Genomic DNA, 65,783 nt, shown 5'->3' with positions numbered 1-65,783 from the left:
AATCCCGTATTCTAATGATCTTCTTTACTCCCGGCCTATAAGTGACAGAGATAAGGCCTGCTCGTCCTTATTTTGCTCTCTGATACATCCTAAGGTTATTTTGGTTCTGAGCACACTTGAACGCGACTGCGTTTTCTTTTCTACACAGGCATTTTGGTCTTTATTTTTCGATGCATTTTGCTCACTGATCGAGCGAGTTTCTGACTTGGATTTTCCCCTTCACTAATTGATTTGACACGGATATCCAGTATCCCTTTCATGATAATCAAAATTCGTATCATAACTTTGTTTTTGCCCCATTCCCTCTTTTATGACGATATAGAGTTTCAGCAAGTCATTTATGTCCCGTGGACGTATTTTTGTAGGAGGAAAGGGGAATGTATCCCACCTCAAACCCTGTGAAGAAAAACATTATCAGGCTGCATGATGGGGTTGTTGCTGTAAAAAGTAGCCACACCATTTCTTAAAACTGCAGAGATACAGTTTTAGTTATCTCGCTGGATGTTTACGATTATAATTCTAGATAGGTTGTTATTTTCTTTACCATTTGTTTTGATTTACAATGTATGCTTATTCTTATTATTAGGCATATTATTAGTATTATTAGGCCTATTATTAGGTATATCATTATCATTGTATCATCCTACTTAATTAACAGTCCAAATTGTTTTGGTAATGCAGTGTCAGAAGGTTACTTTTTACAACTTCTAATTGAAGGCCTATGCCAAAATATCAATAATGTATTATCAGACATTGTGACAATTCTATATAACTTCTACCATATTAGTACATTGTAGCTTACCAACAAATGCTCTAACAATCCTCATGATCACAAATAGCCTAACGCTCTCCATTGACCTATTTGGAATAGGCCCTATGCCTGAGCAGCATGTGTCTCTGACCATCAAACATGGCTAATTGTCACAGTTCAACAAGGCTACAGTCAAATGAACTCTCGTGTCTCTGTGTCAATAATCGACCATTTGCACGCATGTGTTACACCAACGTGTGGTTGAACCACGGGTCATGCATGGTCCTAATGTTGAATTAGGCGAACATTAGGCGACCATGGAAGAAGTTCCGCATGTAGACTTATGTGTTGGAACTGAGAGAAAGAGAGCAATTCCTCCTTTTGCATGTGAAAGGACTCCCGTGTCCAAACCATATTTCCCTCCTGCGTTCCGTTGTCCGTGCGTTCCTGTAGAAAGAAAACATTTGGAAGAAACTTTTCGGTTACCAAAAAGCGGAATGTCAAAGCAGGCCTTCATTAACTGTGGGATACCACATTTCCATCTCTAAAATGTCGTTTGACTTACCCTAATTCTTCGTCTGTTAGATGTATTAGATTTCAGGTGAGAAACACGACAGCCACATGGTTAAAAGATGAGTGAAAAACTAACTTTATTATGGTCCAAATATTTACCTAATGATTTGAACGTAGTAGAGGTAATGGTTATTCAATACGAATGTTAACGATTATTATTAAGACTACTAGTTTATCTCCATTGTTATCATTGTGAGAATAAAGTTAATAATATAATGGTTATTATTAAATAATAATAAGGACTACAATAATAATATTAATTCTAAGTATAATAACAATAACAGCCACTTTATTTATAAATACATAGAAATATGAATAAGATACAATAAGTTGCTGTTTTTGAACAACTCAAGGACATTGCTAAAAACGACGCAGGCCTAAATTATTTCCATTAATAAAAAGGTGACACCATTATGCAAATAGGCTATGATTGGCTTTAGGCATAGGGCCTTCTCATCAGAAGCATTTATTATTGTTCAGCTATTCCAGCAATGTCAATTAAAATCATAACTAATGACGCTCTCCCTTGTAGAGCCTCCAGTTTGCCCGGTGGTGTGGCGGCTCCTCGCGCCACGGTGACGGCCCTAATCTGGTTACAGAGCACCTGGGACCGAAACGCTCCATAATCACCGGTTATTAAGGGTCGCGGCGCGCTCGGGTGCGCACACATAGACGTGAAGATGGCAATGATGCCGTACAATATTCCAAAGGAAAACCACTCTCGAACTTTTCTGTTGTTTATACATAGAAGTATTTTTGGCAACAAAATTAAACTGTGGTTAATGTCAACCACAGTAATGTTGTAGGGCTCAATCTGTTGGGATTGACTAAATTCCTATAGGCCTGTAAGAGCACACAGAATAGCCTATATTCATAGTTTCTATCAACTGATATGCCTTGACATGTTGCCCTTTTCATGCACTTCGCCATGTGATTATGAATTGTTGATCGGTTACTATATTCCAGGCCGTAAAACAGCCACGACCTATCACAAGTAAGTAGTTTATGCCTCTCGTATAAGTATCCTAATACTATTTTCGTTCAGTTCACTGATTGGAAATGTGACCTTAACAGTCGGTGGATAGGCTAATATTAGGGTATGTATCAATGTGGAATTTGGAGGGGAAAAAAATCGTTGTTTTGTTAGAACTCAATGGCTTCGCTTGGAATGATCTCCATACCTTTGATTGATTGGAGTGGTGAATGGGAGAAGCTTTTTGACTGACATGACTTGTTCAATGAGCCTCCACAAAAACTTCTGAATGGGGTACAAGTCCCAGCTAGCACACATAACGTTCTGAGAACCATATGTTTCTTAGAGCTTGGTGAGAACGTGGTCATCCTATGGTTATTTTGCCTTCCCACAACTTTCTGGGAAGGGTGCAGGATAGTTGCTGGCATTCTCAGCACATTTAAGGAATTAAGGAACTTGACAAAAAAAAAAAAAAATCTTGGGTATTTCATTACCTTAACCACTAAAAGTCTAAGCCGGGGAGGGGGATTTCGTTTTTTGGACACATATTTAACCAATTTCTTTTGTTGCTACAAAACTACCTTCATACTTCCATTCATATTTTAAACCGGTACCCGGGTTACCTTCAGATGAGTCCTGTGACACTTGTGGGGTCGTAGAGCAAAACAGAGTCCCCCCTTTCCATAGTGGGGGTCATATTCATTTGTAGCCCAAACGGTTCAGACGCTACGAACCGGAAGTTGACACATCAATCGGTACCGACTTCAGATGAGTCCCGTGGGGCTTGTGGGGGTCGCTACAAATGTCCGATTTTAGGGATGTCTCCTGGTCTGACAAACAATGCTGTAGCCCTGCCACTTTCCACCGCAGATGCTGAAGGCCAACATAGGCAGATGTGGTGGATTGGGACACAGCCATGTAACACAAAAAAAACTGTATCTCTAGCTTAAACTGGCAGATTTTGAAAGGGATTTGTTTATCATGTTAATTAGATTGACTCACAGGTGTGTCAATAGAGTCCTATGGATTTTTACAGAACGTTTCCTAAAAGTTCAAATATGGTTACATTTAATTTACATTTTGGTAATGTTCCAGGAACGTTCACCAACTGGTTTAACATTGGGAACGTTCTCGAAGGGTTCAGAGAACATTCTTCTCAACAACATTCTTCTGTGGTACTATCAGTACTTCACCATACCATTTCCTACAGTTTTCCTCATGGTTCTATTTAAAGTCATGTTCTCAAATTGTTCCAAGAAAGTTTAGAAACAATGTTCTTTTATGGGAATTTCAGTAGGCTACTTCAGCATAATGTTTACTATCAGTTTTCTCATGGTTCTATTTAAAGTCATGTTCTCAAATTATTTCGGGAACGTTAAGCAAACTCCCCCCCCCCCCCCCAAAACAAAAAAAGAAACCTTTAGTAATGTTCTCCGAACATTCTAAGAATGTTACTTAAAAACATACATTCTGTTCTCAGAACTTGAAGACAACTTTCCATAAAAACCACAAGAAAAGTTTTCAAAGAACGTTCTACGAATGTTATTTAAAAACATGTATATTCAGTCCTCAGCATCAACGAAACTCTCTCTATCCTCTATCTTGTTAAGTGTGTTCAGGTGTGTCGGTTGCGCCCACGAATTGGCCACACCTGATCTTAATAATGAGTGCTTGTTTCCTTTGAAATGGGTTCTGTTTGAATAGACAAAAATTAACAGCATTTACATGCTTAAAAGAACATTGCATGCTAGCTCCATCTTCATAGTGCAGTGGACTAATTCCATGGATAGCGAACATAAGATCATAGGTTTGAATCTCAGTGATTCCGTGTCACAATAAAAAAGAAATGTGCTTGCATGATTGATGCCTATGGAAATGAATTTCCATGTGTCCTATCTGTGCTTTGAGTTTAAAAAAAAGTTAATCCAAAATAAGATAGCAGTGTTATTAAAAGTCGTATTGAAACATTCAGTGAAAGTATTAAGGAAGTTATTCAAAAATAGTTCTCAGAGCGTTAATAAAACCTCCTAGGAAAACGTTCTCAGAACCAGAGTAAAACGTTCTCAGAACCTCCCTGCAACCTAAAAATTAACTTACGCAGAACGGGCAACATTTTCACTTCTGTTCTCAGAATGTTTAAAAAACGTTCCGTTTTACCAGTAAGGAAACGTTGATTCGTTCCCACAACCAATGTGAAATCAAAACATAAGTTCCCACAACTTAAAAAAACAAACATATATGTTAGCTGGGGTGGCTGTGTGTATGTGTGTGCGTGCATGTGGAAGTGCGTCTGCGCGCGTGTGCGATAGAGAGAGAGAGTGATAAAAGAAGGGGGGGGGGGGGCATTTGACACTCATGAAGTTATAAATAATGTCTTCACACAATTGTACTTTCTTTCGCCACAGACAACTTTACTGCACTCCAGGCGTCACACCCTGCTGGGTCGCATAGCTCCTTCTATTCTAATTAGTGCACTACTGTCTAAATACTACAATAAATCCCTGTTTGTAAAATCACTGTGCATAGCAAACAGTGTGAGTGTGTGTGTATGTGAGTGTGTGTGTTCTTTCAGAGGCAGAAAATGGTGTATGTGCAATTCTGTTATGAAATAGTCACATCATAATGAAGCAATACATTGGTGACTGGTGACTTACAGGGGGTAGCGTAGCCTTCACTAAAAGGCGCATCTTCATCCATCAATATGGTTGGACCATATAGCCTTTACCGTTGATGACTGGGGGGCTGATCGTAGATCAGATTCTGTGAAAGCAAAAGCTCGGGAGCACCACAAGACTCAAAGCCTTGAACCCGTGAGGTCACTACAGAAAACAGTCGGCCAATCAAAATGCACCCTCAGCGCCCCTGGGATTCGCCTTTCTAAGCCAATCAGAGGCCTGGAAGGACTGAGGAGAAAGGAGAGCAACAACTTATAAAATGTTTCACTTCCACCCATCTTCTCAATTCAGATAAAGTGTCAACAACAACTCCAACTAAGCGGCCTTTACTTTCAACAGAGGCAAACATTGCTTTGTCAATATTTTCACACTCCACGTTGAATATCGACAAATGCACCATTCTCCAAGGATTTAACTTGTGGTTTTTCTTGCATGTTGTTATTTTGACGAAGCAACCCGTGGAGGCTGTCCTGTTGCTCCATCGAAGCCAACGTGTAGGCCTTTAAGCTATACGTTCTTGTGGATCCCAGAATATTTCAGAAGTTTACGGGTTGGTGTTGATTTGGTCGAGAGCAGGGCATCGTTGGCGGAGTTTTAGGAGACATGACAGCACTAGCGGGGGGCATACCGAGGATGATGCGCCCGAACCCACACCAAAACTACCCGCGGGGAGGCTACTCTCTGGAAGGTAGGCTATTGCAAATGGAACCAAGTGCATGTTTCTTACGTATTGGAAGATTTTGTTTGTTTGTTCATGATTCAATCAGAAAGCAAGTGTTGATATTGTGTCAACTTTGAACAGCTGCAAAACTGTTGTTCATATCTAAATAATTGTCTTAGTGTGGCCTTTTAACAGACAATTAACAGTAGGCCTACACATGAACTAACATTTTGACAAGTGAATCAAAGTTGATGTATTCCCTAAATGTGTAGGCTGCCTATTGTAAACTGTAAGTAGCCTACACTAGCCTACTAAGCCATAAACAGTTTGTAGCAATCCCTGGTTCAATTGAATTAACATAGTAGCAGTTGATATCAAAACATCAACAATGCTCTTGCTATAAATGTTATATTGATTTACATTGTGCACCTTCCATTAAGTCTAACCTATGTAATAGCAAGAACAATTAAACATTTAGCAAAATACCGAGATCAAATGGTATGTTATTAACTTATTTTCTTGCAACAGGTCTCTCTTGAAAAATATAGCCCCTTTCACTGAGATAGGATAAATAAACGTTGAATAAATAAATATAGCCTGAATATGGCCTGATTGTTTAGACTTTTTTTTTTTTTGGCTGCTGGGGTTTACTTTTGTTGTTGTTATTGAATGAAATGCGTTCCCTCCGTCCAGTCTCTACCCCGTTAGGTCAGGGCCGGGTGAACCAGCTCGGTGGGATGTTTATCAACGGCAGACCCCTGCCCAACCACATCCGCCACAAGATCGTGGAGATGGCCCACCACGGCATCCGACCCTGTGTCATCTCCCGCCAGCTCCGAGTCTCCCATGGATGCGTGTCCAAAATCTTGTGCCGGTACCAAGAGACAGGCTCCATCAGGCCCGGGTCAATCGGAGGCAGCAAACCCAAGGTGAGGGCCCTAGAACCGGACTGTATAGCAGCGATGTCTCTGTCAAGCCCAACTTAATGGGCTGCACCTCAACATGCCACTAACAGGATACATGTAATTGGGGATGACAGGCCGTTAAACTAAAAGGATATATCATAATTAACAGTTTTGTGTGGTATAATTTATTGTCATATGCTATTCATTATTCCGAATACATATTTAATTTATAAGACCTTATTTTATGCGCACTTTTAACACCATATTAATACAGACTGTCAAAACATGGGTTTTGAAAACGATCAGGTAAAAGATAAAACTCAACAGAACTGTATAGCCTATTAGGCACAGTGTAGCCTAATTTATTTTTAAATTAAAATAAATAAATGTGGAATAGCAATCATAGGCCTAATGAAATGTTTCCTGCATCCTTGCCACTTGAAGCAGACAACAACCCCAGATGTGGACAAGAAGATCGAGGAATACAAGAAAGACAACCCGGGCATGTTCAGCTGGGAAATCAGGGATAAATTACTCAAAGACGGGATCTGCGACAGAAACAACATCCCCTCAGGTATTTACATTTTTTAACTAATAATTTATACCTTAAAGATCTACAAACCAAACATATATTATAATTATCTTAACCAGAGCATAGTGTCCAATATGTAAATCTACACTACTTAACTAAAATCGTATAAGCCTACAATAATATTATGCGTTTGCATACGCCTAGTAAAAAGTGCAGGAGAAGATAGCCTATAGGTCTACTAAAGTCATAAAAGCATGCAATAATGGCACCCCTATTGCAACAACTGTAAACATTCTGAAAGTTTGTAATATTAACAGATATAAATAGAATTTAGTGAAACATTATTGCGAGGTGAAAACCAATCAACAGGTGCTAAGACAATATGCATTGGATGTTGGCACTTTCATCAATTCAAGCATGATTTTTTTACTGACAATTTATCACTTATGTATTTACTTTGAAAGTGAGTTCAATCAGCCGTATCATGCGTTGTAAATTCGGGGGAGTTGGAGGAGAAGATGAGGAGGACGATGATGAAATCCAGAAAAGGGAATTGGAAGAGAACGAAAGACGAGCGAAACACAGCATCGACGGCATCCTCGGGGATAGATGTGAGTAATGGTTTTAATCAAAAGCAGTGCAAAACTTTGGCGATGTTGACTGTAGGCCACGGTTTCCTTATTGGACAAGGGTGCAATTTTGGTTTAGAAAATTATTTTTATTTCAGAAGTATGGAATGCTTCTTTTCCTCTCAATTTTCTATATTTGGTTGTGATACAATATGTGCTGAGATGTTGTTTACAAGTTGTTAAAAAGTCGGTTAATTCGTTGGCCACTTGAGACAGTTGAAAATTGGGAGGAATTGGGAATATTAAAAATGTGTTGTTGTCTCTTGAAGATGCTGAATTAGCAAATAACCTGCATATTACACTAAATTCAGATGGGTAGAGAAAAAAAATGTAGAATTGAATTAAAATACCCATATAATGCGATAAATGGAAATATAATCATGGACCATTACTATTTAATTAAATACCTAAATTGTTTACTAAATTATTATTTTTGGACGCGTGACTCTGCGTTTACCTTTTTTTTGTGGTTGGTTTGTCAAGCGGAATGATTGTTGTGCAGACATGAGATCGATATTGAATTTTTAAAAACGAATATTTAAGCATTTGAAAATAACAACTATTTTGGTGGTTTTCTGCAATACAGGCCTAGCCTAACTTTATGAATACGGACTTTTGAGTTGCATGTCTGTGTTTATACTAAACGAAACTTTTGCTGAAGGCAAACGTTTCCATATGAAGTTGATCAAACATTTGCCCAACTGTTCCGTCCCCCATAAAAAAGACGGTTCCTCCGCACACAATCGGACACTTGAGGATGAACTTGCCGGACAAAGGCGAGAGAGTCTATTGAGACTCACACTTCGGTTTCAGGCGCACAAAGGCCTGCTATAGCAAGCGGCTCAGTGGTGTACAAAAAGACGCCAAAGCTTTTCAAAATGTGTAGAGAAAGGGAGAAAAAATGCGCTGACAAAAGGCTGGGAGAAGACATTATGGACCCGCAATGAGCGATGAATAATTCAGATAACACCAATGGGCAACTCCGGCCGGTTTTATAGACTGCGCGCCGAGAGAAAATGGCCGTTTTCAACGACAAAATGTTCACTTGGAGACTTTTTCAGCGTCAAGAGATGGGTTTGCTATTCAGACTCAGAGAGAACGAGACAGCATCCTATCTCTCCCTATGACCTGGATTTTTCCCGAACACCTGTTGCTTGGTGACCTGTTGGTTTTTCAGGAATGTAGGCTATACTTTCAGAAACGGACTTTTTTAAACATACAATTTTAGAAATGTGAGCAAAGCCTATTCCAAGTTCATAACAAGGTTTCGGAAGGGACACATTGCCTGTTTTACATATTATTATTATTTTTTAATTTCTGGGGAGGGGGGGGTTAATTATTTTCACTTATAGCAAATACATATCTGAAGAACTCAACCATTTTTTTGTACACATTTTCCAAGCATCCTCAAATGATTAGGCCTTTCTTATCGCTCTTTTACTCATGTGTTTAGACTCGTTGCGCAGGAGGCATGGTCTGCTTACTACTCCTTACATCAGTCATCGCAGTGTAAACCCTTTCTAGTAGATTAAACTCAAACCTTTTATTTCTTCCCACTTTCATCTAGGGACAAAGCCCGCCCGGTCCTCTTCGCCCGCGGCGCGCGCATTCATGCCATATGTATAGCCGCTTTCCTGCCCTTTTCCAGGCGAGGCATCGCGAATACAGATCAGGATAGGCAATTTACTTTGTTAACCTTTTAACATGTATTATCTCAGTTTGGTTAATATTTTTTCCTGCGGGGTTGTGACAAATTTGTCCACCACAATCTATAGCCCATTTATGGAGATGTGATAGTGCTCTTTTGATAATGTTTGTGTTTCGGTATCTGATATTATTCCCCTCCATTTTCTCTGTTATCTATTCGTGCTGATGATGCCTTGTTTAGATAGATTATACAGGCTTGCAGATATTGTGAGAGAGGTGTATGATTAGGATATAGATATTGTAAGTTAGGAACAGCCAGGCATGATAAAACGTTGCAACAAGTGTGCACAACAAGTGACATTAAATTGTTATTACGATCTATAGATGTATCACAGTATGATTTACAGCCTATTTATTTTAAAATATGCCAAACGTCTGAACGGACTAAAAGTTGTTGTTTTTATGTGTTATTTAGATTCAAGAAATATAGTTGAGTGTTTTGGGAAGAATTCGTCAACGTATTTTCCTTTAATTCAGTACCTCGACCCCTTGTTACATTGCCAGACTAATCATCTTAATCTTATCCACAATGACAACATTAACTCATTAGCTCAGAGCAAACTCAAGTGTTGATAATGGCATATCTGAAATGTTGTCTACTCCAATTCAAACACAGTCCAATGATTACTTTCCCTTTTCCCTCAGTCTGCAATGGCCATATGTAATTCTCTTATCCTCTTGTGTGTGCCTGTGGAAGTAGTTGATCTTGTTGTTTTCGTTTTCCTTTAAAGCTCTTCATTAGAATGTGAAAAGGCTGTCTTGGGTATGGAGAGGGTGTCTTCTGGCCAAATATTGATTAAGTAGGTGTTTGTAGAGGCTATTGTTGCAGGAGAGAGAGGACTGTTTCTTTCTGCCTCTTTCGCCTCGGCCTCCATTGTTGGCTACCCTTAAGTGCAGAGATCAAAGCTGCTCTGTTTTGATTTATTTGTCTGGGAAAAGGCCACTGTTGAGTTCAGTGGGATAAAGTAGCTATACTGGGACCAGGTAGCTACTACTAGATCTGCCTGACATTACAGGGCACCTAGAGCATTCTGGGAAAAGGATGCCCCCAAGCAAATGGTAAATGTCGCGCTTTTAATCAGGAAATGAATCTGATGTTAAACGATTGCAGTTCCTGTTTAAGAGGTATAGTTGAGTTCAGGGGAAACAAAATGTTAAATGTATAAATTCGATTATTTATATATAATTAAGAATGTTATGGTGATTGACCAATTATTTAACAGTAGTTAAAAAATTTTAAAAGAAAGAAATTGGGGACATAGTAAATACTTTCTATTAGTATGAACACATTCATTTGGTGCAAAAATTGTCTGCAGAAAGTGCTCAACCTTGTCAATCTTGCATGAGCAAATTACATAAATGATACCAGCATGGAAGTGGTCTCCTAAACTGAATGAATGGTTTCATGTTAATTAATCAATAAATACTGGCACATTAACTGCCTCCTAATGAATGACACCACCTTCCTCTGTTTATGACTATAACACCAACGGACACCCCTTTAGCCTCATTTAGCTAATTAAAATAACCAAAGTCATGAAAGAGGAGTAGCCTACTCTTGCAGATTCCATTTATGACAATGGAGGGGTTTGGGGGGGGAGAGAAAAAAAGAAAAGCTCAGAAATACAAACAGTCAAAGGGATAACTTATCTTGAAAGGGAATCCCGCGGTGCCAAATTGAATAAGCCCAGTTCTTTCAAATCTGCCATGGTGAACGCAGTCAACATGTAATAATTGGTTTCATTGAGGCACATTCACAAAATCTGCTCCCATTCTCCTGGCTCCATTGTCCTGGGGCAGGCAAATAGCCAGGGGGACAGGAGGAATCAAGTGCTGACAAAACATGAAAGATTTAGCTGCTTTTGTCAAAGAAACTGAGTAGGACTTTGTTTGTGTAAATAAAGTGGGAAAACTGGCTCCCCACTACTTTGGCATGGACTGAGAGAGTTTGGAGAGAGAGGAGAGGAGAGGAGAGAGAGTGGGGGGGAAAGAGTAGAGGGAAAGAGAGAGAACAGAGAAACAGAAAAAAGTGAGAGCCATTTTTAAACGTGGCATGCATAGACCGTAATATGCAAACTGCAATCATTCGGTTGAAGCTAGATCTATAGGGAATCATATCAATGGCCGCTATGATTTGTGTATTTCCACAAACCCTATAAACCAATTAGAATGTTTCATAATGTCTTTTCTCCCAGGGCATTCAGAAATTTCAATAAACGCATGTCTCTCACTCACTCAGTAATAGCCGACCATGTCAGGAACACACCAAAAAAAAAAAAAACTCAGACACAACAGCGGAAACCTTTAGGGAAGTTAGACATAGATTTTCTATAACGTTGTATATTTGTCAGCAGTCCGTGCGTTTGTATGCTGTCTTAGTGAAGCAGAGGGATGGAGAGAGAGAGACTATCTCCAGTCATAACAAACAACAGTGCCTCATTGCGACCAGTGGAATGTTTTCTACTGACTACTTTCCATCTCTGCCTCCAGGCAGAGCAGTGGAGAAACCCAGGCACTGGGATAGAGAAGAGAAATAGCTGGGTCTTGACTCTGTGTGCGATCACTGGCTGTCTCCCTGCCTGGGGTTATTACTACTTATATAAACCCAATTTAACTGTACTGTGACAGTATGCCACACCGGAAATCCAAATTCACAATACCTGGAGTATAGCAACTCTTTCTTGGAGATTGATGTTGGATGGAGTGATCAGAATTCATTCAGGGCTGAGAGTTTTTATTAACACCAATAGATGAATAAATGATGTATCCCAGATCATTTGGTGTTTGGTGTCATCACAAGTAGTCAAACATAGAGGCAGTTTAGTGTCAAACACATTTTTGATTAACTTATGGGTTTGGTCTTAACCTTTTCCACTCGGATTTTTCCTGGTGTTTTTTTGGATCAAGTTCAAATGAAAGTTAACTTTTTCTAAGTTGTAGCTTATTTTTGACTTCTGTAGTGTGTTGTCGTTTCCTGCAAACCATTTTATAAAATCGTAAGCTCAGCTATTAAGTAAGAGACGTCCAGATTCTCCTGGCTTGCATACTTAGAGAATGTACACTACCATTGAAAAGTTTGGGGTCACTTAGAAATGACCTTGTTTTTGAAAGAAAAGCAACAATTTTTCCCATTAAAATAACATCAAATTGATCAGAAATACAGTGTAGACATTGTTAATGTTGTAAATGACTATTGTAGCTGGAAACAGCTGATTTGTAATGGAATATCTACATTGATGTACAGAGGCCCATTATCAGCAACCATCACTCCTGTGTTTCAATGACACGTTGTGTTAGCTAATCCAAATTTATCGTTTTAAAAGCTAATTGGTCATTAGAAAACTATTTTGCAATTGTGTTAGCACAGCTGAAAACTGTGGTACTGATTAAAGAAGCAATAAAACTGGCCTTCTTTAGACTTGTTGAGTATCTGGAGCATCATATGACTTTTTCTTTGCAACTCTGCCTAGAAGGCCAGCATCCCGGAGTCACCTCTTCACTATTGACATTAAGACTGGTGTTTTGTGGGTACTATTTCATGAAGCTGCCAATTGAGGACTTGTGAGGCATCTGTTTCTCAAACTAGACACTCTAATGTACTTGTCCTCTTGCTCAGTTTTGCACCGGGGCATCCCACTCCTCTTTCTATTCTGGCTAGAGCCAGTTTCCGCTGTTCTGTGAAGGGAGAAGTACACAGCATTGTACAAGATCTTCAGTTTCTTGGCAATTTCTTGCAAGTAATAACATTAATTTCTCAGAACAAGAATAGAATGACGAGTTTCAGAAGAAAGTTATTTGTTTCTGGCCATTTTGAGCCTGCAATTGAACCCAAAAATGCTGATGTTCCAGATACTGTCTAAAGAAGGCCAGTTTTATTGCTTCTTTAATCAGTACAACAGTTTTCAGCTGTGCTAACATAATTGCAAAATAGTTTTCTAATGATCAATTAGCCTTTTAAAATGATATACTTGGATTAGCTAACACAATGTGCGTTGGAACATAGGAGTGATGGTTGCTGATAATGGGCCTCTGTACGCCAATGTAGATATTCCAGCTACAAAAGTCATTTACAACATTAACAATGTCTACACTGTATTTCTGATCAATTTTATGTTATTTTAATGGACAAAATATTTGCTTTTCTTTCAAAAACAAGGACATTTCTAAGTGGCCCCAAATGTTTGAATGGTAGTGTATAAATACAAAAGTATGTGGACACCTCTTAAAATGAGTGGATTCAGTAATTTCAGGCACACCCGTTGCTGACAGGTGTATACAAGTAGCACACAGCCATGCAATTTCTATAGAGAAACGTTGGCAGTAGAATGGCTTTACTGAAGAGCTCAGTGACTTTCAACGTGGCACTGTCATAGAATACCACCTTTCCAACAAGTCAGTTTGTCAAATTTCTGCCCTGCGAAGTGGTAGGTCACACAAGCTCACAAAACGGGACCGCTGAGTGCTGAAGCCCATAGCACGTAAAAATCGTCTGTCCTCGGTTGCAACACTCTCTACTGAGTTCCAATCTGCCTCTGGAAGCAACATGAGCACAGTAACTGTTCGTCTGGAGCTTCATGAAATGGGGTTCCATGGCAGAGCAGCCGCACACAAGTCTAAGATCACCATGCCAAGCGTCGGCTGGAGTGTTGTAAAAGCTCGCTGCCATTGGATTCTGGAGCAGTGGAAACGCATTCTTTGGAGTGATGAATCATGCTTCACCATCTGGCAGTCCGACAGACAAATTTGGTGGATGGAAGGAGGATGCTACCTGCCCCAATGCACAGAGCCAACTGTAAAGTTTGGTGGAGGAGGAATAATGGTTTGTGGTTCGGGCTAGACCACTTAGTTCCAGTGAAGGGAAATCTTAACGCTGCAGCATACAATGACATTCTAGACTATTCTGTGCTTCCAACTTTGTGGTAACAGTTTGGAGAAGGCCCTTGCTTGTTTCAGAATGACAATGCCCCCTGTGCACAAAGTAAGGTCCATACAGAAATGCTTTGTTGAGATCAGTGTGGAACAACTTAACTGGCCTGCACAGAACCCTGACCTCAACCCCACCGAACATCTTTGGGATGAATTGGAACACCGACAGCGAGTCAGGCCTTATCGCCCAACATCAGTGCCCGACCTCATTAATGCTCTTGTTACAGAATGGAATCAAGTCCCCATAGCAATGCTCCAACGTCTAGTGGAAAGCCTTCCCAGAAGAGTGGAGGCTGTGATGGCAGCAAAGGAGGGACCAATTCCATGTTAATGCCCATGATTTTGGAATGAGATGTTCAACGAGCAGGTGTCCACATACTTTTGCTCATGTAGTGTATGTTAGCGGTGCATTGAAAAGCATCCCCCTCCCTATTCACTCCCTTATTTATCTCCTCTCACCCTGGCTATACACACCACATTTACTTCAGCCTATGTCAAAGCATCACTCTCAAGACTCTCTCTCAAGAAAATCCACACTGGTTTATCTGCAAGTGAATACATGCTCTATGCTTCATTAAATCCTCTTTCTGTGCTGGCACCCGCATTGTGAGGACTGTGATATTAATTCAAAGGACAATTAATGAATGCAGGCCAACTTTGAAGTGAGGGAGCGGGGTCCTGCCCTGGGCCTGCCTCTCGTCGCTGATGGACTCCCGTCACATTCTCCCCACTGCCCAGAGAGACAGTTTGAAGTGGCTGAAAGAGAAAGAGAGAAGAAGAGAGAAAGAGAAGAGTGACCAATAGAAGGTCAAGGAGAAACGCTCTATTTCCTTGGAAGTATTAGCTAAGCAAAACTCTGTGATGGTGGAGGATAAAGGAGTTCGGAGAGAATGAGGTCGGGGGGGAGGGGGTGAGGGGCGAGGGGAGTTCTGGCAAAAAAAAGGTTTCGATACAATGAGATAGTTAATTGAGTAAAGCCAGACAGCGTTGTCAATCACTTAACTTGGTTTAGCCTGGCTTCTTTATTATTTTTTAAGAGAGGTTTAGTTCGGCGCAGAATGGAGTGGACACGGTAGAGTCATTTCGTAGCTCTTTTTAGTCGTGTTTTCTCACGGAAAAGAGCAACAACAACAAAAAGTCTGCTTTTGTTTTCGCGTCTTGGTGCATCTCGATTAGACGCGAACATTATCCAAGCACAATGAGATATGCCTAAAAAATTCAAAAAATATCAGAACTTTAAGATAAAGAAACCAGGACAGACAGACTAACCATTAAAAGGAGAAACAGAAAGAAAGACACGTCACAGCCTAGAGAATGTGTTATGGAAAAGAAGAGAAACTGAGGAATGCCACGGTGGTTGAACTCTGGCCGTTCACTGCCTATGAAGTTTTTGTGGAGGGGTGATGTTGGCCTGTAAAGGGGTCAGCAGCCCACCTCCGCTCCTCTCCTGCCCCCTCCCCTTTATGACAGTACATGGGGGTGTAGTTTGGCAGGGTCAGAGGGCGACTTAGGGTCACTGCCTGTTAAAACTATCTCCTCGTCAGGAAGAGAAGGTTAAAATAATGTTTAGTTCACCATGACAGCTAATGGACTCCCGTTCTATTTCTCTGGGCTATAGAACATATTACATAGTCATCCAATATTATAGGAATCTTGTAGGTTTTTCTGATATTATTGGATGTGTAAAGCTAAAGTGAATTGGAATGATGCTGGTGGTTGCTTGGTGTGAGACTATGAGAGTAGGCCCACTAGGCCCATTATGCACCTGGGGAGCGGGTGGCTTGGGCGGCTGGGCCAGGGTGGGTCGGTGCTGGGGGGGAGCGTGTGGCAGACTGGCCTGTTCATGTGGCCCTGCATGGGTACTGTGCCACTGCTTTGTCCCTTCTTTGGGGGTGGCAATGCCACCGTGAAACTGTCACCTCACTCCACCCCACTGGAACTAAATAATAAGATGCCCCACACTGGGTCCACATAATGCCCTGCACAGGGCCGTTTGGGGCTTTTTGCCACTTCAGCTATATCAGAGAGTGATACATCTTTTTAACGTCATATAGCTGACTCTCTTTGTGTGTGATCTCCGCAACCCGCTCTCCAATCGCTCTCTCTCTCTCTCTTGCTCTCTCGCCCTCCATCCCTGCTCCATCCCTCCTCCTTCGTCCCTTCCTCCCTCATTCCCAGGCAGCTGCAACAGACTCCTGGGGGCTCCTTAGCAAGTCAAGTGAGAGCCAGGCCCCACTCCCCTCTTCCTCCCCATCCTCCCCTCTTTCTCCTCCTTTTCTCACCACACTGTTAACTCCAGCTGGGGCCATAAGCTGTCAGTTAACCATTATACCCTGTGTGCATCTGCTGGGTCTAGCCCTAGCTTTTCCTTGTCACGCCTCCATGGCGATGATGTACTGTTTTATTCAGTGAGTCGGCCATCCAGTCCTGCTCTCTGAAAGGGCCAGATCTACTTCCCTGTGCAAATAACTAGTTAATTTGTCTCTTCTGCCTTTTGTTTTGGGTGCAGGGGAACACATGTCAGCATCTCAATTACGCTCTCTATTAAGAGCCCCTAGATGAAGGGCCGCCCGGCCCTACGACCAGCCCCGTCATAAACAGCCCCATATGGCCCTCTCTCTAAACCCTTTCTCTCTATTTATACCTACTGTATCTCTCTTTTTCTGTTGCTTTCTGTCTCTTTCTGGATTCTCTCTCTCCTTCTATCCGGCTCAGTCCTTCTGGCTCTTTCTCTAATCTCTTTCTCCATCAGTCTCCTTCAATCTGCCTCTTTTTCTTCCTCTCTCCCTCTCTTTCTACATCTTTATTCTGAGATTGCAAAATCAGAGCGTGTGTATTGGTGACTGTGTGTGTGTGTGTTTGTGTGTGTGTATTGGCAACTCTTTGTACGGGTGTGTTTGCGTGTGTGTGTATTGGCAAGTCGTGACTCTGTGTGTGTGTATGTGTGTGTCAGCCACTATGTGTGTGTAATATGTGTCTCCTCGTGTTAACATCTCAGAGTAGGGTGAAGAGGGAATGCTTGCCAGGGTGTGTCTTGGCCACTGGACTCGACACAGTCAACAAGCCCAGTCAGTCCCTATTTGAGGTCTGGTCTGTGTGGAGGTTTTTCTCTACGGTTAAATACTGTTCTGCTAGAGGTGATTGTAATGGACAGCGACAGTCTGACGGTTCGCATCTCCGTGTGTGTGCCATGCCTGTCTGCTTCCTGGATCCATAAACCATTTAGTTTGGTTAAGGTTTGTGTGTGTGCTTTTGGCAATGTCAGTCTTCTGTAAATCGTTGTGGGCGTGTCTGCATGTGTTAGCGCGGGTTTCTGTGTAAACGGCATATATATTTTTATACAACTTTTTTAAAACCTTTATTTAAGAAGAGAGTCATGCTGAGACCACGGTATCTTTCACAGATGAGCCCTGTATACACATCAATACACAACAATTACACTATACATACAGTTGAAGTCTGAAGTTTATATACACCTTAGCCAAATACATTTAAACTCTGTTTTTCACAATTCCTGACATTTAATCCTAGTAAAAAAATTCCCTTTCTTAGGTCAGTTAGGATCACCACTTTATTTTAAGAATGTGAAATGTCAGGATAATAGTAGACATAATGATTTATTTCAGCTTTCAGAAGTTTACATACACTCAATTAGTATTTGGTAGCATTGCCTTTAAATTGTTTAACTTGGATCAAACGTTTCCGGTAGCTTTCCACAAGCTTCCCACAATAAGTTGGGTGCATTTTGGCCCATTCCTCCTGACAGAGCTGAGGTCAGGCTTTGTGATGGCCACTCCAATACCTTGACTTTGTTGCCCTTAAGCCATTTTGCCACAACTTTGTAAGTATGTTTGTGGTCATTGTCCATTTGGAAGACGCATTTGCGACCAAGCTTTAACTTTCTGACTGATGTCTTGAGATGTTGCTTCAATATATCCACATAAATTCCCTTCTTTATGATGCTATCTATTTTGTGAAGTGCACCAGTCCCTCCTGCAGAAAAGCACCCCCACAACATGATGCTGCCACCCCCGTGCTTCACGGTTGGGATGGTGTTCTTTGGCTTGCAAGCCTCCCCCTTTTCCCTCCAAACATAACAATGGTCATTATGGACAAACAGTTCTATTTTTGTTTCATCAGACCAGAGGACATTTCTCCAAAAAGTACAATCTTTGTCCCCATGTGCAGTTGCAAACCATAGTCAGGCTTTTATATGGCGGTTTTGGAGCAGTAGCTCCTTCCTTGCTGAGCGGCCTTTCAGGTTATGCCGATATTGGACTCATTTTACTGTGGATATAGATACTTTTGTACCTGTTTCCTCCAGCATCTTCACAAGGTCCTTTGCTGTTGTTTTTGGATTGATATGTACTTTTCACACTAAAGTGCATTCATCTCTAGGAGACAGAATGCGTCTCCTTCCTGAGCGGTATGATGGCCCATGGTATTTATACTTGCGTACTATTGTTTGTACAGATGAACGATGTATCTTCAGGTGTTTGGAAATAGCTCCCAAGGATGAACCAGACTTGTGGAGGTCTACAATTTTTTTCTGAGGGCTGATTTCTTTTGATTTTCCCATGATGTCAAGCAAAGAGGCACTGAGTTTGAAGGTAAGCCTTGAAATACATCCACAGGTACACCTCTAATTGACTCAAATTATGTCAATTAGCCTATCAGAAGTTTCAGAAGCCATGACATCATTTTCTGGAATTTTCCAAGCTGTTTAAAGGCACAGTCAACTTAGTGTATGTAAACTTCTGACCCACTGGAATTGTGATACAGTGAATTATAAGTGAAATAATATGTCTGTAAACAACTGTTGGAACAATTACTGGTGTCACGCACAAAGTAGATGTCCTAACCAACTTTCCAAAACTATAGTTTGTTAACAATACATTTGTGGAGTTCGTCTGAAGGTTAACAATTTAGTAAGGTACGGCGGAAGATTATGCAAGAGGGCTTTATAACCAAAAAGAGCTCAATGCATCAATCTAAGACACTGTAATTAATTAAAATCTCAGACACACCGGTAGGATTGTCAAACGTTTGCCTGCCGACAGTACTCAGCACCTCTGAACACTGTCGGCAGTGAATCCCTTTTGTGTTCACACAGCAAAGACCTAGAAGTCGTCTTCCACTCAGCCTTGTTAAAATACTCCGATCCAGAATGTGGCAGTAGCGTTGTTTGGCAATGCATGTCCGTATGTGTTGCTTAGTTCATGGTCTAGATTCCAATGTTAACAAGCTAGATAGCTTCGCTAATGTTGCTATTTTGTAGAAAGCACTTGACGGCCACAGGTAGATAACTACCTAGCAAGATGACGAAGAAACAATTGAATACATAATCCCATACTGCCAGTGCCAGACCATAGACACTTGTTGAAATATCTTGCTAATGTTAGCATATTCGCTAGCTGGCACAACCTAGCTAGTTAGCTAAGGACACTGCGCTAACTCGGCAGCTAACACAGGCAGTTTTTCATGGAAACGAATCCATTGTGATTGAATGATAATGTAAATATTAGCTACAGTGGTTAGATAGTTTGGAGGAAATATTTCGTGTTGTGTGCATTGCATCTGTGCACTTAGCTAGCTCCCATCCCATAGACTAAATTGCATATTAATTGTGACTGGCTCATGCCCCCCCCTATTTCATTTTTTTTGTTGTCACTCCTGTTGGCTCCCCCCACGTGGGGATTCGTGCTCTCTGATTGGCTCAAAGTCAAGTTGTAGGCTACTGAAGTGCATTGCGATTCTAAAAGTAGAAATGTCAGGTTCGTCGCCACTGGTTTGTCACCCAGCAGTTACCGCTTTTGTTCTAGCAAAAGAGGGAATGGCCTCCCACTGTGATAAGTATCTATTGGCAGTGAGATTCTCTGTGTGTTTCATGCTCGAGAGGGAAGCACTGTCTAACACAAACTACGTACCTGTTGAAATCTACATATCCATCTATCCTTACTGTGTCGCTCTGTCAACCTTATTCAATGTATCCTTTATCTACTGGCCTTACACGTCCTGGTCCTGCTTTGTTTAAATGGCTATTTTAGTGGCTAATTCAGCAGCAAAACCAATTTCCTCCTCAGGGAAAATAATCAATTTTTACGTTAATTTAGATTATTGTCAGAGGCACAGCCAAACTGTGGAGTATTTTGTATTTTCAGCACCCTAGCTCCAGGGTAAAATTTGATTTGAGTGTTGAAGTGAGGAGGTCCCCTTGTGTGTTCAGTATCCTCTTCTCCTGTTTGTTGATGGGAATGTGTGGGAACCCTGTTGCTCTAGGTTCCTGCGTTTGCGTCAATGTTGCCCTCTCGTTGTGATCCGCCACGGGCATCGGAACGTGGTTGGTATTCTCAAACTCAAACGTGGGCGGTTGTGGCGGGAGGAAGAGGGAAGTGGAGTAATGGAAATGGACGTGGTGGAAGGGACAGTTTTAACAATGAGTGGAGCAGAATAGAGAGCAACCCCACTTGTACTTCTTCTCTCTCTCTCTCTCTCTCTCTCTCTCTCTCTCTCGCTCTCTCTCTCTCTCTCGTTCCCTCCGTAGCACCCCTTCACCTCTGTCTATCTTCTCCAGGTGCATTCAGCTCCCATCTCAGTTACCCTCACCCCCCTCATCTTCTCAACTCCACAACCCCCATGCCCCCACCAACCCCCATGCCCCTCTGGCTATAGATGGAAGGTGGGAGGGATTGGGGGAGGGGTGCTCCCCTGCTGTGCCCCTCTACAGCCCCAGTGGCCCCTCTCTGGCCCTCTTTGTGCCCCCACAACCCCCCTTGCCTCGCTCACCCATCCAGACCCCCATTCCCTCACTCCCCTGCTGGGCAGGTGACAGGGCCCTGAATGCGGGCCGGGGCAGCCCTGATGGATTCTACAGATGGAGCGTGGAAATCAGCCCAATAGAGCCCTGCCACAGGCCTTTCCCCTCCGCCATACAAAGGAACCCGGGCCATAACACTCCCAAAGAGAGAGATGGAGAGAAAGAGACGGAGAGAAAGAGATGGAGAGAACGAGAGAGAAAGAGGGCCAAAAGGATGACAAAAGTAACACTGTCATTTTTCATTAAAGTAGAGGCCGTGATGGAGTGTTTTCGCGGTAGTTACTAATAAGAGAGAGAGAGAGAGAGAGAGAGAGAGGGGAGAGAGAGAGAGAGAGAGAGAGAGACAGAGAAAAGAGGAGTGCACCCCCACCCTGCAGTTAACATGATACAGTGCTGCTGGGGAGCTTTTCTCTCTTCTTGTCTAATTTTCAGCTTTCTTTTGGTCTCCTTCTTTTCTCTTAGCTCTTCTCAGCTTGTTTTCAGCTGTCTTTCTGTCACATTTTCTCTCTTTCTTCTATCCTTTAAATGGCAATGACCATGTGTGTATTTGTTTATTGGTTTGTTTGGTTTTTATCTTGTTTATCGCTTAATGAATCCGTTTCTTGTTTTGTGAATGTTTTGAGTAACAAGTATAGTTGCTTTTGGGGCAGAATAATTTGGGGGCAGAATTTGAGACTATTTGATAGTTTAGGACATAATAGTATCCCAATAGAATTCATGTAAAATTCACTGCAGAAAAAAATGATTTACTATACTATACTATACTATCAGTTTTTCAGTTAGGGTTGATGCTGTGTACATACCTCTCCTCAACATTGCTGTCAAAGTAACACAAACATCCCAGCCAGACCAGTATTCCAAATCATGGCTCAAAACTTTCTGCCCTGATGGATATTTACTCTTCACGTCCAACAAATCTCCCATGAGTCTCTCTGCTCTCAATGCTCTGTCCGGTGCCCCTGGTCTGAATCTAATAAAGAGCTCTTCCCTGCGTTGGAATCTTGTTTCAGCGCTCCAGAGCCACAGCAGAATTCCCAGAGCTCAAATCCCTGTGTAATGCCTGGATGGGCTCTCACTGGCAACCAGCACAAGCATTTCCTGTTCGGCTCCAGAGAATGGCACTGAGGAGACGGGAGAGACGGGAGCCCCGCTCCCCTGCCTGCCTGGCTCTCTACTTTTAATTAAACCTAAATCTGGAGAGGAGAGAGCGAGGAGAGAGGGAGAGCTGAAGAGAGGGAGGAGAGAGGGAGGAGAAAGAGAGAGCTGAAGAGAGGAGAAGCGTAGAGGAGAGGTTACCTCCATTAACCATGCATCCACACCATATTCTCTCTCTTTCTCTCCAGCTCTTTCCTCCTCTCTGATGCCTCACTGAGAGACATGAGGTGGTCTTGGTATGGGTAATACTATTATTACAATAGAACTGGATTTGCCTCTGCTTTTAGGTGGATGTTTGGGTCTATGAGACATACGAGCACAGACTCAGACAGACCCCTATTTAAAGCTCTGTCCCACCTTCTGTCAGACTTCATGATTAGAAGGTCCCTCAGGCAAAGAGCTCAAGGGAATGGAATTTAACCCTTTCTGTCTGTAGCCATCTGCGTTGGAAACATTGTTATAGAGAAAAAGCAACGCGTGAAATCAGAGGTTCTAGACACAGCAGACAGATGCATGTGTGTGTGTATACGTTTATGTGTGTGTGTGTGACGAGTGCATTGCAGACACGTAATGGTGGACAATGGGTGGCTGTCACGCTAGTTTGAGGACCCTAATCATTATTTAATAGACAGCTAGCCTCCCCCCATACGCTGCTTTAGTCCTTCAGTCTCCCAGCCTCAAGCCTTCATTCACCACTCTTCTGCTGAATTAGGCCTTAAAAGCCCTCTCCGTCTCTCTGTCTGTCTCCCTCTATATCCCTCTGTCCCTCTGTCTGTCTGCCTCTATATCCCTCTGTCTGTCTGTTTCTATATCCCTCTGTCTGTCTGTCTGTCTGTTTCTATATCCCTCTATCTGTCTGTCTGTCTCTATATCCCTCTGTCCCTCTGTCTGTTTCTATATCCCTCCATCTGTTTGTCTGTCCCTCTGTCCCTCCGTCTGTCCGTCTGTCCGCCTGTCCGTTTGTCTGTCTGTCTGTCTGTCAGTCTGTCTGTCTGTCTGTCTGTCTGTCTGTCCCTCTGTCCGTCCGTCTCTATATTCTCCTGTCCCTCTGTCCCTCTGTCTCTCTGTCCATCTGTCTTTCTCTATATTCTTCTGTCCTTCTGTCTCTTCTGTCTCTCTGTCCTTCTGTCTCTTTGTCCATCTGTCTTTCTCTATATTCTCCTGTCCCTCTGTCCCTCTGTCTCTCTGTCCATCTGTCTTTCTCTATATTCTTCTGTCCCTCTGTCCCTCTGTCTCTCTGTCCATATGTCTTTCTCTATATTCTTCTGTCCCTCTGTCCTTCTGTCCCCTCTGTCTCTCTGTCCCGCTGTCCAGCAGCCCTCAACTGAGCAAACAGATGAAAGACACAATCTGGGATTACATTTTCATACAAAATGGTGATATCCTAGTCATTACATTACATTGCCCAACAGGTATACGACTCCTTTAATCCATGTTTAAACGGACTACTGGTCTCTCTGGGCTCTCTTTTGATCACCTTAGGATCCACTGGGGCCTGTGTGGAGTTTAGAAGGGGGTGTTGAGGATCAATTTAAAGTGATCCCACCCTGTGAAAGCCCTAAGGTCACATCATAGTGGGCGAGAATTAGATATATTATTCCCTGACCGCAGGAGCTACCCAGGTCATACTATGGGCCCTAGTCATTACATTACATTGCAGGATTTATCCCAAGTCTTTGACACCTGTTGCTTCTGTGTGTCTCTCTAATAAAGGTCAAGGGTTTACTTTACATTCCAAGTCTTAGAAATACATTTTGTTGCCCCCCTCCTCCATTCAAAATAACAGCTTTCCTGTTTCGTTTTTCTAACCGGCCAATCAGAATAACCATTATCTGTTATGTGTTTGCAGCCAGCCACTCAGACGAGGGTTCGGACGTGGACTCCGAACCGGGCCTGCCACTAAAGAGGAAACAGCGTCGCAGTAGGACCACCTTCTCAGCCGAGCAGCTGGAGGAGCTGGAGAGAGCCTTTGAACGAACACACTACCCTGATATATACACCAGAGAAGAGCTAGCTCAGAGGGCCAAACTCACAGAAGCCAGAGTTCAGGTTAGTGAAGACCAATACACACACAGGCAAGAATGCAGACATACACACAGAAGTACACAAACATGGGCAAGCACATACACACACATGGCAGGCAGGCATGCATGCATGCTCAGATGCACACACACACACACACACACACGCACACACACACACACACACACACACACACACACACACACACACACACACACACACACACACACACACACACACACACACACACACACACACACACACACACACACACACACACACACACACACACACACAGACACCAGTTGTACTGGGATGTCTTTAACCCCTGCCGCCCCATACACACACACATTCTGGAGGTCTTTGTCCACAGTCCCAGGGGCCCAATCTGGTCTGCGACTGCTCTGTGATCTGCTGGGCTGGAGATTCCTGGGGATATGTGCAATATGGGTGTTAAACTGGCCTGGCATGGTGCCATTCACCCCTCCAGACATCAGTCACATGTCAGCTGTACACACACACACAGACACACACACACAGGCCTCACTGTATTCTCAGATATAAAAGTTTCCTTTTTTGACATCTTTTGTAAAAAGATATCTATTTAAAGCAACTAGCCATTAAAGTGATTTCATTGGTTTATGGGTTTGTCAGGATTCCCCAACAGGCGACCCATGGGCTGGAGATTTTAATTAGGCCCCCAAGTGTTCAAAACAAAAAAATACAAAGAATATATTTACATTTGTATATCATTTTCAGTGTTGGACATAAAAGACTGTAAAATCCCCAGGAAATCAGCTCAATGTGATTTTAATTGAGTCTGTTCCCCAATATCCCCACGCATAAATAGAGAGGCATACTGTATGTCATCGTATCCAAGTGGGATCCAGATTTGAAATGATTTTGTTTTTGTCAAAAACTGTTTGGGATTCTTGACGTCAATTTGCAGTGTTCAAATTATTTCTAAGTACAGTTGAAGTTTAAAACTTGTTTTTCAACCACTCCACAAATGTATTGTTAACAAACTATAGTTTTGGCAAGTTGGTTAGGACATCTACTTTGTGCATGACACAAGTAATTTTTCCAACAATTGTTTACAGACATATTATTTCACTTACAATTCACTGTATCACAATTCCAGTGGGTCAGAAGTTTACATACACTAAGTTGACTGTGCCTTTAACTTCTTGCGTCGAGCCATCCCGGATCTGGGATCGTGAATACAGCCTCAAGCTCATTACCATAACGCAACGTTAACTATTCATGAAAATCGCAAATGAAATGAAATTAATATGCTAGCTCTCAAGCTTAGCCTTTTGTTAACAACACTGTCATCTCAGATTTTCAAAATATGCTTCTCAACCATAGCAAAACAAGCATTTGTGTAACAGCTAGTGCAGCTAGCGTAGCATTTAGCGTTAGCATTAGCAGGCAACATTTTCACAAAAACCAGAAAATCATTCAAATAAAATCATTACCTTTGAAGAACTTCAGATGTTTTCAATGAGGAGACTCTCAGTTAGATAGCAAATGCTCAGTTTTTCCTGAAAGATTATTTGTTTAGGAGAAATCGCTCCGTTTGGTGCGTCACGTTTAGCTACAAAGAAAACCTGTATCCAGGAGTGTAATTATCACCGCAGCTCATTAGCATAACACAACGTTAACTATTCATGAAAATCGCAAATGAAATGAAATTAATATGCTAGCTCTCAAGCTTAGCCTTTTGTTAACAACACTGTCATCTTAGATTTTCAAAATATGCTTCTCAACCATAGCAAAACAAGCATTTGTGTAACAGCTAGCGCTGCTAGCGTAGCATTTAGCGTTAGCATTAGCAGGCAACATTTTCACAAAAACCAGAAAATCATTCAAATAAAATCATTACCTTTGAAGAACTTCAGATGTTTTCAGTGAGGAGACTCTCAGTTAGATAGCAAATGCTCAGTTTTTCCTGAAAGATTATTTGTTTAGGAGCAATTGCTCCGTTTGGTGCGTCACGTTTGGCTACCAAAAAAACCCGAAAATTCAGTTTGTCTGAACTTTTTTCCAAATTAACTCCATAATATCGACTGAAACATGGTAAACGTTGTTTAGAATCAATCCTCAAGGTGTTTTTCACATATCTCTTCATGATATATCATTCGTTGAAAGCCTCCTCTCTCCTCTCAATCACTGGATGACTGCGTGCAGCTTGTAGATTACGCACCAATTTAGACAAAGGACACCTGGCGGACCCCTGGTAAATGTAGTCTCTTATGGCCAATCTTCCAATGATATGCCTACAAATACGTCACAATGCTGCAGACACCTTGGAGAAACGATAGAAGGGCAGGCTCATTCCCGGCGCATTCACAGCCATATAAGGAGACAATGGAAAACAGAGCTTCAAAAATTCTGCCCATTTCCTGGTTGAAGTTTCATCTTGGTTTCGCCTGTAGCATGAGTTCTGTGGCACTCACAGATAATATCTTTGCAGTTTTGGAAACCTTAGAGTGTTTTCTTTCCAAAGCTGCCAATTATATGCATAGTCGAGCATCTTTTCGTGACAAAATATTGCGCTTAAAACGGGCACGTTTTTTTTATCCATAAATTAAAAGAGCGCCCCCTACATCCAAGAAGTTAAACAGCTTGGAAAATTCCTGAAAATGATGTCATGGCATAAGAAGCTTCTGATAGGCTAATTAACAACATTTGAGTCAATAGGAGGTGTACCTGTGGATGTATTTCAAGGCCTACCTTCAAACTCAGTGCCTCTTTGCTTGACACCATGGGAAATTAAAAATAAATCAGCCAAGACCTCAGAAAAAAAATGCAGACGTCCACAAGTCTGATTCATCCTTGGGAGCAATTTCCAAACGTCTGAAGGTACCACGTTCATCTGTACAAACAATAGTACGCAAGTATAAACACCATGGGACCACGTAGCTGCCATACCACTCAGGAAGGAGACGCGTTCTGTCTCCTAGAGATGAATGCACTTTGGTGCGAAAGGTGCAAATCAATCCCAGAACAACAGCAAAGGACCTTGTGAAGATGCTGGAGGAAACAGGTACAAAAGTATCTATATCCACAGTAAAACGAGTCCTATATCGACATAACCTGAAAGGCCGCGCAGCAAGGAAGAAGCCCGTGCTCCAAAACCGCCATTAAAAAGTCTGACTACGGTTTGCAACTGCACATGGGGACAAAGATGGTACTTTTTGGAGAAATGTCCTCTGGTCTGATGAAACATAAAATAGAACTTCACAAAATAGATGGCATCATGATGTGGGAAAATTATGTGGATATATTGAAGCAACATCTCAAGACATCAGTCAGGAAGTTAAAGCTTGGTCGCAAATGGGTCTTCCAAATAGACAATGACCCCAAGCATACTTCCAAAGTTGTGGCAAAATGGCTTAGGGGGTTAGGCGTCCCCGCTAGCGGGACAACTTCCGGTGAAACTGTAGGATGCGGAATTCCAAAAAATTATCTATAATATAACAAATTATGGATATTAAACATTTAGCTACATACAAGTGTCTCTAACTGCACTGTCCGATTTACAGTAGGCTTTACAGTGAAAGTATTCCATGTGATTGTTTGAGGACGGCGCCCCACAAAATATTTTTCCACCGGCACAGGTTTCATAAATTTACAAATAGCGATTAAATATTCACTTACTTTTTGAAAATCGTCCTTTGATTTGTCATCTAAAGGGTCCCAGCTATAACACTTAGTGTCGTTTTGTTAGATAAATCCTTCTTTATATCCCAAAAAGTCTGTTTAGTTTGGCGCCATCGAATTGAGTAATCCACTCATTCAGTATGCAGAGAAAGGAATACAAAAATCTACACCTAAACTTTGTTTCAACAAGTCAAAATATGTTTCTATTTACTCCTCAGATACCCTAAAATGTAATCAAACTATAATATTTCTTACAGAAAGGAGTATGTTCAATAGGAAACCGATTTTAGCACGTGTGTCTTGTCTTCATGGCGCGGGCAAACAAGACTGTATCCCTGTACAAAAACGGATAATTCTTATTTGTTTTGTAATTTACAAGTCTGAAACTTTGAACATACACTGCAGACACCATGTGGAAGCCATATCAATTGCATCCTGGGAGCTCAAATTGAGTATGTCCTTATACTTGCCATTGTAAGCGCATGGTCTCTCTTAAAAGAAAAATGCTGGTTTGTTTTTCTTTGGATTTTCTCCTACCATATCTATTGTGTTATATTATCCTACATGATTTTAACATTTCTACAAACCTCAAAGTGTTTTATTTCCAATGGTACCAATTATATGCATATCCTGGCTTCAGGGCCTGAGCAACAGGCAGTTTACTTTGGGCACGTAATTCAGGCGGAATTTGAGAAAAAAGCGGCTTAGCCCTAAGAAGATTTATTAAAGACATGGAACTTTTTAAAGATTGTCAGGAATTGTGAAAAACTAAGTTTAAATGTATTTGGCTAAGGTGTATGTAAACTTCTGACTTCAACTGTATATTCCCCCCCACCCCCCCGACCATCCACTCAAGGACAAATCGTCCCACGGCTGAATGTAATTGGGGACCTCTGTCAATGTAAACCCTGTGACTGAGTTAGACAAAGACGTAATGTCACTGTGGTTTCAAAGTGCACCAGATGTTCAGATCTCTATCTGTCGGTTCTGCTTGAGGCTACAGCACAGATACACACATACACACACACATACTGTTAGCGGGCACACACACATTGAATACTCTCACACACTTTAGGCATGTCTATTGCGCACACACACACACACACACACACACACACACACACACACACACACACACACACACACACACACACACACACACACACACACACACACACACACACACACACACACACACACACACACTGTATGTACTATTTTTCACAAGAATAGATTCTCACGTCTTCTATTTTATTTTATTAGGTGTGGTTCAGCAACAGGAGAGCCAGGTGGAGGAAACAGGCAGGAGCCAATCAGCTAATGGCATTTAATCACCTGATCCCCGGCGGTTTCCCACCTTCGGCCATGTCGAGCTTGCAGCCATATCAGCTGTCAGACACCCCCTACCCTCCCACCTCCATCTCACAAAGTGAGCACACCTTCACCTTCCACTTCTCTCTGTGATCTCATTCTATATCAACAGAGGTCATCTACAGATGTGATGTATTTGACTCAAGATCAATAGCCTAGTCCTAATCCATTCTCTTTCTCTCTCTCTCTCTCTCTCTCTCTCTCTCTCTCTCTCTCTCTCTCTCTCTCTCTCTCTCTCTCTCTCTCTCTCTCAGCAGTGTCAGAGCAGCACAGTACGGTCCACAGGCCTCAGCCTCTCCCCCCCACCTCGGTGCACCAGGGTGGGCTTGGCTCCTCAGTGGGGACCCAGGACGGGAGTTCGGCCTACTGCCTGTCCTCCGGACGCCACGGCTTCTCAGGCTACTCAGACAGCTTTGTGCCCCCCCCTGGCCACTCCAACCCAGTCAACCCCAGCATTAGCAACGGCCTCTCACCGCAGGTCAGTCATTCAATGTCAACTGTAGCTAGCAGCACAAACATAAGTGTTTTGCTATGCAACATGTCGATTCCATAGTTTCAATTTTATACCATCGGAATGGTAAACCCTGTTTAGGGGGTTTGTTCTTGATAACTTTCGGTAGATGTATTAGCTCGGTGACTGAGTGGATTTGACATCCATTTGTCAGATGCATTCAATAGGGATGACTTGTGCTATGCAAATGTTTCATGAAGAGAGAGGAGACAGTAGAAGATGGAGGGAGTGTGAGAGTGGACGATATTAAGAGGAAGAGTGGCAGATGGAAGATGACACAAATGAAAACGGAAAATACAATTATGGCCGATTACACAGTCATTAGAGGCCATAGCGGGTTCCGTACGCCGTGAGGGGGCCGTCCTAACAGGCGGAAAACGAGCTTTTAACCGCCACAAATGGTGGCCAGGCCCCACGCAATGCACGCTGGGTCCTCGCCCCATGAGAGAGAGCACTTCTTCCTATTTCTGTGACAAGGGGAACCCTGAGGGCGTGTGTGTGTGTGTCTGCTTGTCATTTTCATCAGCAAATGACAGCAGGACAACACAACCTGGTGATCCGTGAAACCATTTGGGAAATGGACAATAATTGACTACTTAAACTGAGAACAGCAGTAAAACACATTGGTTCCTTCACAAGCTGGTGCTGACTAGGCCACAAGCCACCACTTGAGTAGAGTCGACTTAACGCACGCAAACGGTCAGTAGATGCCTTCTTCTCTTCTAAGAGGACAAATCCATTCGATTGCTTTTACTCTGCTTGGAGGCCAAAGGTGCTTCTCTCTCATAGCTGTTTTTCACCATCAGCCTCCCTGAGAGGGTCTTTCCCTTTAGAGAGTGGCTATCTTAGCTTGCATATGGAAGCATACATGCACACGTGCACATGCACGATCAAACGCACACGTCTGGAATGTATGCGTCCGTCCTGAATTGCAATTATGAAACGTTCCAGTGTGCTAATTGATTGGAATGAAGGAATCTATCCCTTAGTGATGCGGTGTGTAATTTATGCAAATGACTCACTTTGTTGACTAATTTGTTTTAATTCATGTATTCATCTGCAGTTTTTTTAATGCATATTGGAATATGCTCATTTGCATTTCAGACTGGATGGAACTTTGAAATAATAAAAGTAATACGAATTAATAAATTTGATGACATTTATAGTGAGTGGATAAAAACCTTTAAAACTTTACAATTAGACATACCAAATAAACGCACACACAAAGCTATATAAACTCTGCAATGTCTACACAGAAAATCCTCAATACTGTGGATTCCCACTGAGCACAGACATCAGTTCAACGTCTAGTTTTGGATTTACATTTGGTTGGGTTGTCAACTAATGTCAAGTCAACGGGATATCAACCAAATAATTGGTTGGGTAAAAAAACAAACATTTTTGATTATTGATTATATTTTTCAAATCAAATCAGTTTTCCATGTTGATTCAACGTCATGACAGAATTTTTGGTTTGAAATGACGTGGAAACCTAGTTGATTCAACCAGTTTTTGCCCAGTGGGTTGTTACAGTATATCGTTCTTTTGGGCTGTCTGATCGTTAAACAGTGCTGAATGACACTTCTTGGTGCGTTTCGAAATTATTTGAGGTTTTAGTCCATGAAAAAACAATTAATGTGTTTTTTTGTTGTTGTTGTAGCTCTGTGAATGGTTACCCTTTGGTTATATGGTGTAGGAATACATCATCACTCCGAGTTAGCCCTATTTTATGAGAAGTTCGGCCTATGCTCTGAGTGGTAGTGCTTCGGTTGGTAGTAAAACATGAAGGTTTAGGGGACCAGTCTAGCCTGCCCCAGTGTACTGTGGGATATCTCCCTGGGGTGTGGGGTCTCAGACGTCTGGCTAGCTGATCCGGGGCATACCAGAGGAATCTGTTCTCACCAGTGCAGCAAGCGGCCAGGCTTTGCACCCCGATGAGGCTTAATCCCCGGAACCACCGAGAAGCAGAGACACCCCCAGGAACCGCCATGGGCTTCAATCACAGAGGAGAAAGGCTGGAGGAATACACACGCTGGCTTAGACACACATACAGTGAGCTCCAAAAGTAATGGGACAATGACACGTGTTGTTGTTTTGCCTCTGTCCTCCAGCACTTTGGATTTGAAAAGATACAATGACTGTGAGGTGAAAAGGTAGACTGTCGGCTTTAATTTGAAGGTATTTTCATCTATATCGGGTGAACACTTCTACATGAATGTGGATGCTACCATGATTAAGGATGATGAATGGACCATGAATGAACCGTGAATAATGACGGGCGAGAAAGTTACAGATGCACAAATATCATGATGTTTATTCCACTAACTTTCTCACTCACCTTTATTCCCGATTCATTCAGGATTACCCATTATCATGGTAGCATCCACATTAATGTAGACATGTTTAGAAACATATTCTATTCTTATTTACGATAAAAGTGACTCCAAAATGACACAGTACATGATTTACCATTCATCTATATTGGGCAGAAAATTATCTGAAACACAACCAAAACAAACAGCAAATGCATCCAACAAATGTGTAGAGCCACAAGCTTGATGTAGCTCATTGCGGCTATGAATACGGGACCAAATACTTAACTTTTTACTACTATAATACACATATAAGTGAATTTATCCTATTGCTTTTGGTCCCCTAAAATGGGGGGGGGCTACAGTGGGGCAAAAAAGTATTTAGTCAGCCACCAATTGTGCAAGTTCTCCCACTTAAAAAGATGAGAGAGGCCTGTAGGTACACTTCAACTATGACAGACAAAATAAGAAAAAAAATCCAGAAAATCACATTGTAGGATTTTTTATGAATTTATTTGCAAATGATGGTGGAAAATAAGTATTTGGTCAATAACAAAAGTTTATCTCAATACTTTGTTATATACTCTTTGTTGGCAATGACAGAGGTCAAACGTTTTCTGTAAGTCTTCACAAGGTCTTCACACTGTTGCTGGTATTTTGGCCCATTCCTCCATGCAGATCTCCTCTAGAGCAGTGATGTTTTGGGGCTGTTGCTGGGCAACAGAGACTTTCAACTCCCTCTAAAGATTTTCTATGGGGTTGAGATCTGGAGACTGGCTAGAGCACTCCAGGACCTTGAAATGCTTCTTACGAAGCCACTCCATCGTTGCCCGGGTGGTGTGCTTGGGATCATTGTCATGCTGAAAGACCCAGCCATGTTTCACCTTCAATGCCCTTGCTGATGGAAGGAGGTTTTCACTCAAAATCTCACGATACATGGCCCCATTCATTCTTTCCTTTACACGGATCAGTCGTCCTGGTCCCTTTGCAGAAAAACAGCCCCAAAGCATGATGTTTCCACCCCCATGCTTCACAGTAGGTATGGTGTTCTTTGGATGCAACTCAGCATTCTTTGTCCTCCAAACACGACGAGTTGAGTTTTTACCAAAAAGTTATATTTTGGTTTCATCTGACCATATGACATTCTCCCAATCTTCTTCTGGATCATCCAAATGCTCGCTAGCAAACTTCAGATGGGCCTGGACATGTACTGGCTTAAGCAGGGGGACACGTCTGGCACTGCATGATTTGAGTCCCTGGCGGCGTAGTGTGTTACTGATGGTAGGCTTTGTTACTTTGGTCCCAGCTCTCTGCAGGTCATTCACTAGGTTCGCCCCGTGTGGTTCTGGGATTTTTGCTCACCGTTCTTGTGATCATTTTGACCCACGGGGTGAGATCTTGCGTGGAGCCCCAGATCGAGGTAGATTATCAGTGGTCTTTTATGTCTTCCAATTCCTAATAATTGCTCCCACAGTTGATTTCTTCAAACCAAGCTGCTTACCTATTGCAGATTCAGTCTTCCCAGCCTGGTGCAGGTCTACAATTTTGTTTCTGGTGTCCTTTGACATCTCTTTGGCCTTGGCCATAATGGAGTTTGGAGTGTGACTGTTTGAGGTTGTGGACAGGTGTCTTTTATACTGATAACAAGTTCAAACAGGTGCCATTAATACAGGTAACGAGTGGAGGACAGAGGAGCCTCTTAAAGAAGAAGTTACAGGTCTGTGAGAGCCAGAAATCTTGCTTGTTTGTAGGTGACCAAATACTTATTTCCCACCATAATTTGCTAATAAATTCATAAAAAATCCTACAATGTGACTTTCTGGATTTTTTTTCTCATTTTGTCTGTCATAGTTGAAGTGTACCTATGATGAAAATTACAGGCCTCTCTCATCTTTTTAAATGGGAGAACTTGCACAATTGGTGGCTGACTGAATACTTTTTTGCCCCACTGTATATACAAAAAGTGCTGCAATTTGTAAATGGTTAACCCGATATGGATGAAGATACCCTCAAATTAGAGTTGACAGTCTGGACTTTAACCTCAAAGTCATTGAATCATTTTTAAAGTGCTGGAGTACAGAGCCAAAACAACAAAATGTTTCACTGTCCAAATACTTATGGAGCTCGTGAATGTGAACGTACAGGCAAACATAGGCTGAGACACATTAGGACTTTCCCTAACAAAAAATATCTTAGCCACCCGATTTGACAAAAACAAATGTATGTGTATTTTTCCATATATGTTTGAGTAAAATCAACTATATGCAGGCTACTGAGCTGGTCTGATGCTTTAAGCACTGCAATTAAAAATGAAGACACACAAATTACTAAAGAGGGAGCCAGAGATCAATATAGCCTAACTGAAAAGAAAAAAACTGCTCCCGACCCATCCTGAAGCTGACCTTTGCAATACCAAGAGTTTGCAAAACTGTCATCAAGGCAAAGGGCGGCTTCTTTGAAGAATCTCAATTGTAAAATATATTTTGATTTGTTTAACACTTTTTTGGCTACTACAGGATTCTGTATGTGTTATTTCATAGTTTTGATGTCTTCACTATTATTCTACTATGTAGAGAATAGTAAAGATAAAGAAAAACCCTTGAAGGAGTAGGTGTTCTGAAACTTTTGACTGGTACTGTATATTTAAATTGCCGTTGCCAATATGTAAAAATACAAATAAAAACATTGATAAAAATAAATATCCTATGAATCACATTGGCTATGCATGGCCTGTCTGCAAGGAACTTGACACGTATCAACTACTATCTCTCTCTCTCTCTCTCTCTCTGTCAATATGTAATTCTTTCATTCTCTTCTGTCTCCCTTTGTCACTCTCATGCCTGTTTATCTCTACTTTCTCTCTCTCTCTCCCCCTCTCTCAATCTGTCTATCTCGCCACTCTCTTTTCTCTACCTCTGTCTCACTCCCTCTCTTTCTCTCCTACTTTGAGAAGCTCCACAGTGATGGTGAGTTAAGCCAATCAGAAATAGTATCAGATCCCCAAATGGGCACATTTATAGGCCTACATTTGCGTGCAGGCCAGGTAGCCTACTTCTGTGCGTAATCAGGTGCGGTTAGATCAGGTTACACAACATTGACAGGAGTGCTCCAAACAAAAGACAATGAATAAATTGAAAACTCATAAATGGAATGAAATTAACCCAAACTTGTAGCCTAAGTTGTGCGCTCTGCAAACAACGTGTCCACTTCTACAATGACATCGGTAAGACTGTAATAATAATATATTGAATGCATTAACAGAAAGGACCATAACAAACAAACATTGTAGATGAGAAATGATGGTAATTATTGGTAAATGTACTACTGGTGTTACTGGAGTGCCATCCCCGCGGCCTCCCCAATGGATTAGTCCCCTCAGACAGGAGTGAATCAAACAGGTGTCTCGTGTGCCGTAATTGTTTTAATATATCATTTGCCACTGCTTGACTAAAATAAATCTTGGTTGAAAAACAGCCTATCGACCAAACAATTGACCAGTCGACTAAATGGGGTCGGCCCTAGTGCGCATGCGCAAACAGTCTCAGACACACACAGGCATGCATGTAAACACACACATGCACACAGGTTTTTTTTGATCAGATAACCGTATCAATTGGATTGTATACAGTTATCTCTCCTCTAATCCCGTATCTGACCTCAAATCGGAGGAAATATGGGTTAAATTCTAATTCTCTCGCCATGACGGCAGTACAATGTCCACATGTAATAAGGATCTATACGTATTGTTATCTACACTTTTAACATTTGGGTTTTCCATTCAGAAAAAATCATTTACATATATTTCCCCACCCTCAATCCACACATATACTCAAACATACACAGATGCACGGGCATGCACAGACAAACACACACACACACACACACACACACACACACACACACACACACACACACACACACACACACACACACACACACACACACACACACACACACACACACACACACACACACACACACTGTAAGATGAATGGGATGTGTTGACCTCCATGTGTTTCCCATTTGTAGTCAGTCACACATCAGCATGTTCCTGAGACGCGTAAGGTTAGATTCCTCTGACAGAGCTCCTGTAAATTACATACTCTCAGACAGATATTGTGTATGTGTGTGTGTGTGGCTGTCGGGCATATATGTCTGTGTGTGTGTGTGTGCGTGTGTGTGTGTGCGTGTGGCTGCCAGGTGGGGAAGCAACACGATTATCCTTCAATTATTCACCATTAGTTCAGCATTCTGCCATTTTCTCTGCCTCTTTTTAAAGTGTCTCTTTCGGTTTATTTCTCACAGTATTGTCTCTCTTTTGCTCTCTCTCTCTATATATGTCACTCTTTCATGATCTTGTCTACCTTTGTCACTCTCGTGCCTGTTTATATCTACTTTCTCTCTCTCCCCCCCTCTCTGTCTATCTCTCCCTCCTTCTCCCTCTCTCTCTTGCTGTATGTTTCTAACGGTCACTAACTCCACCTATTTTCCCCTCCGTTTTGGCGATATCTCGTCACACACAAACTCTCATGCAGCTGTTCACGATGTATCACCAAGGAGACCTCTTAACCCCTAACAGAAAGTGCTTCACACACACACACGCACACACACACACACACACACACACACACACACACACACACACACACACACACACACACACACACACACACACACACACACACACACACAGACACACACACACACACACACACACACACACACACACACACACACACACACACACACACACACACACACACACACACACACTTACTTATTGGAAATGTGTTAAAGAATCATACTCCTTGTTCCCACGTACCCTGTGGCCTTTCCATGTAGGCCCCATAAGGACACAGTGAATTTGGGCATCAAATGAGAAAGCTGGAGAGAGAGAAAGGGAAGGAGGGAGAAGACTGAGTGGGTGGGGATGGAAGGGAGAGAGGGAGAGGGAGAAAAAGAAGGATTCACGTCTGTTTTTCTCCTTTAGTATACTGTCCAAACACATAAACGGTCATTCATAAATTGTATCATGTTAAACACACCATCTGCTTTATCTAGTAGACTCTGACAACGAAATTAATTAACAAGTTATTTACCATAGGTTTTGTATTGTGAATGTCTTTTTACTATGTTTATAAAATATAACATGTTTCATGAAAAATGTAAATTTAGCATAGTAAATAACCTCCATGAACAACCTTTTCGATTCCATTCCATAGGATACAGTAAAAACTCCACAGAGTCATTCTGAAAATGCTATTTAGTGGTGTAGTGGACCAGAACTGTGCGGTCCCGAACTGATGCGGGCTCCCCCGTCCGTCTGTCACTTAGGAAATGATGTAACAGGAACCATGTGTCTGGGTGAACACAGTATAATGTGTCTCATATGGTCACAACCAGGAGAGGAGAGGAAAGGAAAGAAGGAGAGGAGAGGAGAGGAGAGGAGAGGAGAGGAGAGGAGAGGAGAGGAGAGGAGAGGAGAGGAGAGGAGAGGAGAGGAGAGGAGTAAAGAAGGAGAAGAGAGGAAAGGAAAGAAGGATAGGAGAGGTTATTCTAGAAACTATGTATAATATAACAGAACCAAGTTACATAGTCATGGTCAGTAAGAATCAACAGGGTTACAGTTGTCTGTCAATGAAGAGTAGGCATACATGTCAAGTTGAAGACTCATAAAGACGTTGCGTGATTTTTGTATAGATGATTTAATTTTTTATGGGTAGTCGGATGTACAGTTTGTTACAGGACCCTAAGGTATTTTCTAACAGCCTTCAAAGAATGTCAGAAATTCAATGTGTCCTCACAAATATATTCCTGGAAAATCCATCTAATGTTTCCCGAGACTGAGTTGAAAGACGTTTTCTCTGATGTGAACTGACATCTTTTTTTTTAGGCCCGGTGAGGATTAGTAACTTTTACAACTGTAATAGATTCACCAGTCAATCCCTGTTGTTCTTCCTCCATCTTGAACTCTCCTCTCGTCCTCTTTGACACAGTCAGCATTCCTAATATGTACTGTGTGACTCTGTACATACCCCAACTCGTGATATGATCGCTCAAATTGAACTTTCATGCATATGTCCTTTTGACATCAATACAAAAGTATGTTATGTGTGAAAAATACTGTTGCATGAGCAAAAGCATGTGTTACATGTGCAAAAGATACAGTACTATACTAAAGATACAGTACTATACTAAAGATACAGTACTATACTAAAGATACAGTACTATACAAAAGATACAGTACTATACTAAAGATACAGTACTATACAAAAGATACAGTACTATACTAAAGATACAGTACTATACTAAAGATACAGTACTATACTAAAGATACTGTACTATACTAAAGATACAGTACTATACTAAAGATACAGTACTATACTAAAGATACAGTACTATACTAAAGATACAGTACTATACTAAAGATACAGTACTATACTAAAGATACAGTACTATACTAAAGATACTGTACTATACTAAAGATACAGTACTATACTAAAGATACAGTACTATACTAAAGATACAGTACAGCTATTTGTACGTTTGTCTTCATGGATTAAGCCATGTAAGGGCTGTACTTACAGTTCAAGTCGGAAGTTTACATGCACTTAGGTTGGAGTCATTGAAACTCGTTTTTCAACCACTCCACAAATTTCTTGTTAACAAACTATAGTTTTGGCAAATCTACTTTGTGCATAACACAAGTCATTTTTTCCAACAATTGTTTACAGACAGATTATTTCACTTATAATTCACTGTATCACAATTCCAGTGGGTCAGAAGTTTACATACACTAAGTTGACTGTGCCTTTAAGCAGCTTGGAAAATTCCAGAAAATGATGTCATGGCTTCAGATGCTTCTGATAGGCTAATTGACATCATTTGAGTGAATTGGAGGTGTACCTGTGGATGTATTTCAAGGCCTACCTTCAAACTCAGTGCCTCTTTGCTTGACATCATGGGAAAATCAAAAGAAATCAGCCAAGACCTCAGAAAAAAATTGCAGACCTCCACAAGTCTGATTCATCCTTCGGAGCCATTTCCAAATGCCTGAATGTACCACGTTCATCTGTACAAAAAATAGTATGCAAGTATAAACACCATGGGACCACGCAGGCGTCATACCGCTCAGGAAGGAGACGTGTTCTGTCTCCCTGTGATCCACTTACTTTGGCGTGAAAAGTGCAAATCAATCCCAGAACAACAGCAAAGGACCTTGTGAAGATGCTGGAGGAAACAGGTACAGAAGTATCTATATCCACAGTAAAACGAGTCCTATGTCGACATAACCTGAAAGGCCGCTCAGCAAGGAAGAAGCCACTGCTCCAAAACCGCCATAAAAAAAAGCCAGACTACGGTTTGCAACTGAACATGGGGATAAAGATGGTACTTTTTGGAGAAATGTCCTCTGGTCTGATGAAACAAAAATAGAACTGTTTGGCCATAATTACCATTGTTATATTTGGAGGAAAAAGGGGATGCTTGCAAGCCGAAGAACACCATCCCAACCGTGAAGCACGGGGGTGGCAGCATCATGTTGTGGGGGTGCTTTGCTGCAGGAAGGACTGGTGCACTTCACAAAATAGATGTCATCAGGAGGATGGAAAACTATGTGGATACATTGAAGCAACATCTCAAGACATCAGTCGGGAAGTTAAAGCTTGGTCGCAAGGGGTTTTCCAAATGGACAAAGACCCCAAGTATACTTCCAAAGTTGTGGCAAAATGGCTTAAGGACAACAAAGTCAAGGTATTGGAGTGGCCATCACAAAGCCCTGACCTCAATCCTATAGAAAATGTGTGGGCAGAACTGAAAAAGCGTGTGCGAGCTAGGAGGCCTACAAACCTTACACCAGCTCTGTCAGGAGGAATGGGCCAAAATTCACCCAACTTATTGTGGGAAGCTTGTGCAAGGCTACCCGAAACATTTGACCCAAGTTAAGCAATTTAAAGACAATGCTACCAAATACTAATTGAGTGTTTGTAAACTTCTGACCCACTGGGAATGTGATGAAAGAAATAAAAGCTGAAATAAATAATTCTCTCTACAATTATTCTGACATTTCACATTCTTAAAATGAAGTGGTGATCCTAACTGACCTTTGACAGGGAATTTTTACTAAGATTAAATGTCAGCAATTGTGAAGAACTGAGTTTAAATGTATTTGGCTAAGGTGTATGTAAACTTCCAACTTCAACTGTATCTATTCATTTGTTTGTGAACAAATGAAACTTGCGTAACCTGTATGAGAAAAAGTATTCTGTTAAATGTTATCCTTCTCTATTCTTCATGTCTACCACATTCTACAATACTCTACTCTATTCCACTGTATCCCACCACAATCCATTCCATTCTAACCTCTCTCCTCTGTCTCTCCAGGTGATGGGGCTGTTGAACCCGGGAGGAGTGCCCCACCAGCCTAGCCACCAGAGTGACTTTGCCCTCTCTCCCCTGACTGGTGGGATGGAGCCCGGGGGTGGTATGGCGGCCAGCTGCCACGGCTCCCAGCGGGGCCTGGAGGGTCTGCCAGGCCTGACCAGCATGCCCACCCTGCCCAACTCCCAGTCCTACTGCCCGCCCACCTACAGTTCCCCAGCCTACGCTATGGACCACCACCCCTCATACCAGTACGGACAGTATGGACAGAGCAAGGTGGGTCATGTGAGTTTTATGTGCAATGATCTAATCATGTCAAGGTATTTTTAAAGGTATTTGTGTATTAGTTATTTTGATCCTTTTTTTATTTGAATGCAATTGATTGTAAGTTATTCTGAAAAGAACATTCTGCTTAAATGTCTGTATAAAAGACACATTAGATTAGCATTAGAGGTATACTAACTCCATTCATTTCTATATACCGGTATATAGTCTCCTATGATTAAAGACCATACTCAAGGTTTAGGTTTTCAGAATCATAACCCACGTTAATTGCAAAGGCCAACATGATGAGTGAGCCTCTTGAATCACGCTCTCAAATCAGGCTGTGACATTACATGTATGTCAGAGGCACGGCTAGTAGTCCAGAGGGCACTTCGGTTTACATTACTATTAGCTTCAAGCACTTACCCACGCCATATATCCACGTGGCCCGATACAGAGGTATGTCAGTGGGGCCTCCCCCATAACCATCAGCCTGTGACCTTCCACGACCCGTGTGATGAGCTGGACCACCAAACCCTCCGCTCACTCACCTAGCCATGTAATGACCCCTGGGTAACAAAGATACCTCCCCAAATCAAATGGGCGGCTTCCCCAAAACATGTTTGACAGGCAGGGGGGGGGGGGGGGGTGAGGTACACTGCCACATGTTGAGTAGTGTATACTGGCCCATCAGTGGCGGCATCTTGATGTCATTAATTTGGCTCGGGACCTGTGTGCAGGCAGCTCGCAGGGGTAGGGGGTTGGTAAGAGAGGGGTGGGTGGAAGGTGGGTTTGAGAGGGGGCCTTTTTAACGGGGAGCGAAATGGCCTCTGGCAGGCGGGGATTAGAACCATGTGTTTCTGTGCAGGTCAGATGCAGTCTGAGTTGTTGTTGATCACTGGAGCAGAGCCACAGCCAGGACCAACGCAGCAAGGGCAGTACAGTACAGCCCAGCCACAGGGAAAAGCCCCAGATCTGCCTCACACTCCTTGCCTCTCTTTAACTCCCTCAACCCCTCCCTTCTCTCCACCTCTCACTGCTCTCATCCCTCTCACCCACTATTTACCTCCTTACTCATCAGGCATGATGTTTCCCTGACACAGGAGGTAGAGAGTGACATGAAACCCAATGGAGAACAGTTCCAACCCTTCCCCTCTTTTTCTCCTTTTCTCTCAGGTGCCTTTCATTATCTGAAGCCCCACCATGGCCAGGAGTGGATGAGATCTCTGGTCAACCCGACAACTCTGGAGCACTCCCCTTTCCTCTCTTCTTCCCCCCTCTGCCTTCTCCCCACCCAGCCCCTGAGGAGAAGGGACAACCCAGAGAGATGGAGGGAAGGGGGTTGTTTTGGGGATTCGGGGATGTGAGGGGGAGGGTTGACTCAATGGGATAATCAGGACCAAAGGGGAAGCCCTCTCTAGTTACCTGGCACTCGCCCCGCTCGCGCTTCACTTCATGCTCCGAAAACCAAGCACGCCTCGCTCTCCATGCTTGACGAGAAAAATAAATGGAGAGAAGGAGAAGAAGAGGATTAAAAAAAAGGAGTGAATTAAACCCCAACAAAAAACCACATTCACTCATTCAACACTCTGCCTTTGATTTGTAATAAGTGGCAGAGAGTGGGAGAGGACTGGGTAAACAGTTTTCCTTCCATGGATGTGCTTTCAGGGTATATTGTGATGAAGGGAGGAAAATAAGGTTTTAGGGCACAATCCCGAGGCATAAGGATGATGTATGGACCTGCAATAGGCACACCGCTCACTCAGCCACAATGCTCTATGTAAAGGCACTCACAATGTCAGAGGGAAATACTGCGTGCTGAGACTTTGTATTATTTGATATGAATTGGGGAAATTAAATGTGTTCTATCAGGAGAAGAAAAACTGCCATCAATTTGATTTGTAAAAATGACTCTAAGCATATGTACTGTAGGTCTGGACAGTGAAGGTCTGGACAGTCTTTCACCCAACTAGGATGATAGAGAGAGAAATATACTGTAGTAGATGGAAGCGGCGGCAACCCAAAGAAGTGCAATACATTCAAACCTCAGATGAAATGAATTGACACATCCCTGTATAACAATCTCCTCAATTAACTGACTACATCCTTTTTGTAATCCATATTGTTTTGAGCAAAAACAATGGTAGCTGGGTTGCACGGATCACTTTGAAGCGAGAATCATCCTAACACAAGATCTGTGCACGTACAGGTAGCTTGGACTTTTGCATAAACCTTGCATTGATTTCAATGGCAGATTTGAGAAGAAATCGGAGTAGGACCAGGGCCTATATTCAGAAAGTATCTCAGAGTAGGAGTACTGATCTAGGATCAGGTCCCTCCTGTCCATATAATCATATTAGTTATGATCAAAATGACAAAACAGCATTCCTACTCCGATACACTTTGTGAATACAGGCCCAGGCTACCAGTCACAGTCCAATCAAGTGTAAATCGGACCTGGTAAAACATACCACTCTCATTCATTTAGTATTTATTCAGTCCACCTCTTCTCTGTTATTATCCCTGATCATAGCATTCAGTTGTGTGGAAATCAAACCTTTATTTTTCTGCCTTGTTTCCTTTGTATGCATTTATCATTTTCATTTATGACTGCATAAGATGATTTGTGTTTTAATATGTCTCGTGTCAAATGCAGCACTATTTACTATTTATAATAAAATATATAAAAATGTGTGCAGGCTGACGTGTTTTCATTTATTTCAAACCAATGTGTGTCTGTCTTTACCATACTGTCTATGGGCTTTACAATTTTGATTATGTACTGAAAAATGTAAGTACAGATATTAGCTAACTACGAGTTATGATAAGATATGAACTAGTTCTGAATTTGGGTAAATATCATTGATGAGATTACTGAGAACAGATTACTTGCCCATTCAGGACCTCTACATTTAGGTACATCTGATTTAGATACTCTGTGGCGTTCTTTAATCCTGGTCCCAGGGACCCAAAGTGGTTCACATTTCTGTTTTTGCCCTCACACTACACACCTGATTCAAATCATCAAAGCTTGATGATGAGTTGATCATTTCAATCAGCCCTTTAGGTCCCCAGGACCCAAGGTTAAGAAACACTGAGATACTGGACCTGTATTAAACAAAGGGAACTCAAGCCAACAGAGCAATGACTCAGACAAGACAAGATGGAAATGTCCCAAGTGACCATCCACTGCCTTTCTTTACTGAAATTCAGAATTGAGTTTTTCATTCAGGACTTCCACTCTTTCATTCATATTTCAAGTATCCATATTGGAAACTACAGTTTTTCCTGCAATAAGATATGTTTTGTTTTCCAAGAAAAATAAGTGGAACAATCTGCCACCCACTCACCCCATTCCTATATACACACACACACACACACACACACACACACACACACACACACACACACACACACACACACACACACACACACACACACACACACACACACACACACACACACACACACACACACACACACACACACACACACACACACACACACACACACACACACACACACACACACACACACACACACACACACACACACACACACACACACACACACACACACACACACACACACACACACACACACACACACACACACACACACACACACACACACACACACACACACACACACACACACACACACACACACAAAAGCGAATTGAGCATAGAACATGCTTTTATTGTGGTCTAAGAACAAGCATTCTCCATGACTGATGACGGACAGTCGGTCGGTGCCTCTCATCCACTCATGTTCTCTCTCCCTGCAGCACAGTGTCTCCCTAACACTTTAAAGGCACATTGACTCATTCATAAATATATTCCCTTTCATAAACACCGCTTTCGGACAAATTCCTCCTCCCCGGGGGACCCTTCACACCCGTAATGAGTAAAACAGAGCACCCTGTAAACGATCTAAACACAACACCACAGACACACTGGGACATTAGTCACTGCCACTGTCTCTCTAGGATTCAGACTGGGGTTCAGACTGCGTTCACGTCCCAAATGGCACCCTATTCCCTAGATTGTGCACTAAAAGGGGCTCTGGTCAAAAGTAGTGCACTATCTAGGACATAGGGCACCATTTGGGGCACACATGGGGTTCAGAGGGCAAAACGTTCCGATCCCAGCGCCCTGGCAGAAAGAAAAACACTCAGCCAGTTGTCTGACACTTCACAAGTTATGGATATCGGTGTTTTTATCACTCTCATTCTTCTCATCTTCTTTCGTTCTTTCTTTCTCTCTCTCTGAAGGGGGGATCCAGGGATCAGGTGTATGCAGCTGGCAGTGTCACTCATTTTATATGGTGTGTGTGTGTGTCCATGTATAAGTTCATACATCTTCCTGTGTGTGTGCATGTTTTCCTACATTGTGTGTTTATTTTCAATAGTGTGTATGGTTGCGTGTTAATGTTTACTTGTGTGTCCAAGCTCGAACGTTAACGTTGAGAGATCAAGGCGAGATACCATTTCACTGTTTTCTTAGTCCTTCGGCAAACTCTTTTTACAAGTGCTTAACTTGTTGAACACAATGGAAGTAGGAGCCAAAGGCCTCCTCTGAAGCAGAGTGTCACTCAAGCAGCCACACACTGGAGACAACTTAACCCCTGACCCCAACACTCTTTGAAATGTGTAGAGTACTTGACCGGAGCTGACAACAACGCCAGTCTCCTGCAGCCTCCCGGCCCTCCAATAGAAAGTGAAGGAAGGGGAGGAGGTGTTTCAGAAGAGAGGGAGGGAGATAGAAAGGGAGGGAGGAGTGAATAATCGTTGATTTTAGAGAAAGATAGAGCGGGAAGAGGGAGAAAGAGAAAAACAAGCTTTGATCAATGTTTTGGGTAAAGCAAAGTTATGATTGAAGGCAAAAAGTTAAAAAGGATACATTGATCTGGCATGACTTTTCTGCATGGTGTGTGTATGCTATTTTAGCCTAGTGACATTTATCAGTATGACATTTCAACCATGTTTATATCATAATTGATAGACTGAACTCTCTCTGATATTTTGCCCGGAGGAACTTTGCCCTGTAGCTGCCATGGTCTTTTACTGGTAAGGGTGGTAAGTGGAATTAATCTCAGCAATGCCTCTTAATCCAGTGTCAGAGAGCTGCCAGGTTAGGAACAACATTCCTTTCCCAATGCAGCTGTGTCGTCACTTCACCCTCTATCTCTCCATTTACCCCTTCTCTTAGTTTCCCTCTGCACGTCTTTCTCCAAAGTCTTCCTCTCTCTAGGACTCTTTCTTCATCGTCTCTCATTCCACCATTGGATACTTTTGATACCATTTTTATTTTATCCTCTCCCTACATCTCTATTTCCCTACATCTCTATTTCCCTACATCTCTATTTCCCTCTCATCTCTATTTCCCTCTCATCTCTATTTCCCTCTCATCTCTATTTCCCTACATCTCTATTTCCCTGCATCTCTATTTCCCTCTCATCTCTATTTCCCTACATCTCTATTTCCCTCTCATCTCTATTTCCCTCTCATCTCTATTTCCCTCTCATCTCTATTTCCCTCTCATCTCTATTTCCCTCTCATCTCTATTTCCCTACATCTCTATTTCCCTCTCATCTCTATTTCCCTCTCATCTCTATTTCCCTCTCATCTCTATTTCCCTTTCATCTCTATTTCCCTACATCTCTATTTCCCTCTCATCTCTTTCGCCATGAACCAAACCCTGCTTCTTGCACCACTCTCCCAATGCAGGAAGATCATCCTAGAAGAACTGGAATACAATGGTTGTAACCGTGTCCACCACAATCTCAACACCACCACCACCCCATCATCCTCCCTCCCCATGCCCATCACAACCCCAACCCCGATGGCTGAGGACCCCAGGACGTCCTGCGACAACGCTTACTTCTATATCCGCTTTGTCATTGGTTTCTACTCCTTTCTGGCTATGCCCCTGTTCAAGAGCTTTGTCATTGGTTTCTACTCCTTCCTGGCTATGCCCCTGTTCAAGAGCTTTGTCATTGGTTTCTACTCCTTCCTGGCTATGCCCCTGTTCAAGAGCTTTGTCAACAGTGCACAAAAGGAGGACCCTTACATAGAGTTCATGGGCGAAGGAGGAGGAGGGAAGGAGAAATTGAACACAGACGATTTGGACTTGAATTTGAACGACAAAGAGTAGATTTAACTTTGAAGAGTAGAGTAAAGGAGAGGAAACTCTGAGCCCTGGGGTTGGGTTGTCTGGCGGGCTGGCTGGCCGTGAGGCAATGCTGCAGAGAGATGTTTTGACAGTCGGAAAATCCAGGAAAACTTCAATATGGACCTTTCGCGGACCTGCTAGTGATTTTGTGAAACCTTCAGCTACAATTTCTTTAATTTTGTTCCCCCTCCTCAACATTTTAAAATGAGACACTGGAAGCAGGAGGGGATCAGGGGTGGGGGATGCAGAAGAGGGCTGTCTGTGATGGGGGGGGGGGGACATCTCCAAGTGTGGGTCATCGGAAGGCCGGAATCTCCTCCTGTGAGGTCCAATCAGGATCAATTCCAGAAGGGCCTTATACATGGCACACGCCACATGCCACAGAACGTAAGAGACACTTAAAGGCCCGGTGGAATGGATAGTGTGTGTGTTTGTATCTTTGATAACATGTGTGTATGTAGAAAGAGACAAATCATTACATTTGACATATAAACTTAACAATTATGAAAACATGCATGGGCAGAGAACCTGTTCTGAGTGGGGTGTTTTAGTCAACAAGAGGTTTGTTTGTGTTATTGCACAATAATGAGCAATAAAGTTATTAAAAGATGTTCTGAGTTTTTGACACAAAGATCAACTGTACTAGTTGTTCAGGCTCTGATATCATCCCATCTTGATTAATGTCCGGTAACATGGTCAGGTGCCACAAAGAAGAGCTAGCAAAGCTGCAGCTGGCTAAAAACAAAGCAGCACACCTTGCCCTGAACTACACACACAGAACTAACATCATAAACATGCATGATAGTCTTTCATGGTTTACGTTTATGGAGAAATTGACTACTTCTCTTCTAGCCTTTTTAAGAAACAGTTGTGTGTTGAAAAATGCCTAAGCACTTGTGTAATCTATTTGCATACACTCCAAACGAACATACACACCCCACCAGACACGCCACCCCGGGTTTCTTAACGGTACCCAAACCAAAAACAGAATCAATGCGTTGCTCAGTTATGTATAGAGCCATGTCATTGTAGAATGCTCTGCCTCTAAGGGTTCTATTTTCGGCTGGCGTTAAGACAGTGTCAGTGTCAAACCCACGTTAGTTTGCCATTTCCTCTTGCCAAAACTGGCGCACTAGCATTTCCAGACCTAACAACAGGTTCGGCAATTTACCTGTCTTATATCAGCTTGATTTTGGTCAGAAGGGCGGGTTGGAAATATTTGAGGTGTGCCATTAAAAACATGATCTAAAGTGCTAATTTCAGGCAGCGCTGATAGGGATATTTAAGACTAACTAAAAGCTAGTTTTAGCAGTGTCACAGTTGATTATGGCATGAATTTTGACAGCGGAAACGCAGCCCATCCAGCTGTGACGCAGACCGCCCATATGCGCGTGGAACAAGGGTAGCCTAATGTGCCTATAAATTTCGCATTTAGAAACATAAAAACATGTTTTTTCCCCATTTCCTTTTATTTGATTAAAAACCAAGCGTAGCGCCCCCTCCTCTCAAAACAAGGCTTTTTTTGTCTGCCCAATGCAATCGTGAAGTAGTCAATACAGCCGAAAAAGGGTTTGGCTCCTGAGACTGCTTGGAAATGAATCTTAATCACCAAAGCTATATTAAAATATTACGTTTGAGAGGAGTAAAACAGTGAGCCGACATTCCCTTTTAATCTTTGCATTGTAGGCAGGCCCACATTATTTTGGCCATGCAAATTCAGATTTGGACCTGCGTGACCCCCCTCCCCCTCCTCATGATGTTGGCTACGTTGGCGAATACCTGTGAATCTCGTATTTAGAAGTGATCTGTAACCTGTAAAAATGGCTTGTTTTCCGTTTAATTGTATTACAACCAAGCATATTAGAATTATTCGTTCTCATTTTAGGCCTTATCAATAATTCATTGAATCTTGCTTATTGACAATATTTTGCATGTACAGTGCCTTGCGAAAGTATTCGGCCCCCTTGAACTTTGCGACCTTTTGCCACATTTCACGCTTCAAACATAAAGATATAAAACTGTATTTTTTTGTGAAGAATCAACAACAAGTGGGACACAATCATGAAGTGGAACACCAGTTATTGGAAATTTCAAACTTCTTTAACAAATCAAAAACAAAAAAATTGGGCGTGTAAAATTATTCAGCCCCCTTAAGTTAATACTTTGTAGCGCCACCTTTTGCTGCGATTACAGCTGTAAGTCGCTTGGGGTATGTCTCTACAGTTTTGCACATCGAGAGACTGACATTTTTTCCCATTCCTCCTTGCAAAACAGCTCGAGCTCAGTGAGGTTGGATGGAGAGCATTTGTGAACAGAAGTTTTCAGTTCTTTCCACAGATTCTCGATTGGATTCAGGTCTGGACTTTGACTTGGCCATTCTAACACCTGGATATGTTTATTTTTGAACCATTCCATTGTAGATTTTGCTTTATGTTTTGGATCATTGTCTTGTTGGAAGACAAATCTCCGTCCCAGTCTCAGGTCTTTTGCAGACTCCATCAGGTTTTCTTCCAGAATGGTCCTGTATTTGGCTCCATCCATCTTCCCATCAATTTTAACCATCTTCCCTGTCCCTGCTGAAGAAAAGCAGGCCCAATCCATGATGCTGCCACCACCATGTTTGACAGTGGGGATGGTGTGTTCAGCTGTGTTGCTTTTACGCCAAACATAACATTTTGCATTGTTGCCAAAAAGTTCAATTTTGGTTTCATCTGACCAGAGCACCTTCTTCCACATGTTTGGTGTGTCTCCCAGGTGGCTTGTGGCAAACTTTAAACAACACTTTTTATGGATATCTTTAAGAAATGGCTTTCTTCTTGCCACTCTTCCATAAAGGCCAGATTTGTGCAATATACGACTGATTGTTGTCCTATGGACAGAGTCTCCCACCTCAGCTGTAGATCTCTGCAGTTCATCCAGAGTGATCATGGGCCTCTTGGCTGCATCTCTGATCAGTCTTCTCCTTGTATGAGCTGAAAGTTTAGAGGGACGGCCAGGTCTTGGTAGATTTGCAGTGGTCTGATACTCCTTCCATTTCAATATTATCGCTTGCACAGTGCTCCTTGGGATGTTTAAAGCTTGGGAAATCTTTTTGTATCCAAATCCGGCTTTAAACTTCTTCACAACAGTATCTCGGACCTGCCTGGTGTGTCCTTGTTCTTCATGATGCTCTCTGCGCTTTTAACGGACCTCTGAGACTATCACAGTGCAGGTGCATTTATACGGAGACTTGATTACACACAGGTGGATTGTATTTATCATCATTAGTCATTTAGGTCAACATTGGATCATTCAGAGATCCTCACTGAACTTCTGGAGAGAGTTTGCTGCACTGAAAGTAAAGGGGCTGAATAATTTTGCACACCCAATTTTTCAGTTTTGATTAGTTAAAAAAGTTTGAAGTATCCAATAAATGTTGTTCCATTTCATGATTGTGTCCCACTTGTTGTTGATTCTTCACAAAAAAAATACAGTTTTATATCTTTATGTTTGAAGCCTGAAATGTGGCAAAAGGTCGCAAAGTTCAAGGGGGCCGAATACTTTCGCAAGGCACTGTACATGCTCAGCTATAATGCAATTTACAGTAGGCCTAGCCCCTATATCAGTGTGAATGCTATTGAAGTCATGCAACTATTTGGACCAATGTGGACAGCAAATGGGTTCACGTTAACGTGTCTAGCAAAGATAGGTCTACATTTTGGAATTTCATTTCTGTAAGCCATTTAACAAACTAAAATGGACTAACATTGGCATTGGAATTGATTCCAAGGCAGTACATAAAAGACTGTATATACACAACTTGAAGCAACCACATATTTCACCATGGAGCACGTTCTGATTGGCCAATGTGGGGCCAAGCCTCCACACACCCACAACTTGTTAATTCATCAAAACCTAGCCTTTTTGTGCCAACACCAGCAAGTGCGCCAATAATTGTGATAGTGAAAATAGCAAAGATATTTATGATACACTGCTGAACCTATAGCGCTACCGACTGCGCTTAGATTTATGTTACCGACTGCACTTAGAGCCCTAGAGGTTTTAAAGAAAGTTAATATTTTAAACACAGATACAAAAATATATTGTATCACAGTGCCTTTCCTTTTTCTAAAGATCTAATTCAACTGTACTGTATATACAAATATGAAAGAATGAGCACACAGCCATGCAATCTCCATAGACAAACATTGTCAGTAGAAGGGCCTTACTGAAGAGCTCAGTGACTTTCAACGTGGCACCGTCATAGGATGCCACCTTTCCAACAAGTCACTTAGTCAGATTTGTGCCCTGCTAGAGCTACCCGGGTCAACTGTAAGTGCTGTTATTGTAAAGAAGAAATGTCTAGGAGCAATAACGGCTCAGCTGCGAAGTGGTAGGCCACACAAGCTCACAGAACGGTACCGCTGAGTGCTGAAGCATGTAAAAATGGTCTGTCCCCTGTTGCAACACTCACTACTGAGTTCCAATGCCTCTGGAAGCAACGTTAGCAGAATAACTGTTCGAAAGGAGCTTCATAAAAAGGGTTTCCATGGCCGAGCAGCTGCACACAAGCCTAAGATCACCATGCACAATGCCAAGCATCGGCTGGAGTGGTGTAAAACTTGCCGCCATTGGACTCTGGAGCAGTGGAAACGAGTCCTCTGGAGTGATGAATCACACTTCCTGAATCCCGCTTCCTAGGAGGACGCAACCTGCCACGACAGCATAGTGCCAACTGCAATGTTTGGTGGAGGAGAAATAATGGTCTGGAGTTGTTCTTCATGGTTCAGGCTAGGCCCCTTAGTTCCAGTGAAGGGAAATCTTAATGCCACAGCATACAATGACATTCTAGACGATTCTGTGCTTCCAACTTTGTGGCAAAAGTTTGGGGAAGGCCCTTTCCTGTTTCAGCATGACAATGCCACCATTCACAAAGCGAGGTCCATACAGAAATGGTTTGTCGAGATCAGTGTGGAAGAACATGACTGGCCTGCACAGAGCCCTAACCTCAACCCCATAAAACACCTTTTGAATGAGTTGGAACGCAGACTGCGAGCCAGGCCTAATCGCCCAACATCAGTGCTCGACCTCACTAATGCTCTTGTGGCGGAATGAAAGCAAGTTCCAACATCTAGTGGAAAGCTTTCCCAGAAGAGTGTAGGCTGTTATAGCAGCAAAGGGGGGACCAACTCCACATAAATGCCCATTAATTTTGGAATGAGATGTTTGAACAAGAAGGTATCTACATACTTCTGGTCATGTAGTGTATGTCATAGGCTTGTCATAGCATTGACTCAAAAACAGCCCAACCCCTGCTCAGTTAACTTTTCCCGTTCCCACTATTGCACAGCGTTATCATCATACTACTACAGATTTCCAGGGGCATTTTCATTAATAATCTTGTGACCATCAAGTTGAATTCCACAGTTAGCTCTGTTACTGTTAGCCCAATTGAGGAGGCCACTGTGGTAAGCTTGTCCAGTGCTATTATATCAACTACCATAAATAATATGGATACCCATGCTGTTTACAAATCACACAGAGGACTTGGGTTGTTACATATCAACGTACAAAGTTTGATGTCAAAGATAGAACTTCTTGCATGACACGAGCCCGGATATTTTGGTTCTCACAGAGACTTGGGTGAATGGCTTGATTCCTGGATAAGGACATTGACATTGCTCATTACAATATCTTCAAGTGTGACAGAGTGAAAAAAGGGGGAATGGTGGCTACATACAGTATGCGAAATCAACCCTTGTGGCATCATGTTCTCTGAATATCGCTATCACCCCAAAATGTTGCTTTTGGTTATGGATATGGCCATAAGCCAAAATACTGTACACATTTATCAATTTTTTGGATTTTTTTGTTTTCTTTGAAAGAAATTGTGGTTTAACTGACCCGTTCTCCCAGCCTATAGTTGGCTCAATGGATGTTCCGTCAACATCAGTGAAACATTTTTTAATTTCAACAACTTTCTTCTTGTCATGTTCTAGATGCCTTGTCCAAGATCCACTTTGGCTGATTTGCTTGGTCCTTTCTTGCTGCAGCTTGATCCTCCTCGGATTGCAGAATCTTTAACACAAATGTTTACCTTACAATTATTTCTGGTACCATCCCCAGGGTCTGGAAGGCGGCCAATATACTCCCCCTTTACAAAGGTGGTGACCCTTGTGGCCCAAATAACTATCACCCCATTTCCTAACTCTCTTGCCAACAAAACTCCTAGAATCCTTGGTAAATACTAAACTTAGATCCTTTTAACTACTAAATGTATTCTAAATGTACACCAGTCAGGTTTCAGACCAGGTCATAGTACTATCTCTGCTACTTAAAAAAAATAAGTTCTTAATTGTTTGGATAAAAATAAACATTGTGCAGACCTATTTACTGACCTGTCTAAAGCCTTCGACACTGTGGATCCCTCCTTACTAATTTAGAGGCTTTCATCAATTGGCCTGGACCAGGCTGCATGCAGCTGATTTGAAAATTATGTAAAGGACAGAACACTGTGTGTATTTACCGATGGTGTTAAATCAGGTTTTCTGGACATAACAAAAGGTGTCCCACAGGGATCCATTCTTGGTCCGTTTTTTAAAATTACTATTTACATTAACAATATTGGTTTATCTGTAAAAAAATAAAAATATAATCACCTGTATGCAGATGACACTGTGGTGTGCTATTGCCCCCACAGCTGACCAGGCTCTGTCAGAGCTTCAATCTGCCAAGCATTTGTTGAACTGAAATTGGAACTTAATACAGTTAAAAACAAGTGTATGTTAATTTCCACATCACATATCTAATGATTTATGCATATGTACTTTGGACGGTGCCCCTATAAATATCATCTGGATTGTTGAAAAGCTATCTTTCAAAAAAGCATGTTGATTAATTAGTTAATAAATTAAGAATTAAAATAGGCTTCTTCTATAGAAACTGGTTCTGTCTGTCGTTAAAGAGCAGAAAACGTTTAATTCAGTCAACATTCATTCTGCTTATTGAATATGCCGATATCGTCTATATGAATGCAGAAGGGACTGTATTGAAGTCATTGGGTGCAGTTTATCATAGCGCATTGCACTTTAGTACGTGAGATAGTTTCAGTGCACATCATTGCTTTTTGTATCAAGATGTGGGCTGGCCCTCCTTGAAGTCTTGTAGATTGATGCATTGCACTCGTTTGTCTATAAGACCATCTTGCATAAACCTTCGCCATACCTTACCTTATAACCTACTGTAAGGCCTACTGGACCAGGGCTCAGGGATGACTAACTCTGGAGATCCGTTTGATCTCCACTGAGTTGGGTAGATCTGCTTCTTCTTTTTTGCACTTTAGGTGTTGAATGATCTACAATGCACTTTAAAAATTGAGGAATTGGTGCCTCTAGGGCATATCAGATGATTGTTAGGGGACCTTTTAACTGAGGAATATGTCTGTTTTTTACGATTGTGTTTTGCTTTACGTGTATTGTTGTGTATGATAACGTATACTTTAATATGTATTCGAATGTGTAGTTTAATGTGCGTATTCTATTTTAATGTGTATTGCGGTGCTACACAGGGCTCATCTGGAAAAGAGACCTTGGTCTAAGCATTGACTGGTCTACATTTTAAAAAATAAAATAAAAAAGTTAACCATAATCAAGCCCAAAGTTATATGCTCCTACTCAGAGCCATGGTCTGAGTGGCATTCCTATGCCATTGCCTTGGGAAGTTGTCCCTTGGGAGCAGCAAGCTAATACTGTATGTTCAGAGCTAAAGGTTTGGTCTGATTTCAACCCCTCAGTGACCCTATATGAGCTGAGTTTACAAACCGAGATGGAGAAAGGCGAACCCTTAGAATTTATCAGTCAAGAGAACTAACATAAATTACATCTAGCAGGATTGTGGAGATGTGCGCAATGAGAACATACGTTTAACATTTGCACCACGCACTGCTACAGCGATGCTTTGAAATAAACAACCTGGATTGAGAGGGACGACTACGACGACGAACAACGTATTGTTATGTTCTACATTTAACAACCCTCCCGAATCCGTGCCACGAGACGAGGCTCATATCACCGTGGCGTTAGAGGCCAATCAAACGCGCGCGCTCTGCCCGCTTGTGATAGTGGCCGCGCATCCAGCCAGCGCGTCAAAGTAACGGACTGGAAAGGTCCACAATCCCTAAATGCGCTCGTGCAGATTCCACTTCCACTCGTATTATTTTCTCCCCATTAAGCATGGTCAGATATTTGGCATGCATTGGTACACAGAGAAAGTAAACAAATTCCAGTTTATGAAGACGTAAATGTAAGCTATGTGTTTTACAATGAATAAGCAGAGTGTTTGTAGCCTAGTTCGGTGTCTTCAGTGGGGTAACCAAGGCTATTGTGGCTGAGAATAGCTTGGTATACCTAACCCATGACTGTCGATACCTTTTAACAGCTTGGTCAAAGGCGGTGAGAGTAGGCCTTGAGGACAACCCAATTTCCCGGGTCAGAGGGAGCAGCATCCTGGGTCAGATCGAGCCCGCACTGCCCTAATTGGATAGAGCGGGTGTAGCTATAAAATACAACGCGGTCCCTGGGGCGGTGGAATCTCCTTCCTCTTCTCCCATAATTAGATTTTTGCGCTGTGCTCCTACTGCTCATGTTTTCTCACATCAGCGCCTGTTGTCCTATCTGAAGTTTGGAACACGTGTAAAAGCTTAAAAAATGTGGGCTACGCCTCCGAGAAAATGAGGTGCTGCGGAAGGATAATATCACGCTGCTCTGGCTGATGTTCTTTCTTTCTGCGTATACAAATAGGAATTCGTTAAAAACTGCACAAATTGTTTAACCTAAAAATGAAAACATTATGTGTGTACTTTTAAATAATGCATTTGTTGCACAAATTGCACTAAATAACTTTGTTTGGTAGCCACTCATGAAACAGTGTTGAAACAAAAGAGGAAAGCTTATTTTACTGTGCTTATGTTGGAAAGAAGAAAAGGTTCTACTGCCTCCTTGTGACAAATGCCCAAACAGCATCATACGCTTACAATCGCACATGTCTGACCAACCTGGTTAAATAACGTAAAATACAAATATTTAAAATGAATAGGCCATATATTTCATTAGTCTGAAAAAGATATAGCCGGAACCAAAATTAAAATGGCTTTAAAAGTGTGACCTGGCATTGTGAATATTCAGAGGTAGGTATATCTGTGGGTCCCAGGCTACACTCTTAGAAAAAGGGTGCTATCTAGAACCTAAAAGTGTTCTTCGGCTGTCCCCATAGGAGAACCATTTGAAGAACGATTTTTGGTTCCAGGTAGAACCTATTTGATTACAGGTAGAGCTCTTTTGGGTTCCATGTAGAACACTTTCCACAGAGGGTTCTACATGGAACCCAAAGGAGTTCTACCTGGAACCAAAAAGGGTTCTACCTGGAACCTATGGGGACAGCTAAAGAACCCTCCTGGAACCCTAGTGTATATTAGGGTTATACGAGGAGGGATAGTGCCATGGACCTCATAAGATTGTTTGGGTTAATGGTTTGGATCAAATGTTGGTCTCACGTCCATCTGATGTTTCTGATCCTGAGTGTGCAGTCTTTACAGTACTCCCTCTGTAGAAAGGCTCGGACCTGGGCTGCAAGCTAGGAGGAGAGGAAGACAAATAAAGCCTCTCCTTCCTGGTGTCTCAGCAGGTTGATTTAATATAGCCTATTTATGGTTCATGCTGGTTATGTAGGGATTTCTAACGTTTTATTGAATAATGAAGCCTTGTCAGAGTTGATGATTGTAAGCTTCTTTTACATTGTGCAACGCCTCAATGATCTCTTCCTCACTTCTCTCCCCAGCTGAAACAATAGAGACCCTCAAATGGGCGATCAGAGTTTTGGTATCTGTGAGAAAAAAATCACAATTTCATTTGATCAGTTTTAAGATGATGATCCTACTCATACTGTAAAGTATGGCCTATACAAAAACAAACATTTCCTTCTTGAGCAACTTGGCAGTGGGGACTGTAGCCTGCCTTTGTAAGAGGTTATGATGTTCTTATGGTCTATCTCAGTTGTGTCCTTCGAGACAATGGTTGTGGTGTGCATATTGTAGAACAGGGTTATGACTGGTGGTGTTGTGTCAGTTGCGTGATCAAAATGACTTGACTGCTGGACTGGTGATTGTATGTACCTGGTTAGACACAGCAGGGGTGGTATGTGTTGCTTGAAGAGTCCATGTTGATCCAAGTTCAGAAATAATCCATGTATATGATAAACAATTTGTAATTTGCTGCATTCATTCTTGGTCCATACAACTAGGGGATAGGTGTGATTAGAGGTGTGATTGACAGTTCAGATACTGGTACATCCAGAGTAGTGGAGGCTGTGACTTTTGCGACTGTGCTGTCCTCTAGCGGTGAAGGTGTAGTATTGCTTCCTCCTGTGTTAGACTCTGTTGTCTGTTTTAAAAAGAAAAGTGTAAAGGGATATTAATAAGTGAGCACTATTTACTGACGTGCCATTCTTTGTCGAAACAGGTGCTTATCCTGGATGAAATGGTAAACTACATTGAACAAAAATATAAACGCAACATGAGATACATTCAAAAAGAAGTTTGGGCGTGGATCAGAAAGGACAACGAGCAGGCAGACAAGCTTCCCTGAGACGGTTTCTGACAGTTGGTGCAGAAATTCTTCGGTTGTGCAAACCCAAAGTTTCATCAGCTGGTAGCTGGTCTTAGACGATCCCGCAGGTGAAGAAGCCGGATGTGGAGGTCCTGGGCTGGCATGGTTACACAGTTGTGAGGCCGGTTGGACGTACTGCCAAGTTCTCTAAAATGACGTTGGAGGTGGCTTATTGTAGAGAAATTAACATTCAGTTCTCCAGCAATAGTTCTGGTGGACATTCCTGCAGTCTGCATGCCAATTGCACGATGCCTCAAAACTTGAGACATCTGTGGCATGGTATTGTGTGACAAGACTTCACATGTTAGAGTGGCCTTTTATTGTCCCCAACACAAGGTGCACCTGTGTAATTATCATGCTGTTTAATCATATTTTTTTATATGCCACATCTGTCAAGTGAATGGATCATTTTGGCCAAGGAGAAATTCTCACTTAACATGGATGTAAATACATTTGTGCACAAAATTTGAGAGAAATAAGCTTTTTGTGCATAAGGACATTTTCTGGGATCTTTTATTTCAGCTCATGAAACATGAGACCAATGCTTTACATGCTGTGCTTATTTTTTTGTTCAGTACACATTGTTTCTTTCTGCAGGATAGAATACCTGGATATCATCACCAAGAGGAGTGGACGTTGTGACTGCTGTTATTGTGCTACCTTCTTCTGGTGAAGGTGGAGTATTGCTGTCTACTCTTTTAGATTCTGAAGGTTTAGCAGTCCTGCCTGCTGTGTTAGATGGTAAAGGTGTAGTACTGCTGTCTACTGATGGTGAAGGTGTATTTCTGCTGTCTGCTGTATTAGATGGTGAATGTGTAATACTGCTGTCTATTGTATTATATGGTGAAAATGTAGTACTATTGTCTACTGAGGGTGAAGGTGTAGTACTGCTGTCTACTGTATTAGATGGTGAATGTGTAATACTGCTGTCTACTGTGTTACATGGTGAATGTGTAATACTGCTGTCTACTGTATTAGATGGAGAAACTCTAGTACTATTGTCTACTGATGGTGAATGTGTAGTACTGCTGTCTACTGTATTAGATGGTGAAACTCTAGTACTATTGTCTACTGATGGTGAAGGTGTAGTACTACTGTCTACTGTATTAGATGGTGAATGTGTAGTACTGCTGTCTACTGTGTTACATGGTGAAGGTGGTTGGCTCTTGTGTGACTGGCTCTGGAGGGGTGAACCCTTTAGAAAACAAGGAATAATGGCAGCAGTTAAAAGTCACGATTCAAACAACAGACTGTTGACAAAACATGTAATATGTTATGAAATAAGAATGACTTCAACGGGTTGCTTTTGTATGTACACTCTCAGAAATAAAGGTTGACATTTTTTTTTAAAGAGGAACAACTGCTTGTGATACCTTGTTTTTATTTATTTATTTATTTTACCTTTATTTAACCAGGTAGGCAAGTTGAGAACAAGTTCTCATTTACAATTGCGACCTGGCCAAGATAAAGCAAAGCAGTTCGACAGATAAAACGACACAGAGTTACACATGGAGTAAAAACAAACATACAGTCAATAATGCAGTATAAACAAGTCTATATACAATGTGAGCAAATGAGGTGAGAAGGGAGGTAAAGGCAAAAAAGGCCATGATGGCAAAGTAAATACAATATAGCAAGTAAAATACTGGAATGGTAGTTTTGCAATGGAAGAATGTGCAAAGTAGAAATAAAAAATAATGGGGTGCAAAGGAGCAAAATAAATAAATAAATAAAAATTAAATACAGTTGGGAAAGAGGTAGTTGTTTGGGCTAAATTATAGGTGGGCTATGTACAGGTGCAGTAATCTGTGAGCTGCTCTGACAGTTGGTGCTTAAAGCTAGTGAGGGAGATAAGTGTTTCCAGTTTCAGAGATTTTTGTAGTTCGTTCCAGTCATTGGCAGCAGAGAACTGGAAGGAGAGGCGGCCAAAGAAAGAATTGGTTTTGGGGGTGACTAGAGAGATATACCTGCTGGAGCGTGTGCTACAGGTGGGAGATGCTATGGTGACCAGCGAGCTGAGATAAGGGGGGACTTTACCTAGCAGGGTCTTGTAGATGACATGGAGCCAGTGGGTTTGGCGACGAGTATGAAGCGAGGGCCAGCCAACGAGAGCGTACAGGTCGCAATGGTGGGTAGTATATGGGGCTTTGGTGATAAAACGGATTGCACTGTGATAGACTGCATCCAATTTGTTGAGTAGGGTATTGGAGGCTATTTTGTAAATGACATCGCCAAAGTCGAGGATTGGTAGGATGGTCAGTTTTACAAGGGTATGTTTGGCAGCATGAGTGAAGGATGCTTTGTTGCGAAATAGGAAGCCAATTCTAGATTTAACTTTGGATTGGAGATGTTTGATATGGGTCTGGAAGGAGAGTTTACAGTCTAACCAGACACCTAAGTATTTGTAGTTGTCCACGTATTCTAAGTCAGAGCCGTCCAGAGTAGTGATGTTGGACAGGCGGGTAGGTGCAGGTAGCGATCGGTTGAAGAGCATGCATTTAGTTTTACTTGTATTTAAGAGCAATTGGAGGCCACGGAAGGAGAGTTGTATGGCATTGAAGCTTGCCTGGAGGGTTGTTAACACAGTGTCCAAAGAAGGGCCGGAAGTATACAGAATGGTGTCGTCTGCGTAGAGGTGGATCAGGGACTCACCAGCAGCAAGAGCGACCTCATTGATGTATACAGAGAAGAGAGTCGGTCCAAGAATTGAACCCTGTGGCACCCCCATAGAGACTGCCAGAGGTCCGGACAGCAGACCCTCCGATTTGACACACTGAACTCTATCAGAGAAGTAGTTGGTGAACCAGGCGAGGCAATCATTTGAGAAACCAAGGCTGTCGAGTCTGCCGATGAGGATATGGTGATTGACAGAGTCGAAAGCCTTGGCCAGATCAATGAATACGGCTGCACAGTAATGTTTCTTATCGATGGCGGTTAAGATATCGTTTAGGACCTTGAGCGTGGCTGAGGTGCACCCATGACCAGCTCTGAAACCAGATTGCATAGCAGAGAAGGTATGGTGAGATTCGAAATGGTCGGTAATCTGTTTGTTGACTTGGCTTTCGAAGACCTTAGAAAGGCACGGTAGGATAGATATAGGTCTGTAGCAGTTTGGGTCAAGAGTGTCCCACCCTTTGAAGAGGGGGATGACCGCAGCTGCTTTCCAATCTTTGGGAATATCAGACGACACAAAAGAGAGGTTGAACAGGCTAGTAATAGGGGTGGCAACAATTTCGGCAGATAATTTTAGAAAGAAAGGGTCCAGATTGTCTAGCCCGGCTGATTTGTAGGGGTCCAGATTTTGCAGCTCTTTCAGAACATCAGCTGAATGGATTTGGGAGAAGGAGAAATGGGGAAGGCTTGGGCGAGTTGCTGTTGGGGGTGCAGTGCTGTTGTCCGGGGTAGGAGTAGCCAGGTGGAAAGCATGGCCAGCCGTAGAAAAATGCTTATTGAAATTCTCAATTATGGTGGATTTATCAGTGGTGACAGTGTTTCCTATCTTCAGTGCAGTGGGCAGCTGGGAGGAGGTGTTCTTATTCTCCATGGACTTTACAGTGTCCCAGAACTTTTTTGAGTTAGTGTTGCAGGAAGCAAATTTCTGCTTGAAAAAGCTAGCCTTGGCTTTTCTAACTGCCTGTGTATAATGATTTCTAGCTTCCCTGAACAGCTGCATATCACGGGGGCTGTTCGATGCTAATGCAGAACGCCATAGGATGTTTTTGTGTTGGTTAAGGGCAGTCAGGTCTGGGGAGAACCAAGGGCTATATCTGTTCCTGGTTCTACATTTCTTGAATGGGGCATGTTTATTTAAGATGGTTAGGAAGGCATTTAAAAAAAATATCCAGGCATCCTCTATTGACGGGATGAGATCAATATCCTTCCAGGATACCCCGGCCAGGTCGATTAGAAAGGCCTGCTCGCAGAAGTGTTTCAGGGAGCGTTTTACAGTGATGAGTGGAGGTCGTTTGACCGCTGACCCATTACGGATGCAGGCAATGAGGCAGTGATCGCTGAGATCTTGGTTGAAGACAGCAGAGGTGTATTTAGAGGGGAAGTTGGTTAGGATGATATCTATGAGGGTGCCCGTGTTTAAGGTTTTGGGGAGGTACCTGGTAGGTTCATTGATAATTTGTGTGAGATTGAGGGCATCAAGTTTAGATTGTAGGATGGCTGGGGTGTTAAGCATGTTCCAGTTTAGGTCGCCTAGCAGCACGAACTCTGAAGATAGATGGGGGGCAATCAGTTCACATATGGTGTCCAGAGCACAGCTGGGGGCAGAGGGTGGTCTATAGCAGGCGGCAACGGTGAGAGACTTGTTTTTAGAGAGGTGGATTTTTAAAAGTAGAAGTTCAAATTGTTTGGGTACAGACCTGGATAGTAGGACAGAACTCTGCAGGCTATCTTTGCAGTAGATTGCAACACCGCCCCCTTTGGCAGTTCTATCTTGTCTGAAAATGTTGTAGTTTGGAATTAAAATGTCTGAGTTTTTGGTGGTCTTCCTAAGCCAGGATTCAGACACAGCTAGAACATCCGGGTTGGCAGAGTGTGCTAAAGCAGTGAATAGAACAAACTTAGGGAGGAGGCTTCTAATGTTAACATGCATGAAACCAAGGCTATTACGGTTACAGAAGTCGTCAAAAGAGAGCGCCTGGGGAATAGGAGTGGAGCTAGGCACTGCAGGGCCTGGATTCACCTCTACATTGCCAGAGGAACATAGGAGGAGTAGAATAAGGGTACGGCTAAAAGCTATGAGAATTGGTCGTCTAGAACGTCTGGAACATAGAGTAAAAGGAGGTTTCTGGGGGCGATAAAATAGCATCAAGGTATAATGTACAGACAAATGTATGGTAGGATGTGAATACAGTGGAGGTAAACCTAGGTATTGAGTGATGAAGAGAGAGATATTGTCTCTAGAAACATCGTTGAAACCAGGAGATGTCATTGCATGTGTGGGTGGTGGAACTAATAGGTTGGATAAGGTATAGTGAGCAGGACTAGAGGCTCTACAGTGAAATAAGCCAATAAACACTAACCAGAACAGAAATGGACAAGACATATTGACATAAAGGAGAGGCATGCTTAGTCGAGTGATCAAAAGGGTCCGGTGGGTCATTTTCCTCATCAATCTACACACAATACCCCATAATGAAAAAGCAAAAACAGGGATTTAGAAATGTTTGCAAATGTATTAAAAACAAGAAACAGTAATACATTATTTACAGTCGGGCAAAAAAGTATTTAGTCAGCCACCAATTGTTCAAGTTCTCCCACTTAAAAATATGAGAGAGGTCTGTAATTTTCATCATAGGTACACTTCAACTATGACAGACAAAATGAGAAGAAAAAAAATTCAGAAGATCACATTGTAGGATTTTTAATGAATTTATTTGCAAATTATGGTGGAAAATAAGTATTTGTCCACCTACAAACAAGCACGATTTCTGGCTCTCACAGACCTGTAACTTCATATTTAAGAGGCTCCTCTGTCCTCCACTCGTTACCTGTATTAATGGCACCTGTTTGAACTTGTTATCAGTATAAAAGACACCTGTCCACAACCTCAAACAGTCACACTCCAAACTCCACTATGGCCAGGACCAAATAGCTGTCAAAGGACACCAAAAACAATATTGTAGACCTGCACCAGGCTGGGAAGACTGAATCTGCAATAGGTAAGCAGCTTGGTTTGAAGAAATCAACTGTGGGAGCCATTATTTGGGCGGCAGGGTAGCCTAGTGGTTGGAGCGTTGGACTAGTAACTGGAAGGTTGCAAGTTCAAACCCCCGAGCTGACAAGGTACAAACTCTGTCGTTCTGCCCCTGAACAGGCAGTTAACCCACTGTTCCTAGGCCGTCATTGAAAACAAGAATTTGTTCTTAACTGACTTGCCTAGTTAAATAATATATATATATTATATTTAGGAAATGGAAGACATAAAAGACCACTGATAATCTCCCTTGATCTGGGGCTCCACGCAAGATCTCACCCCGTGGGGTCAAAATTATTACAAGAACGGTGAGCAAAAATCCCAGAACCACACGGGGGGACCTAGTGAATGACCTGCAAAGAGCTGGTACCAAAGTAACAAAGCCTACCATCAGTAACACACTACGCCGCCAGGAACTCAAATCCTGCTTACCCTTTTGCAACTAGGGGGCAGTATTTTAATTATTGGATAAAAAACATTCCCGTTTTAAGCGCGATATTTTGTCATGACAAGATGCTCGACTATGCATATAAGTGACAGCTTTGGATAGAAAACACTCTAACGTTTCCAAAACTGCAAAGATATTGTCTGTGAGTATAACAGAACTGATGCTACAGGCGAAACCAAGATGACATTTCAAACAGGAAGTGCCCCAGATTTTGAAGGCGCTGTGTTCCAATGACTCCTTATATGGCTGTGAATGGGCCACGAATGAGCTTAGACTTTCTGTCGTTTCCCCAAAGTGTCGCAGCATTGTGACGTATTTGTAGGCATATCATTGGAAGATTGACCATAAGAGACTACATCTACCAGGTGGTCGCTTGGTGTCCTCCGTCGCAATTATTGCGTAATCTCCAGCGGCAGTATTTTTTAGTTTGCCTCTGATGAGAAACCAACTGCCACGAAGATTTATCATCTAATAGATATGTGAAAAACACCTTGAGGATTGATTCTAAACAACGTTTGCCATGTTTCTGTCGATATTATGGAGCTAATTTGGAAAAAAGTTCGGTGTTGTAGTGACTGCATTTTCGTTTTTTTTTCTTAGCCAAACGTGATGAACAAAACGGAGCGATTTCTCCTACACAAATAATATTTTTGGAAAAAATGAACATCCGAAGTTCTCTCTAACTGAGAGTCTCTTGAAAACATCCGAAGTTCTTCAAAGGTAAATTATTTTATTTGAATGCTTTTCTTGTTTTTGTGAAAATGTTGAATGCTAAGCTTAATGCTATGCTAGGCTATCAATACTCTTACACAAATGCTTGTGTAGCTTTGGTTGAAAAGCATATTTTGAAAATCTGATGACAGTGTTGTTAACAAAAGGCTAAGCTTGTGTTTCAATATATTTATTTAATTTCATTTGCGATTTTCATGAATAGGAAACATTGCGTTGTGGTAATGAGCTTGAGGCTATGATTACGCTCCCGGATACGGGTTTGGAGTCGCAAGAAGTTAAGCCAGTATATGTCCAGGCCCGTCTGAAGTTTGCTAGAGAGCATTTGGATGATCCAGAAGAAGATTGGGAGATGAAACCAAAATATAACTTTTTGGTAAAAACTCAACTCGTCGTGTTTGGAGGATAAAGAATTCTGAGTTGCATCCAAAGAACACCATACCTACTGTGAAGCATGGGGGTGGAAACATCATGCTTTGGGGCTGTTTTTCTGCAAAGGGACCAGGACGACTGATCCGTGTAAAGGAAAGAATGAATGGGGCCATGTATCGTGAGATTGAGTGAAAACCCCCTTCCATCAGCAAGGGCATTGAAGATGAAACGTGGCTGGGTCTTTCAGCATGACAATGATCCCAAACACACCGCTCGGGTAACGAAGGAGTGGCTTCGTAAGAAGCATTTCAAGGTCCTGTAGTGGCCTAGCCAGTCTCCAGATCTCAACCCCATAGAAAATCTTTAGAGGGAGTTGAAAGTCCGTGTTGCCCAGCAACAGCCCCAAAACATCACTGCTCTAGAGGAGATCTGCATGGAGGAATGGGCCAAAATACCAGCAACAGTGTGTGAAAACCTTGTGAAGACTTACAGAAAACGTATGACCTCTGTCATTGCCAACAAAGGGTATATAACAAAGTATTGAGATAAACTTTTGTTATTGACCAAATACTTATTTTCTGCCATAATTTGCAAATAAATTCATAAAAAATCCTACAATGTGATTTTCCAGATTTTCTTTTCTCATTTTGTCTGTCATAGTTGACGTGTACCTATGATGACAATTACAGGCCTCTCTCATATTTTTAAGTGGGAGAACTTGCACAATTGGTGGCTGACTAAATACTTTTTTTGCCCCACTGTACATAAGTATTCAGACCCTTTGCTATGAGATGCGAAATTGTGCTCCGGTACTTTCTGTTTCCATTGATCATTTTTGAGATTTTTCTACTACTTGAATGGAGTCCACCTGTGGTAAATTCAATT

General features: G+C 42.1%; 1 protein-coding gene across 4 annotated transcripts; it reads left to right on the top strand.

Moving 5' to 3' along the window:
• The first annotated feature begins 5,256 nt into the window (after positions 1–5,256).
• Positions 5,257–43,297, top strand: LOC109874988 (paired box protein Pax-3). Of its 4 annotated transcripts, none has more exons than XM_031810884.1 (9): positions 5,257–5,660; positions 6,327–6,562; positions 6,983–7,112; positions 7,535–7,681; positions 24,154–24,353; positions 29,256–29,421; positions 29,618–29,841; positions 40,569–40,841; positions 42,006–43,297. In XM_031810884.1, exons 1-9 carry the CDS (start codon positions 5,576–5,578, stop codon positions 42,021–42,023), a joined length of 1,479 nt encoding a protein of 492 aa, XP_031666744.1. In that variant the 5' UTR covers positions 5,257–5,575; the 3' UTR covers positions 42,024–43,297. The 4 variants fall into 4 exon arrangements, with proteins under 4 accessions (XP_031666744.1, XP_031666747.1, XP_031666746.1 ...); XM_031810887.1 differs by having other exon boundaries at positions 5,277–5,660; positions 6,986–7,112; positions 29,621–29,841; XM_031810886.1 differs by having other exon boundaries at positions 5,277–5,660; positions 6,986–7,112.
• The last annotated feature ends 22,486 nt before the right edge of the window (positions 43,298–65,783 follow it).

The sequence above is a fragment of the Oncorhynchus kisutch genome, linkage group LG30 (genome assembly GCF_002021735.2).
Source record: "Oncorhynchus kisutch isolate 150728-3 linkage group LG30, Okis_V2, whole genome shotgun sequence".
NCBI classification, from domain to species: Eukaryota; Metazoa; Chordata; class Actinopteri; order Salmoniformes; family Salmonidae; genus Oncorhynchus; species Oncorhynchus kisutch.
This window is presented reverse-complemented; position numbering and strand designations above follow the sequence as displayed.

Bases quoted from the DNA above. Each gene is read 5' to 3' on its own strand.
- LOC109874988 (XM_031810884.1), top strand. From the start codon at position 5,576: ATGACAGCACTAGCGGGGGGCATACCGAGGATGATGCGCCCGAACCCA. The intron at 5,661-6,326 runs GTAGGCTATTGC...CCCTCCGTCCAG, and splicing joins GGGAGGCTACTCTCTGGAAG to TCTCTACCCCGTTAGGTCAG. The intron at 24,354-29,255 runs GTTAGTGAAGAC...TTATTTTATTAG, and splicing joins TCACAGAAGCCAGAGTTCAG to GTGTGGTTCAGCAACAGGAG.